This window comes from Pinus tabuliformis, chromosome J (assembly GCF_031772625.1).
Source record: "Pinus tabuliformis cultivar Carrire ecotype Pingquan chromosome J, CPIR1, whole genome shotgun sequence".
In the NCBI taxonomy this organism is placed as follows: domain Eukaryota; kingdom Viridiplantae; phylum Streptophyta; class Pinopsida; order Pinales; family Pinaceae; genus Pinus; species Pinus tabuliformis.
Window position 1 is genome coordinate 735,836,029 of NC_142295.1, and position 72,089 is coordinate 735,908,117.

At 37.8% G+C, this 72,089-nt stretch overlaps 1 protein-coding gene and 1 pseudogene across 1 annotated transcript; both read right to left on the bottom strand.

The window, feature by feature from the left end:
- Positions 1-9,471: 9,471 nt before the first annotated feature.
- LOC149228824 (putative anthocyanidin reductase) lies at positions 9,472-39,564 on the bottom strand (annotated as a pseudogene).
- LOC149228825 (putative anthocyanidin reductase) lies at positions 39,540-43,649 on the bottom strand. The gene is made up of 5 exons (XM_089378383.1): positions 43,104-43,649; positions 42,836-43,027; positions 40,392-40,551; positions 40,057-40,270; positions 39,540-39,930 (listed from the first exon to the last, which is right to left on the bottom strand). The coding sequence occupies exons 1-5, from the start codon at positions 43,380-43,382 to the stop codon at positions 39,786-39,788; spliced, it is 990 nt and encodes a 329-aa protein (XP_089234509.1). The 5' UTR covers positions 43,383-43,649; the 3' UTR covers positions 39,540-39,785.
- Between the last annotated feature and the right edge of the window lie 28,440 nt (positions 43,650-72,089).

Consider the following 72,089-nt stretch of genomic DNA (forward strand, 5'->3'; position numbering starts at 1 on the left):
TAAAATTCTCTTTCTTTCAGGGGCCTGCCCCCTAAAGAAACTATATATCAATATATATTTACAATCTGTACATCGTATACATCATCATCAGTACGTATACATCATCATCAGTACAAATATGCCGCTATAACAGCTCTGCAAGATTCGAAACAGGTAGGGGGTGTGCAAACCATCCGCCCCGACTGTCACATCGTGCACATTTACTTTTGAAAGGTGTGAAGGTTGGATATTGGGAGAAAATGCGCCGAAATCAGATCACGATTAATTCATCCGATGGTATGAAGTTGTTTCGATGATCTTCTGATATAATTCATGTTAGACATTCTACAGTTTTAACAATGATTCTGCATGCGGAATAAACTGAAAGAATCATTAAACCTTATTGCCCAGGGATACGAGTTACCTCCAGCCATTGGTGATGTATTGATGCAGGCCACAGTCCACAAGCTTCTCCTTCAGCACTCCAGCTTCTGTCCAAGCAAAAGAACACAAAATTCTGAAGGCACTTCCGAGCTCTGCTATCTCAGCTAGATGGTGTAGAACTGAAGGGGATTGAGATAGGAGCTTGGGGACCAAACAGATGAACATATAGCTAAGCTTCCATCAATCTTCTAAATGCTATGTGTTAGAAAAACCACAAATCAAGGTAGAGATGAGATCAAAGTAATGGACCACCTTAGTAGCTCCAAATTATTAATTTAGTAATTGCAGTTGATTTTCTTAACTTAAGGAAACTACTGCAGTTGGTTTCCATAAGTTAAGAAAAGCTGCAACTCCATAAATCAAGTTAGCTTTTGTGTTAAATTAATGGAGCTTAACATTCTCCCACTTGGTCCATACTTCCAAACTTAATGTCTCAACTTAAAAACCATTGATAATCTGTATTAAGTAATAGATACATGAATCATGGCGATAAGTCCTCTAATGACGAGTATTACCTTCCATGTATTACTATGCATTTATTCTTATTATAATTTATGTGGCAACAATTTCTTAATGAATAAACCCTATGTTTATTCTTGGTCCTTCTTAAATGAATTTTCTCAAATCAACTTAAGGTGCACATAATATGAGAAAAAACATCACAATAATTAAGAATTTCATTAACATTGTCCATACAATGAAAAAACTGCATAATGGAACCAAGTCCCATATTCAATACATGATCCTTGAAATTAACTGTGGCATGCCCTTAATCAAAGGATCATTGATCATTAACTCAGTGCTGACGTGCTCAATGACCACTTTATTTTCTTTAACACGTTCCCTTATAGCTAAAAACTTAATGTCGATGTGTTTATTTCGACTCCCACTTTTTTAGCCATAAAACCAGCAGCTGAATTATCACAATATATTCTCAATGGCTTAGATATAGAATCCATAATTCTAAGCCCAGAAATGAAATTCTTAAGCCATACACCATGTAAAGAAGCCTCAAACAGGATATACATAAGCATGTAGTCTTTGGTCCCTTGAAGGTACCTCATTACTTTCTTTGCAGCTCTCCGGTGGTCTAAACCTGGATCATTCTGACATCGTCCCAACATTCCCAATGGGAGCTACACTTGGTGAACAATCCTTCATCCTGAATCTCTCTAAAATTTTATTAATATAGGTTCCCTGTGACAGACCCAAGTTGCCTCGAAATCTGTCTCTATGGATCTTAATGGCAATGACATAAGATGCCTCACCCATATCATTCATATCAAAACTTTTAGAGAGGAATTGTCTCACCTCATGTAGCAAACCCTTATCATTGGTTGCTAGCAAAAGGTCATCCACATATAAAACAAGAAAACAAATTTTACTCCCACTAACCTTCAGGTATATACATTGATCCATAATGTTTTCTACAAAACCAAAAGAAGAAATTACACTATGGAATTTCAAATACCATTGGCGGGATGCTTGTTTTAAACCATACAATGACTTCTTGAGCTTGCAAACCAATTGCTCACCATGACTAGAGGGGAATCAATGAAGATGTGTTATTCATGAAGAAGTGTTATCAATCATTAATGAAGAAGTGTTATTAATCATCATCCTTTAGTACCAGTGTGAACATGCATTGAATCATATGTGACATTGTTTTGTAAATTAATGCAGTAAAGACCATTAGATAAAATACCATTCCCAACATAATCAGATTTATAGAATAGACTGAAAGATTCTTTTATGAAAAGTTTAAGAAATATCCTAAAGGTACAAGCCTTGAAACTGAGATCAAGTTTCTAGAAAAACTTGGAACATAAAAAGTCTTTTCTAACTCCAAAACAAAACCACTACTTAAAGCTAAATAACATGTTCCTATAGCTTCCACATGCGAGCCCATCTTGTTTCCTGATAAGATGCTTTGTTCACTTCCCACTGGCTTCCTTAGGTTCTGCAAACCCTTTGTCTGCAAGCCATTTCTGATATTTGGCGCATTCCTTCTTTATGTGTCCCTTCTTCTTACAAAAAAAACACTTGGAAACCTTCTTGATATCAGCTTGGGGAGGTGCTTTACCTTTCCCTTTCCGATTGGCTTGAGATTTTCCCTTTCCACGCGTTGCCAGCATTGCACTCTCTCCCAGTTCCATCACCAGTCTCTCTTCCTCTTGAACACACATGGTCATGAGTTCATTAATTGACCATTTATCCTTATGTGTGTTGTATGAGATTTTGAAAGGTCCATATTGGTGCGGAAGGGTGTTCAGGATGTAGTGCACTAGGAAGGACTCTGATATTTCAACCTCGAGTTTCTTCAATTGAGCCACAGTGTCCCTTATCTGCATGATGTGCTCGCGCACACCTTTCACACTGGTGAGCCTTAGGGATGAGAATTTCATGATTAGGGTGCTTGCCAGTGCCTTGTCTGAAGAGACGAATTGTTCATCAATGGCCTTCAACAAGTCTCGGACCTTATCATGCTGATCAATGGAACCTCGAATACCAGCTGAAATTTTGGTCTTAATGAACATCATGCTTAGACGATTGGATCGCTCCCATCGTTCATAAAGCGCGACGTCTGCTGCAGTACTGGTATTAGTGAGTGCCGATGGTTCATCCTTCCTGATAGCATAATCTATGTTCATCCACCCTAAATGAAGGAGAATCCTCTCCTTCCAAATCTTGTAGTTATCTCCCTTAAGTTCAGGAATGTCACAACGAATTTCAGAGAAATTTGCAGGTTGTACTGCTGCATGAAAAGGATCACATGCTTATGTTAAATTGAGGCTTAATAACTTTCATGTTTTACCAATGTAAATCATGCAAAAAAGAATTGAATCAAATGACATGAAAATTGCCCGTGGGCTAAATTTTCAATTCAAACAGACTCAATAAAACTTTTATGAACTTTTATGTTTTACCAATGTAAAACATGCTAAAAAAAGAATTGAATCAAATGACATGAAAATTGTCTGTGGGCTAAATTTTCAATTCAAACAGACTCAATAAAACTTTTATGAACTTTTATGTTTTACCAATGTAAAACATGCTAAAAAAGAATTGAATCAAATGACATGAAAATTGCCTGTGGGCTAAATTTTCAATTCAAACAGACTCAATAAAACTTTTATGAACTTTTATGTTTTATCAATGTAAAACATGCTAAAAAAGAATTGAATCAAATGACATGAAAATTGCCTGTGGGCTAAATTTTCAATTCAAATAGATTCAATACAACTTTATGATAAAACTTATTAATTCATAACTCCTGTGGGTAGGTTATGAAATTTTATCCTAATTAATCACATAAATATAATAAAAATTCCTGTGGGATAAAATTTATTATATTCGGTGTAATTAATTACAATTTAATGTCTAAATAATCTTTATGTGATCTTGCCAATCAATATATTATTTTATTTAATTAAAGATGTTGTGGCTACTCTCTAATTAATTAAAATTACATGGATCACTAGACATTAATTTTGTTGCATAAACAAAACTTAACCAGAGAGAAAATTAATGTTTACTGAAAGGAGTAAGTCAAAATGACATCCATATAACTGTAATAATTCTCCAGCAAATTCAAAAGCAGGTTAAAGCAGTCAGTATGATTACAAATTGATTGTTCAATTTATAAACTTAACCCGGAGATTGACTCACAAAATTAATTTTCAACAACGCTAAATCTGAACTTCATGCGAAATAAACATAGAATCAAAACTGAATTCCCAAATGAGAAATAAACCATTTCTTATTTCTCTTTAATTACAAATGTTCATAAATGTAAGTTCAATGTAAATTTTTACAATAAATATGTAATCAATTATAAAATTTACAGAGTGCCATTATTCGATAATGATGGGATCAGGAGACGCAGCTAACGAATTCTAGAACCATCATATAAACATATATTGAATAGCATGGCACATGCTAACACACAAATTGTGCAAGTCTTTAAGGCTGCTAACTGCAGGAAGCCTTGCTACATAAAGACATGCCTTTTACTAATGAATAAGAAGTGTTCACGTTATGCTACACAAAAATTCCCAAGGTAGCATTCTGAATTATATATCATAAAATACATGAAGAATATATGATCATTATATATAATAACGATTTTCATGTATTTAATGATCATAAATACATGGTACATAATATATAATAACGATTTTACATGTATTTTATGATCATTATATATATAATATATAATAAAAATGATCATTAAAATCATAAAATAAAAATTTAATGACAACTCCAAAAATATCATAAAGAGAAAGCTCGGGGATCAAACATAATTGTCAGCTTGTTAAGTACTCAATTGTCTTTAAGTGCCCCTTACCAACCAACAGAAGAAACACCATATCTAAGAGCCAAAGAAATGAAAAAATCTTGCGAAAATTTGAATAAGCCGTATTTTGAGCAGAAGCTCGACTCATGTTACTGTAAGAAATACAGTTATCCATTTGCAAAACATATTACCAGAAATACAACGAAAAAATTAAGCTACAGATCGCACTCGAAACTCTAATAAGCATTTATTAGTATGGATGCTTTCGCAGAGAGACATTTTGTTATTGATTTTCTGGTTTATCAGTGCGTTAATTGTTTTGTCTCCGAAAAGTTTCGGCTTAACTCTGCCCTCATGCTCAGGGCAATATGAAAAGTAGCAGCTACCTCAGCAAGGAACACCCAAAAAGGTCCAGACTTTGCAGAATGTCACTAGTGAGAGAAGCATTGCAATTATGGGAAACAACATATTTAGATCTACTGCATTTTGCAACCATAAACCCGAGAGAAGAAGAAAAAAGATTGAAAGGACAAATATACTAAAACCCCCTTTTGTTTTGTGATAGCTGCAAACTAAAACCAGCATTGCCGATGTACCAAAAATCAAAGAATGCTTAATTCCAAATCTGAGAGGAATTCATGCAATTCGCTGTGACGAAAAACTGACTACTGTCGGCATTAAACAATATCAAAATACGTTTGTATCTCGGTGAGATATTGATTATAATAATGAAGCCTTCACGTACCAAGAAACGACAACATGCGAAACAGCCATGAAAATGAGAATTCTGTGCAAGAAAAATCGATGGGGTCTCGCCACCATGGGACTTCTAACCGTAATGGTAGATTTATTGCTCAGAACTATACTGACCACCGGGTTTCTCTCGATTGAAATCTTTTTAATGGAATGGATGCAATATATTTGCCATACCACAACTAGAGATGTGGTTTAGAGATTCAATAAAGTCCCAAATAAAAACATCAGGGAAGCAAAGGAAGCATTCTGAAGATTATAATATTCGACATAATGGAGACTCTCCATTGTAAACCATTTAATGTAAATTTAAGAAGACGGATCCATTAAAAATACTGACTGCTACGCAACTTCAAGCTTAGACGTCACGCAAACTATCTTCCCACGGACCCGCAATAACCTATACCCTATGAAATTCGACCTCAAAAGAACCGGAATTCAAGACCGCCGCACATAAACTTTCAGGAAAGCGAGAAACTTTCAGAATTTAGGGAGAGCAGGACATAAACTTCTCAGGAAATACAAAAATTCTAAGAAAATAAGCAAAAAACGCCATGCTTCACGAGCGACGTTTCAAAACTCTTAGAATACATGGCAAAAGGTAATATTTATCAAAAGAAACTACAAACACGATTTGCATGCGGACCCAGAAAACCAAAGTTGACAAATGCCCTCCACAATTCGAACGCGGATTCATATCAAGAAACCTCGCAAAAATCAGAACTAATTTCTAATGCTATTCGAATCGCACACCAAGGCAGAGGCAAAAATAGGCTCTGATACCAAATGTTAGACATTCTACAGTTTTAACAATGATTCTGCATGCGGAATAAACTCAAAGAATCATTAAACCTTATTGCCCAGGGATACGAGTTACCTCCAGCCATTGGTGATGTATTGATGCAGGCCACAGTCCACAAGCTTCTCCTTCAGCACTCCAGCTTCTGTCCAAGCAAAAGAACACAAAATTCTGAAGGCACTTACGAGCTCTGCTATCTCAGCTAGATGGTGTAGAACTGAAGGGGATTGAGATAGGAGCTTGGGGACCAAACAGATGAACATATAGCTAAGCTTCCATCAAGCTTCTAAATGCTATGTGTTAGGAAAACCACAAATCAAGGTAGAGATGAGATCAAAGTAATGGACCACTTTAGTAGCTCCCAATTATTAATTTAGTAATTGTAGTTGATTTTCTTAACTTAAGGAAACTACTGCAGTTGGTTTCCATAAGTTAAGAAAAGCTGCAACTCCATAAATCAAGGTAGCTTTTGTGTTAAATTAATGGAGCTTAACAATTCATATTCTGATGCTCAGATTCATCTCGTGCCTACCACAATTTCCGTACCAAACATTCCATGATAGTACGTGGTCACCTATTTTTTCCACGATAGTATGGTGTTGCATGGGTTGTTGAAATTATTACAATACACGAAGACGATAATGTGAGACGAGGCTTAAAGTCTAATTGATATATGTGGAAATTTCTTGCCAATAGTTCTTCATGGAAATGCGAACAAAAGAGATGAACAAGTGATGATGTAGGTCGTTCTCTCCTATTTTTTTAATGCAGAGCACGCTATTTATTTATTTATGCTTTTTTTCCTTAAAATTTATATAAAAATGATTTTGGGTGTTTTATTATTTTAAATTAAAAAAAATTAATAATGCAATATTTGATGAGATTGTAATTTTTGAATGTAAAAATAAATTTAGTGTCTATTTTAATATTGGAAAGTATATGGCTCCATCATATAAATTTAAAGAATTTGATTTTTTTTTTAATTGATAAAAAAATATACCAAAATTTATATATATATATATATATATATATATATATATATATATATATATATATATATATATATATATATATATATAATTTATTATTATTATTATTATACAAATATATATAGATTGAAATGTTTTTGATGGAAACAAAAATTTATCCACAACCTATTATCAATAACCATTATAATTATACCATCTTTCAATAACATAATTAATATAATTTTTGTTAGTAATTTTGAAATTCATTTTTAATTTTTTAAATTATGTATTAAATATTTTTTGGTTGGCTTGATATATAATAATTTGTATTGTGAACCTTATGGTTTACATAATATGTTATAACACAACAATAACTAATTAATCGACTTATAAATTTTATATTAAATAATTTTAAAATTGAATAAATTAAATTTAGATTAATTTTTACTATAAATTTATTAATAAATATAAATTTTAAATTTGATGATGATGATGATGGTTAATGTCCATTGAGACCAAATTTTGGTCTATTGAACCTAAGAAACGAATTATTTAGTTTGATTTAAGATTTTATCCCTATACTCAAAAAGCTTGGAGAGAAGTCTCCCGAACTCACTATAATTTTGACATCGTAAGAGGCTAGGAAGGTCAGTGTTGTAACAAATATTATGAAACTGAGATCTAATGTGGTTGTATGCGGGGCACTCTAAGAGGAAGTGTTTTTCATCCTCGATGTTCATATTCTCACAAAGATGGTAGATCCTTTCCATCCATGGTGTTTTAAGAACAACCCAATGACCCGTTTCACTATGGAGCTCATGAGAGTTCATTCTAATCTTGGCTATATTAATTTTCTTCTTTGAACTAGCTAAAACAAAGAGATACTTTTGATTTTCTAGGGTGGGGTTCATCACCTCCTTATAATATCTTAATTTTCTTTTAGCTACTAAATCTTTCTCGCACCACATTTATTCTTTGGACTTAGAAGTAACCATATTTTTAACGTTATTAATGTTTTGCAATGCAACATTTTCATCAATCTCCCAATGGTTTAACCAGGCCCTCGTGTCTTTATACCAACCTCGTTTGAGCCTTAGGTCGTTTTCGCTGGAATTTAAAGCTAGCTTAGGAAGTCTATGGTCTCCTATGTTATTGAGTTTGTGCTTGTACAACAGAAGCCTAGTCATAGCTAGGATTTCGATAGGGGAAAGACCCACTTCTAAAATGAGAATAGGATAGGGTGTATTGCTTTTAATTTTGAGGTTATACATTATAAAACGCTTTTGGATTTTCTCAATCTTTCTCCAGGATTCTCTAGAGATGTTGCAACCCCAAACCTCACATCCATATAAGATAACAAGAGTGACTAAAGTTTCAAAGATATATTCAAATTGTTTTTATTTTTCAAATACACAAAATTGAATTATAAAATTTAACTAAATTCTATAGCCATTATATTCCATAAAAAAATATAATAAGTAGAGTGAGAATAATGGCACTAAGGGAAAATAAAAGTATATAAGATTTGTAAAAAGTAGGCATCACATGCTTTTAAAAAGAAAAAGTAGATAATATTTTCAAAATGGAGGCGTGTGCCTTTTGTAATTGTAATAGCGCAAGTAATTGTGCGCACCACTTTGCATATTAAAATGTTTTTCATTTAAATAAAGTTTAGATGTTAGAGTTTTTTTTTTTTAATGTTGGATAAAGATTAAAATATTAAAGATATAAATTGATTAAATGTTAAAAACATAAATTTATTATAATAAAAAAATAAGGTAACCAAAACTTTGTTCCTAGTAAGAGAATGGGGAAACTCAAATAAATATAATCGAAAGAAACTTTAATATTAAACAACCAACAATCTCATTTTCAACAATCAAGCAAAAATCTCATATTCAAAAATCTCATATTGCAAGGATTGGAGAAACACATTGAAATATATATTAACACCAAACAAAGTTAAATATTTTGTTCATAGTTTCCAATCCAACCAAAAGCACCAAAAACACATTATACACATATAGTGTAGAGATCGTATTAGACCATTCTCACGGTGGTAATATATGGAAGAAATAACATCTCAGATTCTCGATCTATGTGATTTGTAGTGCTCCACACCACACTATTCACAACATTCAAGTAGCACTACTCATAAAACTATAAGACATATTCAATGAGGATAATGATTTGTTAAAACTTAATATCACAATGAAAGTAAATCTAGGTCGTCAGTTGAGTATGGCTAGTTTTTGAACATATTTGATGCTCTCATCAATAATCCCTTCTAGACTATATTTATATTTGAATCCCAAATCTAATAATTTCTTGGATGAAATGCTACCACCACCACTAGCAGACCATGATTCATCCAACTTGCATCAATCCATCAATCAGTGTAATAACAAATTACAGAAAATTGGAGGATGTCATACACCTATTATCACATCAAAAAAAAAAATATACGTAAAAGAAATAAAATAATTAGTACCACCATCCGGGACGTGGTCTTTCCTCCTCCCTACTCCCTTTTCATGGGAGCCCTTCTCCAGTTAGGCGAGGTAGTTAGGGCTTATTTTCTAGCAACTTCCTTTTTCCAACTTCTTCTAAAGAAGTTACAACATCTATTAATATCCAGTCGTTTCTTATTTACAAAAAAATAACAATATTATTCGTTAAAACAAGTAACAGAAATAGTAACTAGTTTGTTCTTACTGTAGTAAAATAAAAATATTTACAACGTTCCGGGAGCATTACATCTCCCCCCCTGAAATCAAACATCATCTCGATGTTTTCGACCACAAATAGCTTCTGATAAGCTTCTTTAATGAGTTGTTCATCCTCCCAGGTGGCCTCCTCTGGTTAAAAGTGCTGCCATTGCACTTTAACTTGGGAAATGGATCGTTTTCGCAGCATTACTTCTCTCCGATCGAGTATAGTCAATGGCTCGACTAGGAACTCTCCTTCTAGTTCGACGTGAAACACACAATATTTAAATTGGTTTTACCTTTAACATCAAATTATCTGGCCTACCTAAGGTTACCTTCCTAGTTGAATGTCTTGTCAACTTACTATGTGCTTAGGACCATAAACATATCTTTTCAAAACCAACACATGGAATACATTGTGGACCCGAATATGGCTTGGTAGGGCTAGCTAGTATGCCACTAGCCCAACCCTTGCTAAAATGTGAAATGGTCCACAGAACTGTGGTGTGAGCTTGGGACACCCACTCCATTATAGCACACTCCTCTTCTCTCGAATCCTTACATACACATGATCACCTACTTGATATTCTTTAAAATTTCTTTTCCAATCAGCGAAACTCTTTTGTCTATCTTGGGCTGCTTTTAAGTTGGCTCGTACTTTCTTGACCATTCCTTGCATCTCTTTTAACATTTCGGGTCCCAACATTAGCTTGTCTTCTGGTCCTCCCCAACTGGAGGGTGTGTGGCATTTCCATCCGTACAGTACTTCAAACGAGCTCATCTGCAAAGAGGTATGATAACCGTTATTGTATGCAAATTCGACCAAATGCACATAGTCTTCCCATTTTTTTCGCTACTGCATTACATAAGATCTTAGCATATCTTCCACAACCTGATTCACTCATTCTATTTGTCCATCTGTTTGAGGGTGATAGGCAGTACTGAAGTTTAATTGAGTTCCTAACCCCTCAAACAAGGTTCTCCAGAAAGCTGATATGAACTTTACATCCCAGTCAGAGATTATAGTTTTAGGTAACCCATGCAGCCTGAAGATATTTTGCATAAAAATATTGGCAATCTGAACTGCTTTAAAAGTGGACCGAACTGGTATAAAATGAGCTGATTTACTTAATTTTTCTACCACCACCATGATGGAATTGTTGTTTCTTTTGGTTTTGGGTAAACCTATTATAAAGTCCATAGAAATAATTTCCCACTTCCACTTCGGAATTGGTAGTGGATGTAATAACCCAATAGGGTGTTGATGCTCTGTTTTGATTTGTTTGCACTCTAAACAACGTGTTAAGTATTCTGTTACATCTCTTTTCATGTCAGGCCAGTAATACTCCTTCTGGACTGCAGTAATCAGTTTTTGGTACCCTGGGTGTCCTACATAGGGAATTTTGTGGAATTCATCCAAAATAAAACTTTTAATGTTACCTTGGTTGGGTACATATAATCTCTTTTTATAATTCAGCATACCGGTAGCATCCATCGCATATCCTTGTCGGTATTCGTGGTTGGTTGGATTTTGAGTTTGTTGTCCCATTTGTTGATAATTCAGATCCTGTTTTGGTGCTTTTTTAATCATCTCGGTGAAAGTGGACCGCCCTTCACTGCAAGAAATTTCGTAGAGGCAATGTACCTTCAGAATTAAAGTTTCCGCTACCCGATTCTCTTTCCTTTTCAGGTGCTTAATTTCAAAGTCAAAACCACTTAAGAAGTCTACCCATCAAGTATGCCTATCATTTAAGGTGGGCTGGTTGAAATAATTAGTCAAGTTGTGATGGTCCATCATCAATCGAAACTTTTTACCCATGAGATAGTGACCCCACATTTATAAAGCGTGAATAAAAGTTGTCAACTCCAAATCGTAAGTGGAATATTTCTGCTCATAATCCTTTACTTTCCTAGATTCATTGGTGATTACCTTACCTTCCCGCATTAATACTCCACTTACCCCTTCCTTACTTGTGTCTATTCACACCACAAAGTCCTTACTTGGATCTGCTATGCTTAATATTGGCGTCGTGGTGAGCAAATATTTAAGCTGCTCAAATTTTTTTTGGCATTTGGCTATCCATTTAAAAATTTTCCCCTTCTTCTGCAGGGAGGTGATTAGATAGGCCACTCTCGAGAATCCTTCCACTAACCATCTATAGTAACCTAATAATCTCATGAAGGATCTTATATCTGCTACGTCCTTCGGTACTGGTCATTCCAATATGGTCTCTATCTTCTCGAGATCCACCGCAATTCCATATTTAGTAATAATATGTCCTAAGTACTGAATTTGTTCCTTAAATAAATCGCACTTGCTATATTTGGCATACAACTAATGTTCTCGAAGAGTTTTCAAAACCAATGTAAGGTGTTCCTTATGTTCCTCCATATTCCGAGAATATACCAATATATCATCAATAAAAATTAACACAAATTTGTCTAAGTACTGATGGAATATGCTATTCATTAAACACATGAAAGTCGTGGGGGTGTTGGTTAACCCAAAGGGTAATACCACTAACTCGTAATGTCCATAACGAGTTCTAAAGTAAATTTTGACTATATCTTCTTCCTTGATCCTGATCTTGTGATATCCGGATCATAAATCAATCTTTGAAAATATGGTTTCCCCTTTTACTTGGTCAAAATTTTTGTCAATACGGGGTTTTAGGGTAGTTATTTTTTATTGTCAACTTATTCAGCTGACAATATTTCATACACATATGAAGGGTTCCATACTTCGTCTTGACGGACAGCATGAGAGCTCCCCAGGGTGACACACTGGGTCGAATGTAATTTTTATCCAACAACTCCTGCAATTGCATTTTGAATTCAGTCATTTTTGGTATTTTGATATGGTAGGGAGTGTGGGACACTGGGGTTGCCACCAGTACCAACTCAATTGTGAATTCTATGTCCCTCTTGGGTGGCAGTCTTGGAATCTCCTCACGGAACACATCAGCAAAGTCTTGGACCACTGGAATACTGTCCAAAGTGGTAATCTTATCTTTGGAGTTGGTATAACCAACCTGTATAGCATAGACCTCACACCTTTTCCTAATGCACTTTTCTAGTTGGGAGGCGGTTATCGGTCGAATTTGTACTGACCTCAAGATACCTTGCATTTCCTGCTTTTCCCCTAGTTCATTCTTGTAGCTCATAGTTTTTGTTTTACATTTTATAATGGACCAGTGTTTTTCCATCCAGTCCATGCCTATCAATACATCGTACGATCCAAGGGGAAGCACGTTTAGATCTGCCATCAAAGGTTGACCAACTATTTTCAAAGAATAGTTGTTGTCCTTGGCCAACACATGTCTCCTTGCCCAGTTTCCAGCTGTACCAGCCGTGGTTTTTTAAACTTGACAGTCTGTAGTTTACATTGTTCCACAACTTTAGGAGTAATGTAGCTTAATGTAGCTCCAGGATCAATTAATACAGACACAGTATGATGAAGAATCTTACCTCCAAACTCCACCATAGTCGGCTAATATTCTGCCTGGTGGTCTTCGAGAGCGGCATTAATTTTTAGTATACTTCGGGCCACGTCGCCTATTGTAGATGCTTCGTGGATTTGCGAAACCTGTTCGGTGCCTTTTCAATGTGGACTGTTTTTAACATAGTGCGGGCCTCCACATTCCTAGCATTGCATTGGAGGCCTCACTGTCCCCTCGTTATCTATTTTACCAGATTGCTCACTGAATCTAGGTTCAGAAGGTGGCTTAAATCTGGGCTAGTTCTTATGTTGATTTCTGCTATTTTGTCCCTTGGAAAATCCTTTGCTCACGCCACCATGATTCCCTTTATTACCCACAGATATCTTACTACTTTTGTTGTCAACCCATCTTTTTCCCAGAATTTCTCCCTTTTTCTTACTTTGCTGATAGCAGATCCTGACCTTTCATATAACCTCATCCATCATTTTTGCGTTGTCAAACTCAATTCTTTCTCTCATTTCCAAGGGTACACTGTTGACGAACCGCTGAACCTTGGCCTTTCCTCTCGTATGTAAGGTACATAACGGAGTAAAGAGGTGAATCAGGTGATAAACTCATCCATTGTTTGCTGCCCAAGTCACAGGTCGTGAAATTATTTTTCTTTTTCGTCGTAGAATTGTTCAGTCAAATATCTTTCCTTAATTTTTTTTTGGAACTTTTCCCATGTTATGTTCTGTTCATTTCCTCCTCGAACAATCTTGACCTCTTCCCACCATAAGGTGGTCTTCCCTTGTAATTGGAAGATAGCCAACCGAGCTTTTAGATTGTGATCATTATTCATATAGTAGGAAGTAATTATTCATGTTAATAAGCAAGGCTTCCATGACCTCCTCCCATTCTCCATCAAAGAGTGGCGGCTTAATCTTCCGAAACTCACCCCACAATTCCACTCGTTGCCTTTTTGATGTGGGATGTTCAGAAGCATTATCTGACTTCTCCTCCTGATTCTCCTCCCCTCCTACTGTTCGTTCATGTTCCGTGTGGTAACCTTGTTCTTTTGACATCCATTCTTGCTCAGGGCTAGGGATCAGCTGGCACTGGTTCTGCTTGTCGTACAGACTTTTCATAATTTTTCTTGTTCTATGGTTAATATTCAATTTTCCTCCCGTAGGCGGGAAATCCCATTCTTCAGTTCCTGAATCGTTTCCAATATTGTAAGATTAGTGTTGTGAGCTTCCTCTCCTAACTGCACCCAAATTTCACGGTTATTTTTAGGCAACATTGCTGGTCATGAGCCAACCACATTCCTATGTGGAATACGATCTGTCCTCCTCATAGTCTGTTGTTGTGTTGATTCCCTAGTCTCATCAAATTAGTGGTTACCACAGTTCAGAAACAAAACAAGAAATAACATGTTATTTTCGCTTAAAGTATTTTCCAGAGGTCTCAATTTTGATAACTTTAGCTCTGATACCACATGTCATACACCTATTATCACATAAAAAAAATAATATACGTAAATGAAATAAAATAATTAATACCACCATCAGGGATGTGGTCTTTCACCTTAAGTCTCATTACATTAAACGATACAAGGCTACATAAAATAAGAAATTGGTGATTGCCGGTAAAGTTTTCTGATAACAATGACGTGATTGACTCCACTACAGATGTTGTCAACTACATTTAAGTTCACAGTACCACCATTACAGTCGCATTTAACTTCTCACTAGCTGTAGAGTTCACTCGATCTTCACACCTGGCATAACATTTACTCCTGCTCTGTCATGGTGGCGTGGCACGGGCAGGCTGTCCATCTGCTACTGTGCACCTCGGGTTCCTCCACCCATCGACAATAGAGGCTTTGGTTTTTTGATCCGAGGGCTAAGCTTTACCCAGAGAGTTTCACATTTGTGTACACTGGAGGTAGGGTTCATTCTGCCCCTTTGTTCCTTGGCGTCTGCTCCTGCACTGCTTCTCCTTTCGTAGGTCGAATCTGTCTGCAATGTTGGGTCTTCGATTTGGGGGTTCAACCATAGGAGTTGGGCTATCAAAAAACCCTCCGCTGTTAATTCATGTAAGCATTTTACCTGAAATTATTTTCCTCAATGTGTAATTTTTTTATTTTCATTTTCAGCATAATCCTTACAGTAACAACTTTATTGCATTCTTAATGTAGGGGAAATAGTTGCGGGGCCAAGGGATGCCAGCATGCAGCGAGGGAAAGGCAAAGTTCTTCAAGCTGCCTCCCTCCAGTGAAGGCCTCCAGGTAAGCTCTAGTGGCTCTGCTAAAAGTTTCAATGTCATGGGTCAATTTGTCAGTTGGAGTTCTCAGGGTAACGGAGTTGCTAGGACTCTGTTCCATTCTACAACAAAAGGGTTTTTATAGTCTTGTTTCTTATTATTTGTCAGTCATGGCACTCATCCTTAACTGTTCCGGAACAAAGCGCCTTGTTGTTTTCTTGATTTATGTTGGCTCCTTAGAGTCGTGGGCTTCTCATGGCCTGTGACCTAACCGCATTGGCGTAAACTCATGTTCTATTTCTCTTTTAGTTAGTTCTCTAGAGTTATAGTAGCATAATGCACTGGGTCTGATGTTGTAGTACTGTTTAAAGTTATCTTGGGTCGAGACCCTGTAAATCTCTCCAGCTAAGCTGTTAAATTTTCATTATGCTCAAGTTTGGACGGAGACCTTGATTCTGGTCTGAATGTGCTATATTGTTTTTATTTAACTTGAATTTAAGCCAAGTCCATAAGGACTTCTGAGCATGTATAAGAACTGTCTATCTGGGGTTTTTTTTCAGAATCTCCCCTAATACTTTGGAATATGGTTTAATTTATTTGCATTCCAAACTCTGAAATATTTGCACTCATTTTCTATCGACCGTTATGTGTTTTGGATTTATTCTTATATTCAGAAGAATAGACAATGCTTTAGCTTTTCTTGCATAATTCTATGGATATATCTTAAAACTATTAGTTCTGTGTAGTTATGTGCCGATGAATTCTGTTGTGCATGTCAATTAGTCCATATATTTATCTGGTCATTGTCTTTCTGCAATGTGTTTCCACATTTGGTATACATTGGATTTACTATAGCGAGTTTTCTTTTCCACTTATCGGTATAATGTTTGCCCATTACCATTCGTTATGACCCTCTAAGGGTTCCTTCTCGCCTTAGGGTCATGGAAGGAACTCTACAGAGACTTGGGTCTTATCTATCAGTGCACATCTTTACCTGTACAGGTCCATTCGTCCTATTGGGTGTTACGTGGTTTATGCTATTACCTTAATACAACAGTTTTGTTTTGGCTTAGACATGTATTTGTTAATTTTATTTCTGTTATGATAATTCCACGTATCTCCAAGCTCGACTTTGCATTTTCTTTCTAATTCTGCTACAGTAATGTATTAGTTTTCTCTCCAACTTAGTAATGAATTTCTAAAGAAACTAAATCCGCCATCTTGCACCTAATTTGTGTAAAATTATAATACCTGACTTCATTCAGTTATTTCTTCGTTAATGAGCAATTCGTTCCAAATATTTAATTTGTTACATTATAGAAGTCAACTTTCATTCTATTACTATTTCAATAGCAATTAAATCTTTTCGATCATAAGTATTTAACCAATACAAAACATACTTCAACTTACTATTTCTGAGTACGGAATCAAGACCAGTTTTAAACAGAATAACCCTATGTTATTTTTTTCTTGGAATAAAAATCTAATTCTTAACCAAGTAATTTCTGCTATCTTCTGATGTAAGCATTTCGACTCTACCTTTCACAAATATTAAACACATAAAAGATTGTTCAACAGATTCCTCCAGGTGGGTTTTTTTTTTTTTCTCAGTAAAGACTAGTTCTATATTAAAAAAGTGAAAAATATGTACATAGAGGTCAGACCTTTAGAGGAGGCCGAAGCCAGTCCTCAAACAAAAAAACCTGGACAATACTGTTGAACCGGTCTAGCGGTTTTACAAAACAAACCTCAGATTTTTGATTTGCCCTGATATTCTGACTAACTGGACTCGGACTACATTTATCATAAACAACAGTAATCTTAACTAGACAGAAGCATTTAGCATAGCTGACTCTAGGACAGAGTATGATAACTGTATTGACTGAACTAACAACCAGGAGCATTAGACTGAAACAAACAGGAGTAAATTGCTGCAAAATCCACGACACAAGATCAAAAAAGCGTGACATGTGCACCCGATGGAGTTTAGACTGCATGGCCGGGCGACGCGTGCTTATCTTCTTTCTCCGGACTTGGAGAGGCAAGCCAGGTAACATACCCATCATCATCCAGAATCGGCTCTCCACGAGAGTCAGTGACCAAGTGAAGACAGCCAAATCCATGCTGAGAAGGTTCGCTGATCTTGTCCTCTTCCCTGGCTGGGTTGGACGGCGGAGGCTCTTCCTGGACCGGGGCTTCCTCATACAAACAGTCAGCCCGATACACCAAACCATTCATGTCCCCCAGAAGAATGCTGCTTTCCTGAGCGCTTGTGGAAGCAGGGGAAGTCGAGCTGGGAGTGTGGCGCTCCTCCTCTGAGATGTACACAGTGAAATTTACAGTCACCACTGGTCTAATAAGCCGGCTTTGGAAAATAAGGCGGAAGGACTGGTATGAGCCGTTCGGGACAAATCTCTCCTGGTCCGATAGCGGGGATGAGGGAGGAACAGAGGCAATTGGGACCGCCTGCTGCAGGTCCGAATGAGAAAGGTCAGCTCTGATGCCAGACCGACCCCCTCGTCGCGGAACGCCCCTGCTGCGAGGCATAGCATCAAGAGCAAGAGACCTGAGAAGCCGCTCGAGCCAGAGTAAACTGAAGGCTTGAGGATTCCTGTGCAGAACACGAGCTTCGACAGGAGAGTTCTGGCCAAGAAATTGAACTGGCTGCGCATTATAAAGAACTAAAACATTCATTGCCGCGGGAGAATTACGCAAATCCATAATCCTGGTTCGCATCAAGGACAGAGTTGCCATGCTCGCCTTGAATGCGGATTTACCTCGGGCCTGAACGGATGTGAAGTCACCTGCAATGAGCCTTAACTGATAACCACCGACGCAAACCCCGGAGGACGCCTGCCTGCCATCCGTCAGGCTTGATGGTAGCGCGGCATGCTCCATCATTAATTGCTGGAGTGAACACCCGCATCCGGGTGCATATTCTCTATCGGAGACTTGTCCTGAGAGACAATTTCCAGGAGTTTGGCAATTTGGTCCCTGGAAGCTAAGCTGTCTATTGTGCCTTCAAAGTGGCTTTCTTTAGCCTCCACTCCGAGGTTGGCAAGAAGATCAGCGAGCTTGTTTCCTTCCCTTCTGGTATGTTTGAAAGTGATTGCTTGGTGCTGAGAAAGCCAGTGATTTATTAGTTCAAGCCTCTGGGCCATTCTCCAGCTGTTGCTTACCTTATGAATTGGAGAGCCGTGTTGAAGCTTTGTGGTCATTCTGATTATGATCTGCGAGTCTCCTTCTATGATGAGGGGAAAGAAATTCTTTTCATGTGCTAGTTTAAGACCTCGCCATAGACCTTCCAATTCTGCTGAGTTGTTGGTATCCCAGCCTATCGAGCCCATGTAGATGCATAGAGGGTTGCCTTTATGGTCTCTGACAACTCCTCCATAACCTGCTTTCCCTGGATTTCCTTTAGATGCCCCATCAAAGTTGAGCTGGAGCATGTCTACAGGCGGCGGATTCCAAGTGCTTGCTTCCTGACTTTGTTTGTTGGGGTTCTTGCTATTGGTTGATTTTTGATTTATCTGAAGCTTCCAATTGTCCCATACTGTTTTTTCCTGAGGAAGTGTGGGAAGGTCTTCTAAATACCATTCTTTGATTGAGAGAGTCTCCATAATGTTTTGATGGAATTTGTTCCAAATTTTTTCTAGAGGCATCGTTTGATCTTTGAATATTCTTCTGTTACGCTCTTTCCATATATTCCACATCAATAAGCCTCGAATGAGATGCCACAATGTGTTGAGGAGATTGCTTTGAAATGGCTTTTGACTCCCATTAGATATGGTGCCTTTGAGGTCTCCTTGCACTCTTCCCTCTTTTTGACAACGGAAAGCAATCTTCTCCCATAATTTCCTTCCAATTTGGCAATTTTGCATAAGATGAAGGGCTGTTTCTTCCTCTTGTCTGCACATATGACATATGGATGGTCCAGAGAAGCTCCTTTTTCTGAGATTGTCCCACGTAAGGATTCTGTTATGACAGAGAAGCCACAGGAATGTGGAGACTTTCGGCCAGTTAGACTTGTGCCAAACTTTTTCCCATAAGTTGTCTTTGTTTATCTGCTCTTGTATGATTAAATTGTATGCTTCCTTGGTAGTGAAAGTTCCTTTCTCTTCGTAACCCCATCTTAAAATATCCGTTTCTTCTGAGACTATGATTTGCCTCTTTTGTAATTCTGTATTGAGTAGATGTTGAGTCTGAGCCGAACTATTCGGGAGAAGTTGATTTGCACTTTTCCATTGCCGATGTTCTTGAGCTGTAGCTGTAATCCAAAAATGATTAACTTTGGCAAGTTGATTTATCTCCCGCTCATCAGCTGGAAGGTCTTGGAGAATGTCTTTGATTTTTGGCAATTGCTGCCATGAGTCCTCCCAGAAACGAGCAGTGTTCCCATTTTTGATCTCCCAGAAACTATGATCTTGTATGAGATGTCTGTGTTGTATGGCTGAATTCCAGATTGCGGATCCCGAACTTGTCTCTGTCATACGAAGTCTTTCTTCCATGGGACAGTTACTTGCATATTTAGCTGTCCAAAGGGAAGCCCATGGAGTATTAGGATGGGCAAGCCACCTCCACCAGATTTTAGCTCCCATGGCTTTGTTGCTATGCTCAGGGTCTCTCAGGCCGATACCTCCTGCTTTCTTGGGAAGACAAACTTTATCCCATTTAATTAAAGCCCATTTACGATTTTGTCCAGAGCCCCCCCACAGAAAGTTACGCTGGAGATTCTTGATTTCTTTGAGGACCCACTTGGGGGCAGCTAGAATGGAGAAAAGATAAAGGGGCATGGAGTGAAGAACTGCTTTGATGAGAACTATTCTGCTTGCCATATTCAGAGCTCGATTAGTCCATAGGAATAGACGAGCCTCCAATTTTTCTAACAACTGCTTCCAGGAGGAATGTTTAAGAGCTGAGGCCATAAGAGGGGCACCGAGATACTTGGATGGGAGAGAGGCACAGGTGAACCCCAGAATACGCCCTATGGCTCTCTGGGTAGAGACAGGAGTATTAAAGAAAAAAATTTGGGATTTGACTCGATTGATAAGGGCACCAGAAGCATCAGAGAAAGTGGATAGAATGGATTTGAGAAGGCGAGCTTCCTGTACCGACGGATGGCCAAAAAGCATATTATCATCTACAAATTGCTGGTGGGAGTAGGCAGGGGAATTATTAAAAGAGAGCCCTTTTAGTTGCCTATCATGCCTAGCAGCCGTAATGCTTCTACCCAAACCCTCAGCCATTATTACAAATAGAAAGGGAGACAAGGGATCGCCCTGCCTGATTCCTCTGGAAGGACGGTAAGTGGCCGATGGAATACCATTGATTAACACAGAGAAGAAAGCTGAGGAAATTAGATTGTAAATCCATCTTACCCATGAGTGAGCAAAGCCAAAAGCGGTTAGAATTTTTTGTATGTAGACCCAACTGAGACTATCAAAAGCTTTAGATAGATCTAGTTTAAGCAACATACCTGGCTTCTTGGTTAGCTTTAGGGAATGGATTATCTCATGCGTGAGAATGATTCCATCCGTTATTTGACGCCCTTCTACATAGCCCGACTGCTCAGGCGAGATGATGAGAGGGAGGAGCGGCTTAAGTCTTGTTGCTATGACTTTTGAGGTAATTTTGTATATCATATTACACAGAGCTATAGGTCTGTATTTGTCAGGGGTGTTGGAATCTTCTCCCTTTGGTACTAAGGCTATGAATGTAGCGTTTAAACCAGGATACATCCATCTGAGAGCCCTGGATTCCTCCACGACCTGCCAGACTTCATTTTTTATCAAATCCCAGAATTTGTGAAAAAAATTTGATGTAAAGCCATCCGGACCTGGCGCTTTCCCCTCCTTCATTTGTTGAACGACCTCTTCAACTTCCTGCATACTGATAGGCTTGATGAGCAGACTGTTATGCTCCTCTGTTATGACTCTGGGTATGTTCTGTAGAAGTTTGTTGATAGCCGGCATTCGATTGATATTGGGCTCCTGGTGGGCTTTCTTGAAGTAATTAATAAATTCCCCTTCAATGCCATCATGGGTTTCAATCTTCTCCCCCTGCTCATTTTTAATATGAGTGATGTGGTTTATCATTCTGCGCTGCACAGTGGTTTTATGAAAAAAATTTGTATTTTTTTCTCCACTTTTTAGCCATCGGATTCTTGATTTCTGCCTCCATAATGTTTCTTCCTGCTTGTCTCTTTCTAAAATTTTGGATTCTATGGCTTGTTCCTGTTTGGTAAGTTCCTCCGTTCGCCCACCATTGATAATGGTTTGCTGGATTTTCTTCATTTCTGCGTTGAGCATGGCCTGGGCGGCAAAGATGTTGCCAAACGTTTTGTGGTTCCATTGTTTGATGGCCCTTTTTAGATGCTTGAGTTTTTGCTGGAACCTGGACATTCTTGTACCTTCAGCCGGATTGAAGTTGAGCCAGGTTGATCTGACTAGCTCTTCAAATTCTGGATGAGAGAACCAAAATTCTTCAAAACGAAAAGGGCGTTTGAGATTGTTACCTGGCCTGTTCCATTGAAGCTCAATAGGCCAATGATCCGATCCAGAGATAGGGAGAATGGAAGCTGTGAATTCCCCCCCTAAGTGTGTTGCATTATCTGAGATAATGTTATGAAACCAGCTCAAGAAAAGATAGAAAAGATAAATCCACGCCTTAGAATTCAGCCTCTTCGAGGGGGCAACCTCCTTTACATTACATAAATGAACAATTCTTGGATGATACAAATGACAAAACCTCCTTTCTATATATAGGAGTCTAAGGAGTCACAATATAATCCAGCCGACCTAACAATAATAATATAAAGCCACAAAAATAACAATAGAGGGATTCTATGGGGCACAGAAATAACAATATGGGGGTAATAGGGGCACAACAATATAAATAAGGGGTATAACTACAATAGTAATGGGGTAATCACTAGTATTATAGGGACCCAACATGCCCCTCTCCTTCAAAAAAGTGTTGTCCTCAACGCTTGAGTAGTTCTGGATACTTCTGCATAAAATTCTCATCCTCCCATGTGGAATCTTCAGCGGATAAGTTCTTCCACTTGATAAGATACTCTGAAATTGATCGATTTCGTAGCTGTCGAGTTCTTGTTTCTGTGACTGCTTCCGGTTCCAATATAATTTTTCCTTCCTCGTCAAGTTCTGGCAATATTGTTTGAATTGGGAGCTTGTCACCTATAACCTTCTTTAAACATGAAACATGGAAAACTGGGTGCAATCGAGAAGCTGCAGGAAGCTCCAATTTGTATGCCATAGTACCAATCTTTTCCAACACCTTGTACGGACCATAATACTTTGGTGATAATTTATTATCCTTCTTAGCTTGCTTTAGGGACATTTGCTTATATGGTTGTAGCCGTAGGAATACCCAATCACCTACATCAAAACTTCTTTCACTGCGATGTTGATCTGCCTGTTGTTTCATTCTATTTTGTGCCAACACGAGGTTATCCTTTAAGAGTTGGAGGACTTGTTGTTGATGTTCGATGTGATGTTCCACTGCCTGAACCTTAGAATTTTCTCTTAAATATGATGTGATGGATGGTGGTTGATACCCATAAAGTGCCATAAATGGGGTCATTTTTGTTGCTGTATGGAAGGAAGTGTTATACCACCATTCAGCCAGAGGCAACCATTTGACCCATTGTGTCTGTTTATCAGATACAAAGCAACGAAGATATCCTTCCAAACATTTGTTTACTATCTCAGTTTGCCCATCAGATTGAGGATGATAAGATGAGCTATGAGCTAACTGAGTACCAAGACAAGAAAATAATTTTGTCCAAAAATTTCCAGTGAAAATGGGATCTCTGTCACTTACAATAATCTTTGGGTTTCCATGTAGCTTTTGAACTGTTTCCATAAATGCAGTAGAAACTGTACTGGCTTTAAATGGATGTGATAATGCACAAAAGTGTGCATACTTGGTAAGTCTGTCAACTACCACCATGATGACACTCTTTCCCTCAGACTTGGGTAAACCTGTGATAAAATCCATTGAAACCTCCTCCCAACGTTGGCTTGGAATGGATAAAGGTTGTAATAGACCCGGTGTCTTAATTGTTTCAACTTTATTTTGTTGGCAAACCAAACATTCCGCCACAAACTTTTGAATATCTGATTTAAGGCCATCCCAAAAAAATTCCTTCTTAACCCTGTGGTAAGTTTTTAAAAATCCTGAGTGCCCTCCTAAGGGAGAAGTGTGCAATTCCATAAGAATCTTTTGTTTTAGCTGGGAATTCTTACAGAGGTATAAGCGATCTTTGTACCATAACGAATCATTTTGCCAGCTAAATGTATCAGAAGTACTGGAATCTTGTTGTAGCTTTCGAATAAGTGCCCACACTTCTTCGTCATTCTTCCATTCCTCCCTTGCTTCGTTTATCCAATCTGGTTGGATAATAGAAATGGCACACAACAATGCTTCCACATCCTCATCCTTTCTTGAGAGTGCATCTGCCACCACATTTTGCTTCCCTTTTTTGTAGATGATTTCAAAGTCATAACCCAACATCTTTGTGACCCACTTTTGTTGCTCTTCAGAGGATAATCTTTGTTCTAAAAAGTATTTAAGGCTATCATGATCCGTTTTTACCTTGAAGTGTCTTCCCATTAGGTAGGGTCGCCATTTCTTAAGTGCATGGAGTATTGCCAACATTTCCTTCTCATAAATAGCTTTGCTTAAAAACTTTCCCTTGATTGGACGACTTTCAAAAGCAATGGGTCTTTCATCTTGCATTAGAACAGCACCAATTCCATTTCCTGAAGCATCACATTCCACAATAAAGGTTTTTGTGAAGTCCGGTGTAGCTAAGACCGGTGCTTGGCACATTGCCTCTTTAAGATGTTCAAAGGCCTTTGTTGCTTCCGGAGTCCATGAAAATGAATCTTTCTTCAATAATGTTGTTAGAGGTGCTGCTATTCTCCCATAATTCTTAACAAACTTGCGATAATACCCTGTCAACCCAAGAAATCCTCGCAGATGCTTTATGGATGTGGGGATTTTCCATTCCTTAATGGCTTTAATTTTGCTAGGGTCTACCTTAACTCCTTCATGAGATACAATATGACCCAAATATTCCACCTCCTGGACTCCAAAGAAACATTTGGATCTTTTTGCATATAATTGTTTCTCCTCCAATAGTTGTAGCACCCTGTCAACATGTTCAACATGATCCTTCCAAGACTTGCTGTAGATTAGTATATCATCAAAAAATACTAACACAAATTTTCTAAGGAATGGTTTGAAAATTGAATTCATCAAACCTTGAAATGTTGAAGGTGCATTGGTAAGGCCAAAAGGCATGACCAAAAATTCATAATGACCCTCATGAGTTCTAAATGCTGTTTTCGGAATGTCTTCAATCTTCATTCTGATTTGATGATATCCCGAACGAAGATCCAACTTGGTGAAGTAAATTGATCCATGCAATTCATCCAGTAATTCATCAATGACAGGAATGGGGAACTTATCTTTAATAGTGAGCTTGTTGAGCTCCCTATAATCTGGACACATGCGCCATGATCCATCCTTCTTGTGCACCAATACTACTGGAGCTGAGAAAGAACTTTGACTCGGTTGAATTATACCAGCCTCTAGCATTTCTGCAACCATACGTTCAATTTCACTTTTTTGGACATAGGGATATCTGTACGGCCTGATGTTTGGAGGAACACTTCCTGGAATCAGATGAATAGCATGATCATGATCACGCATAGGTGGGAGACCTTTGGGAGTCTCAAATACCTTGGAATGATTGTCCAGGACTTTTTGGAGATCTGGAGAAATAGATGATTCCAATGTGGAAACATCTAGCGAACATAATTGTGCAATTACACCTCTTTGCTCCTTTTTTAGAAGCTTTGTCATGCCATTAGAGCTGATTATCTTTCCTGGTTTCCCTGCAATACCCCTTAATTCAACTTCCTTTCCTTCCACAGAAAATTTCATGAAAAGTTCTTGAAAATTAAAAGCTATTGTACCCAAGGATTGTAGCCATTGGACTCCTAGTACAACATCAGCACCTCCCATTGGAATGGAAAGCATTGGGCTAGTCAATACATATTCTCCCATGGATAGCTTGATATTATGGCACTTTCCAGAACAATTTATTGTTCCTCCATTTGCAATCATCACTTGACACTCTGGTGCTGGATATAGGAAGCAATTCAATTCTTTTGCTACCCTACAATGAATAAAATTGTGGGTGCTTCCTGAATCAATCAACACTATTACCTTTTTCTTCTTGATTTGTCCTTCTATCTTGATGGTTTGAGGAGTGGTAATTCCCGCCAATGCATTACAAGATATGGTCGGATTTATTTGTTCTTCATCTAGGCTTTGTTCCTGGAATATATCCTCTTCTTTTGACCTTTCTTGCTCCTTTTCTTCTTCCTCTTCACAATCTATGTAGAATAATTTCTTCTCAGCACACTTATGACCTTTTGTGTATTTGCTATCACAATTGTAACAAAGCCCTTTTGCTCTTTTTTCTTCCAATTGTTGTGGTGTCAACCTTGTAGGTTGTGGAAGACTATGGGCAACAACACTTCCGTCTTTATAGTTGTGAACGGTATGCTTCCTAGTTGCCATAATTTTGCTTTCCATTTTTCTTGCTAACCTGAATGCCTTCTCTAATGAATCAGGTTCCCAAAGGCGCACATCATGTTGGATATTATCCTTTAAAGACCCTATGAACACATCAATCCTATGCTCCTCTGGAATATCTTTTACCCTTATGTTCAATTTTTGGAACTCCTCAATGTGCTCCATTATTGAACCCTTTTGTTTGAGACTTATCAATTGGCTAAAAAAAGTGTTGCTTTTTGTATCCTCATAATGTGCTATCAATTCTTCCGTAAAAATTGCCCAAGTGATAAATTGTTTACGAGAACAAAGCCATTGATACCATACAAACTGATTTGGTTCCAAATATAAAGTTGCCATACGTACCTTTTGTGTGTTTTGCACATTATTGAGATCGAAGAATTGCTCCATCTGTAATATCCATGTGGCGGGATCCTTGCCATCAAACTTCCTCATATCGATTTTTGGAACATGGTGAGTCTTCGATCCAACATTAGAGTCTATGGAATCATGATTAACATTTCTTTTGTTCTCATCATGAGTTTCCTTTACTACCTTTTCACCATTAGTGACCCTTTCTTGTAGCAACTTCTTCAATTCATCCATCTTATCATCCATGCCATCAATTTTAGCGTCCATGCCATTCACCTTAGCTTCCATGCCATCCATCTTAGCTTCCATGCCCTTTATCTTAGATTCCACGCCATTTACCTTAGATTCCACGCCATTTATCTTAGATTCCACGCCACTTATCTTAGCTTCTGTTAGCTTTTGTGAGCGTGACATTTGTTGCACTTGTTCTTGTAATTTTGATATATCATGTAGCATTTCTTCCTCTTCTTCATGAGTCATGCTAGAGCTTTCAGGTTCCTTACTAGGTGTTTGCATTTTCTTTCCTCGGGGCATCAGTTACCGATAATAATGCTTTACTATGCCCTTTGAATTCCGTTAAACCAAGCTTACACAAAAATTAAAAAAAAAACTACACACCTTTTTTCACTTTATAGAAGCCTGATATTGAATCTGATGTATCTCTGTAATTTCGGATCATCCAATTCTGAAATTGCTACCTGTAGTAGCCTTCTACGTCCTCTTTCCAATGCCACAAGTCTGAGCCAAATTGGATTCTCCAAGGAAGAGTTATGTGAAATCTCCCACAGTGACTTGCTTTTAGACTGGTTCAGTAGAGCGAACTTGTACGACGTGCCACAAGTCACTGTTTCAACCTTTGAATCTGAAACACACATAAAAGAAACTAAAGTCCGTCCTCTTTCTGTACCTTTTTACGAAATTTCAATCCGATCCTCAGAGAGAGAGTTATGACGATTTTCCCCAGGTCACCTGTTTTGAATGTAATTCAGGAGTCTGCAAAAAGCCAACTTCCTCAGATCATATCTCCAAAAATATTACGCGAAAAGCTCTGAAATTCGGACCCAAGGTTCAACGCCAATTCTTCTCAAATGGGTTTTTTTTGCGACTTCTGAAACGTCACAGAAAAAAAGTTATAGCGAAAATTCCACGATGACCTGTTTGGAGCAGCGAAACCCTAGAATCCAAAGCTCTGATACCAAATGTTATGAAACCAGCTCAAGAAAAGATAGAAAAGATAAATCCACGCCTTAGAATTCAGCCTCTTCGAGGGGGCAACCTCCTTTACATTACATAAATGAACAATTCTTGGATGATACAAATGACAAAACCTCCTTTCTATATATAGGAGTCTAAGGAGTCACAATATAATCCAGCCGACCTAACAATAATAATATAAAGCCACAAAAATAACAATAGAGGGATTCTATGGGGCACAGAAATAACAATATGGGGGTAATAGGGGCACAACAATATAAATAGGGGGTATAACTACAATAGTAATGGGGTAATCACTAGTATTATAGGGACCCAACAGATAAGGAATCTGTCAAGACGCGATGCAATTTGCTGCGACCCTTCTCTCTTATTTGTCCAAGTGAAGATACCATTGTTTGTAGGAATATCTATCAACCAGTTGTTGTTAATGAAGTTCTTTAGAAGGTTGCCATCACTGTTTGTATTACTTCTGCCTCCTTGTTTTTCTTCCATGCTGGCGATCATGTTGTAATCGCCTCCAGATATCCACAGAGGGAACGGTCTGTCTTTGTTGAGATCGGACAGTGTATTCAGGATGTGGTTTTTTTGAGCAGTTTCCTGAGGGAAATAAACATTGGTTATCAGTCCATGGGTGTTCGTACCTGAAAGATGGAATGTGGCCTGGATGAAACTTTTGTTAGCTTGTATATTGTTGAGATGGATGATCCGGGCATCCCAAAGGATTGCTAGACCTCCCGAAGCTCCCTGAGCATCAACAGCTGTAACTAGCCCTCCTGGCCAAGCTTTCGCTGCTATTCTTTCCAAAATTGTTGAGCTGCACTTCGTCTCCTGCAAAAAGAGAATACTTGGTTTTTCTTGCATCAGCATATTTTTTAATATTCTGCCTTTCCTCGGGCTGTTGAGCCCTCTGATATTCCATGATATTAACTTCATTGAGAAGGGTGGGGGTTTGCATTGAAGTACTTGGTCAGTTTGGCATACCTCCCTGACTCCACCAGTATCTCTCCTATCTTGATGGTTCTTTCCAGAGTTGTTTTCCTGCCTCTCTTCTTATTGTCCTTGGTGATAAATTTTCCATCCCATGGACTACCTATTTGGACTCCTAGAGAGTATTTCTTCTGTGCCCTGTTTAGAACTTCTACTAGGTTGTCCACTTGCGTTTCTGGAATTTTTTCAAAGTTCCTTGTCCTGCAAGCATGTTCCAAGCCTAGTATGTCCAGCTCCCCTATGTCTAAGGGTTCCAGATCTTCTTCCATGACTTGGGGCGATTGAAAAATATCCTCGGGCTCATTTGAGACTTTTTCATTTGGCTGCGAGTATTCAACATCCATTCCTTGAGTTTGCCCTGGCAAGGTTTTGGCTTGAGAGATCAGGTTTGCTTGACTTGGGGTTTTCTGTCCTCCTTGCCCTGATGTCTCGCCTGGTTGCTTTTGATGGACCGCTTTGTCCTTCACCTTTTCCTTTTCCGGATCTTGCTCATCGTTCTTGTTCAGAGCTTCAAATCTGTTGCTTGTTGTGGGCATTGCCTTATTGGCAGGATTTACCTTGGGATTGCCTGTAGCTTTCTTGTTTCCTCTCCTTCTGTTAACTACCTTGGTGAATCCATCTGGGGTTTGATTGTCAGGATTATCTTGATAAGAGGGTATCTTATTTTGAGGACAATCTCTATAGAGATGCCCTATATCATGGCATTTCCTGCATCTAAATGGCACATGTTCATAGTCTATAACTTGAACCCACTCAGAGTCTTCATGAAAGAAACTTACCGTGTCTGGCAACGGTTGCTTGAGATCCATGTAGACACAGATCCGAGCATATGATGTATATCTGCATAGTTTTGTTTCCTCTGCTACCTTTACAAATTCACCAATAGCATTCCCGATTTCTTGTAGCGACTTTTCCTCCCAATATTCCCACGGCAGTGAATAAAGCCTTATCCACACTGGCGCACAGCTCAGATCTTCCTTGTCTGGGTTGAATCTTTCGACCCAGCCTTTGAGATATAGACCTGCGGAGTTGAAAAAATACGGACCTCCCTCCAATATCCTGTTGCGGTCTTCCAGGCAGTTAAACACTGCGGTGAAGAAGCCCTTGGCTCCTAAGTGCAGAGAGATATCCCCCTTTGGATGCCATTTGGTACTGATCCAACTTCTCAGTGCCCTTTCTGTCGGCCAAATCCCTATGAACTTGCCGATCAGCGCATGATCTCTCATGTACTGTATCCTGGCATTGATGCGTTCACTTGGGAAGTCCACCCGTGGTCTATGGGCTGCTACAGGTTTGCAAGTTGAGGAACTTGCTTTATTTCTTTCCTCTGCGTCGATATCCTTTCCTTTCTGTTGTCTATTATCCATAGTGCTGCCGCTGGTCCCATTTTCATTCTCCCTGTCGGCCGTATGCCGTGATCGATTGTCCGGAGACGGGGGAGGCCCCTGGCCCTCCCCCTGAGGGGGAATCATTTGTCCTGTTCCTTATGGACGCGCCTTCCTGTTCTCTGCTTCACCAGACTCTGCCGCAAGTACCAGGTTCGACAGTCCTGCCGCTTGCAGGTTTTCGCAGAAACCCTAGGGTTAGATGCAGCGACCTGGTTCATCCTCCCTGAGTAGCCTACCTCTCTTCGACATTCCTATATTCCTTTCCCTCCAGGTGGGTTTTTACTTACCTAGTCTTTCCAAGATTGTAAAGGACTCCACTAGAAAACTCACCTTCGTTCTCTATTGACTTTCATCCACCCGACCATGAGATTCGTCATGCAGGGCCAAATCTCCCCCCAAACTTGCTTGCAAGACCTCTGTCTTATGGCATTTTTCTCCCTTTTTTCGTCTAACCTATTAGCATGGTTTTTCCTCCCCCCTACTCCCTTTTCTTGGGAGCCCTTCTCCAGTTAGGGGAGGTAGTTAGGGTTTATTTTCTGGCAACTGCCCTTTTCTAACTTCTTCCAAAGAAGTTACAACATCTATTAATATCCAGTCATTTCTTATTTACAAAAAAAATAACAATATTATTCATTCAAACAAGTAAAAACAATAGTAACCAGTTTGTTCTTACTGTAGTAAAATAAAAGTATTTACAACTTTCCGGGAGCATTACAGAGGGACTCAGTAAACAATATGTAGGTGACAATTCAAACCAAATATATGTGGAAACATAATGGTGTAAGGGATAACTGACTTTGCAGTTATTTTGTACTATGGATAGTGTCCATAAATGAAATTTTCAAAGTCTGGCATGGTAATTGTATGGCCACAACAAAGAGAGCGTCCCTTTGCAGATCGGTGCTCCATCAGAAATATATGAGCATTGCAGATATCTTGAGCATGGATGAGCGAGACTATATTTGGTAGGAAGTGAATGGACTGTAGCAATCCATACGATAAGGGATCGCCTATGGATTACGCCACATTTGATAGCCATAAAAATTAGAAATATCAGAAAGCCCATAGGGAGAAAAAAAACAAAGGAATGTTAAGAAATAAAAATTGATCGATGATAAGCAACCAGTTGTACCTGTGATCAATGGCAATGTCACATGGACGGTAGTGGGTATTTTGGTGGTAATGAATGGGCTTGTAATTATGGGTGGGATAATACTGATCCCATTGATAGTCTCCTTTCTAAATTCCAATGCAGCTTTCTCCGCAAGTGTTTTTGATTCTGCATAAAATTGCAAAGAAAGAATGCATATTATACCGTTCACATGTTGTAAAATGTGCATATATCAGAGAAATTTAAAATAATTGCACATTAAAATGTAGATTGATCATTAATTAAAATTATATTGTACATGAAAAAATTATAAATTTTAAACACTTGCATTTTCATTTAAATATGTAAAGAAGAAAAAGAGTTTCCGAATAAATGCATATGAAGAATGGGAGATCACAAAATTCAACTTAATCTTTATTTAAACTTTAAAATAAATGGAAAAATTAGAAAAAATAATGGAAATATGATATATCATTAATTTCAACTCAATCCTTCATTCTAAATATTTGATTTAAACCTAACAAAAAAATGACATAGGGTATCATCAATTTCAACTCAATCTCTTTCTACAAATATTTGATTTAAAAAATGATACTATGATTTTTTTTTCCTTGTAAAATAATGTGTTAGGCGAGTGGTGATGAATATATCTATATTATATAAATTTATGTAAAAAAGTTGTAAGAAAATTTATTTAACCATGTACATTTTTTCACAAATTTAAATTTATTTCAATTTTCTATATAAATTTATGTAAAAAAGCTGTAAGAAAATTTATTTAACCATGTACATGTTTTCACAAATTTAATTTTTTTTCAATTTTCTTTACTTGCTATGTGATAGATTAAAAATCAAAACAAAATTAAAATAGCTTCCTTGATGTATTAGTTTAAATTTAAATTAGAATATATTTTAATTTAATATATGGAGATATGTTTTCTTATTCATAATTTTTTTAATTTAAGTTTTTGTCTTATAATTATAAATAGAAAATATTGACATATTTTTAATATTTATCTATAAATTTTTAATTATAAAATATTTAAGAATTGAATAATTTGATGGTTACATGTTATAAAGATAAGACACTCACAATGTTTGTAAAACAAAAACAGAAAAACTGGGAACATAAATGCCTTCGAGTAATAGGAATGGAGAGAAGACACATAAAGGTAAGAATATGTGCAAACAAAGAATATGTATGAACAATACACATAATTTTGAAACAAAAATTGTAAGATACAACAACAGAAAAGATAGAAAGTACTCTCTCTTTTTTAAATGAAAAGAAAGCATTTTTTCCATTGAAAAAATAAAAAAAATGCTTACCCAACTTTCACGTTTGTTTTCTCTGATGGAGTCCACTAAACTCCACAAGGATTCGTCGACATGGGCAGTTTCATTGACCGTGGATGTTGTGGTCAGAGGCGAAGTGCAGACAACACACCTCACGCTTTAAACTCACTTGCACAATCTCAGAACATTCAGTGTTCCTCAGATTGCAGCCTCTATGATCTCATAGTCTATGTATATTGAAATATGCTTATTAAGTGTTCGTGCTTATTAAGTGTATCTTGGGAACTGAAATCTGTGGCAATGGCAACATGAAAGATGTTGTAGATGGCAGAACTGAAGCTCCCTTCTTGGCGCTGATCTGCATTGAAGAGACGAAGCCTCTCTTGTGTTAAGTGTGAAGCCAAATTCATGCAGGATTCTAGATCCTTCTACACTGCCAATAGTTTCTAGAATCACATGTAGGATTCTAGATTCTTCTACACCACCAATAGTTTCTAGATATTTCTACACCGCCATTAGTTTCTAGATCATTCTAGATCTCCATCTGAATCACATACATGATTCTAGATCCTTCTTCTGCCTCTATAAAATTGTAATTGCTCTGGCCAAGGAAAGCAAGCCAAGGCCCAAGCTTGTTATGTAATGCAAAGTGATTTCTGTTCTCCAGTGATTGTTTTATCTATTTTGTTGTTTCTAATTTTGTAATCTTGTTGTTTCTCCATTTTTCTGTCTCTGTGAATTATTCTCTGCTTTTGCTATCTAAGTCTCTGAGTATAAATACGTTGTGTGTTATGTATGCTCTACTCTAACAACTGGTATCAGAGTTAGGGTCGAATATCCACTGTGCAAGCTGCTTAGTGCATTCTCCTTACTCTAGCAGCATTCATTAAAACATTGGCTATTACCTCTAGAGCTATTGAAGGATCTGTCCAGGAAATAGTTGAGGAACGATGGAACTAAAAGACAGTTGTTGTAAGAAAAACAAGGTCGTGGAACTATGTTGAAACGTGTTGTTGGAGTTTTGAAACGTGGAGATTGGAGTTGAAACGTGGTGTTCATAGGTTTTTTTTACATCAAGCTTGCACGTATATGTTAAGTTCTTTCTCAAACCAACATATATATGTATGAAATGTGAAAAGGTTAAAACATTATATATGTTTTTTGTATTTATTATGAAACTTGTATAATTATATGTTGGAATTTTGAAAAGTATATTTTGAAAGGAGCAGGAATTTTGAAAAGGGTATTTTAAAACGAGGAAGGTCATTATTACTAAGTTTTAAAGAGTAATAATTAAGGTTTTATTTTTAAGTGGAGTTTTTGTGTTTTGGGGCGTGAATTTGATTGAAAATGGAGACAACAGTTACAGATATGGAGAAGTTGAGCGGGGCTAATTTTTCCCTATGGAAATCACAGATGGAGGATATATTGATTTTAAAGGATCAGTATTTGCCGATTGAAGTCACAACAAAGAAACCCTCATCGATGACAAATGAAGAGTGGAATAAGCTATATAGAAAGGTGATTTCAACAATCCACCAATATTTAGAAAAGAATGTTTATTTCAATGTGTCCATAGAAAAGACAGCAGAAGGATTATGGAAGAAGCTCTGTGATCTATATGAAAAGAACACGACATCAAACAAAGTGTTCTTGATGAAGAAGATTTATAATATCAAAATGAAGGAGGGTGCTTCAGTTACTGAGCACTTGAATGCATTTAATACTATTACTAATCAACTTGCCTATGTTAAAATCATTTTAGATGATGAAATTAGAGCCATTTTGCTAATGTGTTCTATGCTAGACAGTTGGGAAAATTTAATTGTAGCTATGATCACTTCAACAACTACAGGGACCCTGAAGTTTGATGATTTCAGTAGCAGTTGAATGAATGAGGAGCTACACTGCAACAATTGTGGAAAACCAGGGAGGAGAGGCTCTAGCTCTAGCTAATCGTGGTAGAATGGATCGAGACTGGCAAGGGCGATTAAGATCAAGAGGCTGATCAAAATCAAGGAGAGGAAGGATCATCTGCTTTCATTGTGGCAAACCTGGGCACATGAAGAAAGAATGTCGATTTTGGAAGAAAGGACAAAAGGATCAGAGACCATCTAATACAAATCATAAGTCATCCAACACAAATGAAGGTGAGACTACTGCTGTAGCAACAGATGGTGATGTTCCGTTTACTATTTTACGAGAGGATGCATATGTATATACATCTAGCAGTATTTTTTATTGGATCCTTGACTCTGGGGCATCTCACCATGTAATCCCATGCAAAGATAGTTTTGTTTCATATAATCCTAGTGATTGTGCTAGAGTGCATTTGGGGAATAATCATTTTTGCAGTATTGTTGGAGTGGGAGATGTCCAGATCAAGATGAAAGATGGAAAAGATATATTGTTGAAACAGGTTAGGCATGTACCAGAAATGCGTATGAGTTTAATCTTTATGGGACTACTGGATGATGAAGGCTATTCCACAAGCTTTGGAAAAGGAGGCTGGAAAATTAACAAAGGATCATTGGTCATGGCCAAAGGACCCAAGGCAAGAACATTATACACATTGAAGAAATTGATAGAAAAATTAGATTTGGTTGTTGTCACAAAAGAAGGAAGTTCAGCAAATCTGTGGCATAAACATTTGGGTCACATGAGCGAGAAGGGATTAAAAATCCTTATTGGTAAAAATTTATTACCACGTTTGAAATCCTACAATCTTGATCTTTGTGAGCATTGTATATATGGTAGACAAAGAAGGGTTTCATTTCTTAGAGGTGGCCATGAAAGAAAGAAAAACGTGTTAGAATTGGTACACTCAGATGTGCTTGGGCCTGTTAACATCAAATCATTAGGAGGAGCATCATATTTTCTAACATTTATAGATGATGCATCGAGGAAGGTTTGGGCATTTCCTATGAAATGTAAAAGTGAAGTGTTTGGAATATTTCAAAAATTCCATGTTGCTACTGAAAGAGAGACTAACAAGTTGCTGAAGTGTTTAAGAATAGATAATGGTGGAGAATATTGCTCAAATGCATTTAAGGAATACTGTAACAAGTTTGGCATAAAACATGAGAAGACCGTGCCTGGTACTCAATAGAATGGTGTCGCAGAAAGGATGAATCGCACCATAATGGAAAAGGTGCGAATTATGTTGTCCAATTCTAGTTTGGAGAAGAATTTTTGCACTGACGCAGTTAGGACCGCTTGCTACCTCATAAATAGATCTCCAACTACAACCTTGGATGGCGGTATCCCTGAAGTAGTTTGGAATAATAAGAATTTGAATTATTATCACTTGAAAATCTTTGGATGTGAAGAATTTGTACATATTCCCAAAGAAAATAGAACTAAGGTAGATGATAAATCTATGAAATTCATTTTTTTGGGATATGCGGATGAAGGTTTTGGTTATCGTCTATGGGGTCCACTCAAACATAAAATTATTAGAAGCAAGGATGTTATATTTAATGGGTCAGAAATGCTCAAGAGGACTGTAGGTGAGTTGGAGGTCAAGAAGGTTATTGATAGGTTTGAAGAGCATTAGGAAAACATACCACCAATACAAGAAAATGAACAGCAAATTCAGCAGCATGAAGAATAACAACTAGAAAATGATGAACAACAAGAAGAAGGAATCTTACAGGAACCTTTACAGGAGATTCAACCTGATAATGCACAACCACAGTTGGTTCATAGATCTTCTAGGCCTCATAAGCCTTCACAAAGGTATCCTCCTTCAAACTATATTTTGTTGACTGATGAAGGTGAACCCAATTGTTTTCAAGAAGCTTGTAAAGTTGAGCACAGTGACGAATGGAAGAAGAAATGAACTCTTTGCTGGAAAATAAAACATGGGAGTTGGTAAACCTTCCAAAAGGTAGAAGGGCTCTACAAAACAAATGGGTTTATAGGATTAAGCATTAAGGTGACTAAAAGAAGGAGAGGTATAAAGCAAGGCTAGTGGTGAAAGGTTTTGCCCGAAAAGAAGGTATTGACTTCAATGAAATTTTTTCACCTATTGTTAAAATGTCATCCATTAGAGTCATTCTTGGTCTAGTCGCTGGTTTAGACCTAGAATATGAAAAGTTAGATGTAAAACTGTATTCCTTCATGGTGAATTGGAGGAAGAAATTTATATGGAGCAATCATAAGATTTCATAGAAAAATGCAAAGAAGGCTTTGTTTGTAGGTTGAAGAAGAGTTTCTATGGGTTGAAACAGGCACCTCGATAATGGTACAAGAAATTTGATTCATTCATGTAGGAACATGGTTTTCAGAGGTTGGAAGCTTACCATTGCGTCTATATCAAGAGGTATGATCAAGGAAAGTATATCATATTATTGTTATATGTGGATGACATGTGGATTTTTGGGCATGATAAGAATAATATCAATAGATTGAAGAAAGATTTAGGTAGCAAATTTGCAATGAAGGATTTGGGACTAGCACAATAGATATTGGGCATGCAGATTATGCGTGATAGGAAAAACAAAAGGTTGTGGCTGTCACAAGAAAAAAATATGAAGAAGGTGCTTGACAGGTTTAATATGAAGGATGCCAAGCTAGTCGGTACACCCCTTGAAGCCCACTTCAAGCTGAGTACTGAATTATTTCCTAGTGATGAAAAGGAGAAACAAGGGATGAGCAAGATTCCTTATGCTTCAGCAGTTGGCAGTTTGATGTATGCCATGGTATGCACACGACCACACATTGCATATTCAGTGGGAGGAGTGAGTAGGTTCCTTGCCAATCCAGACAAACAACATTGGCAAGCAATAAAATGGATTTTGAGGTATCTCAAGGGTACTAGTCATCATTCTTTATGTTTTGGTCATGATGAGACTCTGCTCGAAGGATTTACAGATGTGGATATGGTTAGAGATATGGATACCAGAAAATCCACTACAGGTTATTTGTATACATTTGCAGGTGCAACAATATCTTGAGTGTCAAGGCTACAAAGAATAGTAGCCCTCTCTACAACAGAAGCAGAGTACAAAGCTACAATAGAAGCTTGTAAAGAGATGTTGTGGACGCAGCGATTCCTAGGAGAGATAGGAATAAAGTAGGACAAGTATGTGTTATATTGTGATAGTCAGAGTGCCATTCACTTGGCGAAAAACCTAGCATGTCATTCAAAAACCAAGCACATTGAATTAAGGTACCATTGGATCCGGTATGTGTTGGAGAAAGAACAGTTATCCTTGGAAAAGGTCCATACAGATACGAACCCTGCTGCCACGAAAGAAACATGAGTTATGTAGAGGCATGGTAGGACTCGGTGTGACTTGATTCATATTTGGCTTCAAGTGGGAGAATGTTAAGTGTGAAGCCAAATTCATGTAGGATTCTAGATCCTTGTACACCACCAATAGTTTCTAGAATCCCATGCAAGATTCTGGATTCTTCTACACCGCCAATAGTTTCTAGATCTTTCTACGCCGCCATTAGTTTCTACATCATTCCAGAACTCCATCTGAATCACATACAGGAATCTAGATCCTTCTTGTGCCTCTATAAAATAGTAATTGCTTTGGCCAAGGAAAGCAAGCCAAGGTCCAAGCCTATTATGTAACGAAAAGTGATTTCTGTTCTCCAATGATTGTTTTATCTAATCTGTTGTTTCTGACTGAATAATCTTGTTTTTTCTCCATTTGTTTGTCTTTGTGAATTATTCTTTGCTTTTCCCTCTGATTATAAATCCGTTGTGTGTTATGTATGCTATGGTCTAACATCTTGGGCCCCTGGGAGTGAGAGAAGACATGAATTCTTTGAGACTTGTGAACATTGAGAGTTCCTCTCACAACAGTCTCAATGATTTCTTTCTGTACAAAACAATTCCATTAATACCATATTGTTGTCCCAAAAACATCAGTAACTTTATGTTTTATTGTTTCTCTTACCTTCGGATCCTAGGAACGAAAATCCATGGGAGTTGCAACATGGGGAAGATGCCCTGGCCTTGGACGGCAGAATCAAAGCTTCCTTCCTCACAGAGATCTGCTCTGAAAAGACGAAGCATCTCTTGGGCCGCTGGGAGTGAGAGAAGACATGAATTCTTTGATGGGCTCTCTGGATCTCTGAGACTGGCATGCACTGTGTGGCCGTTCTCTAGTAGATTCTTTACGAGCCATGATCCAATGCATCCCTGTGCTCCTGTCACGCACACGGGGAGGCCCATCCCTTCAGGGGCAGCAACAATGATGTTTATTTTTGTGACTCTTTTTTTCTCGATTTTTTATGGAATTGTAATAAAATTGCATAACGATCAAAACAAAATAATTATAATATTTTATAAAATAATAATCCCACTTCACATTTAGGTAATAATTAGACAAAAAAATTTATACTCTATTACACATCCACAAATAAGTAATAATAATTTCACTACACACTAGATCAAAAACTCTGGTGTAATAATTAAATAGAAAATTATGCTCTCCATAAGTAACTTTAACATAAAAGTAAAAAACAATAAAATTAATCGTAATATTTAATTTTTCAAAATAAAAGTTGATTCATCAATATTAATCTTACTGCACCCTTAACGAATAAAAATATCGCAATATATACATAAGAAATTTAATTTTCTACCCCTAATCATCGAAGCAATATATAGCGAAGAAATTTAATCTTCTCCCCCTTACAATGTAGTGCAAGGAAAATCGTTTTTTGGTGTGAAACATAGTTACCAAGTTAGGCAGTATTCGGTCAAAAATTTCGAAAATTCCCGGTACGATTCCATTAGTGTAACAACCTCATTTTCAGCAATCAAGCAGCAAACTCATATTGCAAGAAATCTCTTATTGCAAGGATTGGAGAAACACATTGAAATATATATTAACAGTAAATAAATTTAAACATTTTTTTCATAGTTTCCAATCCAAACAAAAGCACCAAAAACACATTATACCCAGATAGTGCAAAGATAGTATCACGCCATTCTCGCTGTGGTAATGTATGGAAGAAATAACATCTCAGATCTATGTGATTTGTAGTGCTCCAAACCTCAGTGTTCACAACATTCAAGTAGCACTACTCATAAAACTGTAAGACATATTCAATCAGGCTAATGATTTGTTAAAACTTAATATCACAATGAAAGCAAATTTAGGTTAATGATTTGTTAAAACTTAATATCACAATGAAAGTAAATCTAGGTCGTCACTTGAGTGTGGCTAGTTTCTGAACATATTGGATGCTGTCATCAATAATCTCCTCTAGACTATACTTATATTTGAATCCCAAATCTAATAATTTCTTGGATGAAATGCTACCACCACCGCTAGCAGACTGCGATTCATCCAACCTGCATCAATCAATCAATCAACGTAATAACAAATTATAGAAAATTGAAGGAACCCAGTAAACAATATGCAGGTGACAATTCAAACCAAATATATGTGGAAACGTAATGGTGTAAGGGATAACTGACTTTGCAGTTATTTTGTACTGTGGATAGCGTCCAGAAATGAAATGTGCAAAGTCTGGCATGGTAATGGTATGGCCAGAGCAAAGATAGCGTCCCTCCGCAGATGGGTGCTCCATCAGAAATAGATGAGCATTGCAGATATCTTGAACATGGATGAGCGAGACTGTATTTGGTAGGAAGTGAATGGATTGTAGCAATCCATATGATAAGGGATCACCTATGGATTACGCCATATTTGACAGCCATAAAAAATCAGAAACATCAGAAACCCCATAGGAAAGAAAAACGAAGGAATGTTACAAAATACAAATGGATCGATGATAAGAAACAAATTGTACCTGTGATCAAGGATAATGTCGCATGGACGCTAGAGGGTATTTTGGCGGTCATGAAAGGGCCTGCAATTATGGGCGGGATAATACTGATCACATTTATACCCTCCTCCTTTCCAAATTCTAGTGCAGCTTTCTCTGCAAGTGTTTTTGATTCTGCGTAAAACTACAAAGAAAGAATGCATATTATACAATTCACGTGTTGTAAAATTTGCATATATAAGAAAAAATTAAAATAATTGCACATTAAAATGTAGATTGATCATTAATTAAAAGTATATTGTACATGAAAAAGATTATAAATGTTAATCAAACTTTCATTTTCATTTAAATATGTAAAGAAGAAAAAAAGTTTCCAGGTAAATGCATATGACGAATGGGAGATCACAAAATTCAACTTAATCTTTATTTAAACCTTAAAATAAAGAAAAAAAATTAGGAAAAATAACATCAAAGAAATATGATATATCATTAATTTCAACGCAATCCTTTGATTTAAACCTAACAAAAAATGAGTAAGGATATCATCAATTTCAACTCAATCTCTCCCTCTAACTAAAAGATATAAAATTTAATGAAAAAAAGGGGAAAATTAAATGAGAAAAATTAGGAATAGTAACAACCAAGAAAATTTGGTAGGTGATGGATTTCAACTCAATCTCTTTGTCTAAATATTTGATTTAAAAAATGATATTATGATTTTTCTTTCTCGAGAAATAATGTGCTAGGGGAGTGGTGAGGATTATATGTATAATATGAAAATTTATTTTAAAAGGGTGTAAGAAAAATTATTTAACAGTGTACATGTTTTTGAACTTAGACTTATTTGATATTTGATAGATTAAAAATCAAAACAAAATTAAAATAGCTTTCTTAGGTGTATTAGTTTAAAGTTAAATTAGAATATATTCTAATTTAATATATGGATATATGTTTTTTTAATTGAATATTCATAATTTGTTTAATTCAAATCTTTGTCTTAAAATTATAAATAGCAAATATTAACCTATTTTCAATATTTATCTACAAATTTTTAATTATAAAATATTTTATATTTTCAAAATTATTTTATTTTTCACAGATAAATATAAAATCATTATATAAATTATTATGTGAAAAACAACGAACAGTAACAAAATCATTAATTTTAAAAAGTTAAAAGAAATAATTAAATATATAAACCAAATGTGATTGTATAAAGTAACTATTTTCACGAATATATATTCATTATCTAAATGAATTAGAATTTCAATTGTTGTTACCCTTAAACTTTAATAAATTCAAAAGTAACTATTTTCACGAATATATATTCATTATTTAAATGAATTAGAATTTCAATTGTTTTCCTTAATCTTTAATAAATTCAAAATTAAAAAAAAAATCGATTTGTAGGATGGATCTGTATAGGTTCAAATTAGAGTTTATCTGATCAAAGATCTTACCCAATCCTAACTCTTGTTCTCTCATGGAGTCCAATCAAGTCCAGCATGGTGTATTAAGAATTAGCTTAAATTGATTTTATTCTAGATTTATATATTTTATTTTTATATCTATAAGTTTTAATTGATCGCATCTTTTGAAGAAAGTTTCACTTCTATATTTTACAGAATATTTATTTCTTACTTACAAGATTCTTAAATTTAAACTATATAATTCATAATATATAACATGTAAGTGTATATGATTCTTAAATTTAAACTATATAATTCATAACATATAACATGCAAGTTTATATTAAAAGTAAAGCGAAAAAGTATTTTACAAATTATTGTACTTGTTTTCACAAATACAAATTCATTTCAATTTCACTGATCTGAATTCATTTCAATTTTATTAAATGGTTTTGTTCGATGGACTCGTCTGAATTAATGCTTTTCTATGATGGATCTGACTCTCAGTTAAAATTAGAATGTATGTGATAAAAACGCTTACCCAACCTGTCTGAAATCAGGTTGTTGGTCTTCTCCCCGAGAAAGGAATTGCCTCGGAGACAGGTAAGTATTATTTTGCAGCTTACCCAACCTGTCTGAAATCAGGTTGTTGATCTTCTCTCCAAGAGAGGAATTGACTTGGAGACAGGTAAGTATTATTTTGCAGCTTATGTACAGGGTTGGATACATCAACTTTATTTAGGGATTGAATAATTTGATGGTTACATGCTGTAATATAAGATATTTATAATGTTTGAAAAACAAGAACAGAAATCCTTTTTTAACAAAAATGGATAAGGAAGACGCTTACGAAAAGATAGGAATATATACAAACAGAGAATATGTATAGATTAAGGATGATACACATCATTTTGAAACAGAAATTGTAAGATACAGCAACCATGAAGAGATAGAAAGTAGAATGTTTGAAATCAACCCTGAATGTACTCTCTTTTTTAAATGAAAAAAAAAAAGAAGAAAAAGCATTTTCTTCGATTGAAAAAATAAAAAGGCGCTTACCCAACTTTCACGTTTGTTTTCTCTGATGGAGTCCACTGAACTCCACAACGATTCGTCGACATGGGCACTTTCGTCGGCCGTGGATGCTGCGGTGAGAGATGAAGTGCAGACGACACGCCTCACGCTTTGAACTCGCTTGCACGATCTCAGAACATTCAGTGTTCCTCGGATTGCAGCCTCTATGATCTCATTCTACGCACAACCAATATTTGGTTCAGTTTTGTAGTCCCTGTATATTGAAATATGCTTATTAAGTGTTCGTGCTTACCTCCGGATCCTGGGAACCGAAATCTGTGGGAGTGGCAACATGAAAGACGCCGCGGCAGCCATGGATGGCAGAATCGAAGCTCCCTTCCTCGCAGAGATCTGCTCTGAAAAGACGAAGCCTCTCTTGGGCCCCTGGGAGTGAGAGAAGACATGAATTCTTTGATGGGTTGTCTGGATCTCTGAGAGTGGCATGCACTGTGTGGCCATTCTCCAGCAGAGTCTTTACGAGCCATGATCCGATGTATCCCCCTGCACCTGTTACACAAACTGGAAGGCCCATTCCTTCAGAAGGAGCAACAATGGCGCTTATTTTTGTCTCTCTTCGCTTTCGAGAGGTGTCAATGTGGATAATCTTGAAAGACGAGCCCCTTATCCCCTCGTAGTGCTAAGCTCGCGGCATAATGACATATAATTCTATATCTGTTTGTATACGATATTCTTCGAACATGTTGCGGAAGTTAGTGAAACACTGGACAACTCATCAACTACTACCCTTCTACCCATACAGCCCAGCTAGCCCATCCATCAGACTCAGACTCTTGACCCTTATACCGCTTAGACTCACTCTATATACTTATAGCTATAGACCCTTCCTACATCTGCCTATCTGCCTAACCCAACTAACCTATCTAATTCATTCGCTGACCCTCGGATTCGTGTGTGGGCACTGCCGTGCCGATCACAATCTCCATACCAAACACGCAACCATTCACGTGGTTGCGTTTGCCACGATAGTACGTTGTGGTTTGTTGAAATGTTTACATTAGATGAACAAGAATGTGCGGGATGGGGTGTAAAGTCTAAATTCATAGATGTGGAAATTTCACTGCCGATGCAAAGAGTTTTAAACAATTTAAACTACAACTCTCTGGGCCAGGGGATGTGGGTGTGGTCTAAGTCATAGTTACTAAATTTGAATTTAAAGATGGAATGATGTGTTGTTCAAATTTGTTTTTAAAGGGAATGTAATTTTTAAATATATAAAGAAATTTTTTGTTAAATTTTTTTATTTGAATTATATAATGTAAATAGATTTAATATGTAAATTTCATGAATTTTTAAATTTAAGATTAAATTGATTCGGAAAAAAAAACATTAAATTTACATATAAAATGATAAATTAATTATTAATATAAAATATTATCTATAAAATTATTATTACTATTTTCTAGATTTTGGTAGCTATTACCATACCGCTTTAGTCTAGGATAGTCTTCCTTTCCACAAAGAAGATTACTTTGAGAAAATTTGATCTACACCATACTTTATATATATATATATATATATATAAGTTTAACTTTATATATATATATATATATATATATAAGTTTAAACAAGAATATGTAATGTTTTAAATAAATTTAAATTTCAAATAATTTATTCTAAACCCTATTATATATATATATATATATATATATATATATATATAAAAGTTTAAACATATTAAGGAATATGTAATTTTTAAAATAAGTTTAAATCTCAAATAATTTATTCTAAACCCTATTTAAATTGGCTTTTATGTTACTCTTAAAATAAAACATGGTAAAATGTTACTTTTGGAAAATGGTAAAATTGTAATCTATCTATAACATATCACCAACATGATTTGACCCTTTTTTAAACATGAAATTTAAAATAAATTTGATTAACCATTTTATTTATATTTCTAGCTTTTTGAAATTATATTAAATAATTTAATAATAACTTTTAAATTTATTTTTAAATAATTTTTAATAAAAATTTTATTAATAAATTTTAATTTTAATTTAAAAAAAATAATATAAATATTTTACAAATTGTTTGTATTTTAAAAATGGAAAAAAATAAATTAGAGAATTTGGCTAGATCTCAAAGGTTTAGATGTGAGTTCTATCCACATAAAATATAGTGAGTATAATTAGTGGGCAGAGTGAATAATTGCATTAATTAAGTGAAAAGATAAAGAGAAATAATAATTGCATTAATTAAGTGGAAAGAGAGGCACTTGTGTTTTTTGTAATTGTAATATGTAACTGAATAACAATCAGTTGGCCACACTTCCTTAGATATTGTAACATTTTGCATTGAAATAAATTATAATTATATATATATATATATATAAAAGGAAATGGCTATGCTTTGCGTTAAAAAAGTTTGGTTTGTAGGTCAGAAATAAAAAAGTGTTCTTCTAATGTCTAAAATCTCCAAAAAGAGTTGACATAATTTACTCGTGAGCCACAGATAACAATTCTAAACTGATTTTCTCTATACATTCTCTAGAAGACACCTACAAATACTTTATATTTGCAAAGCATAACAAAACATTAACTAGGTAAATCACTACATATCCTCCATAATGGAACCGACGTGGGATTCATTTTCTTTAGGCTCGACCTAACATAAAATGACATCCTCATTGTCTGCAGAGTCAAGACTTCTCTCCTTTCGACACACATAAGTCTGATGCTGCTCCATGATATCCTCAAGTGCTCCACTACAAACCTCATCGTCGTTGGTGTTCTCTACCCATTCCATATTTCCCACATGGAAGCTCAACATTTCATTTTCTAATTGTAGAAAATCCATCTTAACCTCCAATATTCCCATTCTCTAGTCTAAGAGCTTGCACATGGCTCGTGATTCATTCAGGATCATCTCTACATGCCTTGACATCATTGCAATGAGAAATTCCAGAGCACCCGCTATTTTAACAAGTGAGATGTCGAGCTCTTCCTTTGTATTTTTAGAATTATGCTCCAAAACCTTAAACCGATGCCAAGCCTATTCATAAACTTGGCAGGTCATTACTCTAATCCTCGACTCTGGGATTTCATATTTTTTCTGATGTTCTTTATATAGGATTGAGCTAACTCCCCTTGATTCAAAGCCTCTACATTTGACATTAATGTCGCCTCAAGCCATAGGTACCAACTGATCATGAGAATTAGAGGCCATAATGGAAAGGTTGTTGTCTGAAACAAATTCCAATAAGGGCATAGATATCACACATGAAAACTACATCTCGAATGCAAGAACGAAGGCCTCCTACATTGAAAGTTTTTATTAACTGTAACTTTGCTTCTCCATCCATCCTTTATCCAGCATAGTGTGATGATCACTATCCAGATGGACACACGAGCATGTTCTTCCACCACAGACAAAGTCCACCACAGTGCTGAGGGAGTTAATGTGATTTTGAAATAATGCATGATCATATTAGATAATGAGACCCGACACCTTATTCTCAATTTAATTCTTGGGAATTTTGAAGGAAAAAAATATCCACTATTTTTCTCATGGGATTTCTTTTATATTCAACTCCCCTTCATCTATCTTTAACACACCTTGTTCTAAAAGTGTTTCTTGATTAGCCAATTAATCTGCCTCCGTGTTAAGGTTTCCCTTAACATGGAAGAATTCATCAGATCAAATTTATCAAGTAATAGTTTAATTTGATGAAAAATAGGAGTTGAAGTTTGTGCATCATTTTCTTTAACTTTATTCACTTGCTAGATCACAATCATTGAGTTGCTAAAACCATCAATTGGAAAAATCCCTTAGAGAAGGCCAGTTCCAAGCCTGACCACACAACTAAATATTTAGTCTGATTATTTGTTGAAATTCCTAATCCCTATGAAAATTGAATCTCCCTTTCTTCATCGAAGAGAAAGATAACCCTTCCCACTCTTGCTTCCCCAAGGTTTCCTTTCAATGCTCCATCAAAATATAATACATAATGTCTCAAATTCTTCTTCCATGTGGAGATTCCATACGGATCTGATTTGATTGTAGCTAATTTTTTATCTAATCATTTAAAAATGGAGCTACCATCATGATGGAAAGGATCTAATTTTAGCCAATCATTTTTGGATGAAAAGTGGTCATCAATATCGTTTGAGTAATAGCCTCTGGTGGAAATCATCCCAAAGAGCATTCATAATGCTTAAGAGGTAGGGGAGATTGCATTTGGACTTACTTCCTTAAATATTACATGATTCTAAGCTTTTTATATTCCCTAAAAAAGATAATTTTGAGGGGAAATCCAAAATCTCTTAACCACTGAGTTCATATTTCTTTTCCATGGTATTTTGCGCTCCACGTATCAAACATTTCTTCCCAATTCTTAGGGATGCTAGGAAGCTCTAAGACCTACACAAAATCTAGTTTCCATACCTCCAAAGAGAAATGACACTGATGGAAGAGGTGGTGGATATTCTCTTCTACATTTTGTCATAGCACGCAACAAGATGGACCATGGATATTTCTTTTCTTTAAAATTTTGGCAGCTAATACTTTCTCATGCACCAATTCCGAACAGGAGAGATTATTTTTGGCATCTCATATGTATTCCATATTCTTCCCCATTTAGTATCAATAGTGGAATGAGGTATCTTTTGAGTAAAAAGGTTTTGTCCTCCTTTGACTAAATAATTGCTAGTTTTGTTGCTCTTCTAGATATGTCGATCCAACCTTGATGTCATTACTGGAACATACCCTTTAAATGCTTTAATCAATAGGTCCCATGATTGATTAAGGTTGGGAGGAATGTTTTCATAGTGCCATCTAATCCACTATTCATGTTATCTCATTGGGAAATGTCAGCAAGCTTCCTAGGTCCCTCATATTCCACCCATTTTTCCAAGTCCTTTATCTCTTCATATCACTTACTAATTCTGCAGCTAGAGTGTGATCCTTCCATAGGTGGATCCATACTCCAATTCATGTTTTCCATCCTATATTATCAATGACAATAGTAGCGACTACTTTTCACAACTCCCATATCTTTGACCCCTTCTCTTGGCAAGCCTCCTGCTCTCTCTTAAGTAGCCTATTTGTTATAGACATTTTTGTGCCTTACAGCATAGAGCAAGAAATGTCAATAATCTAAGGGATCCAAAGTCCCTAAACATGTTGTTCCTACCCCTAGAGGAACAAGGTCAGCAAACCACAACACTTCAGATCAGTTCTCCACTGAAAAACACTCAAAAACAGGTCAATTTTGGATCAAAGCAACTGCTCCACTGAGCATCTGCGCTGAATGTCAACTGCTCCATGGTGTACCTGCGCTGAATGTCAACTTCATCAAAGGCTACCTGCGCTGAGCGAGTTTGGACATGTGGAGGAATCTTTCCTCAATGTGTCAGTGCCTAGGAAGCTTCCAAAATGACACTTGGATCAAAATATTCGCCTAAGTGAAGAGTAAGAGGTTCTAAAACTCCGAGTGGAAGGTAGAATCTCCAAGTGGACTCAAGAACTGAAGAACAACTGGGGTTGAAGAGGACAACAGTCACACATCAAGCTGACTTATCTTCACTCCAAAACTCTATATAAGGATCTCATCCCATGGGATCTAGAGGCCGGAATTTTGTGCAAAGAATTGCTGTTGGTTTACAGTTGAGAGTATTGGGTGATTGCTTGAGGGAGGTGAAGAGGAGATTTCTTTCCGTCGGGAAGGTGATGCTGGATTGGGCCTCTTATGGTTGTATCACTGCCTGAACCTTACTTTCTTCCATTAATAAAGCATTTGAGGTTCTTCTATTCGCATGTGTTTCAATGATGTATTGTCTTAATTGCGTATTTGATTTATGCTAATCCTTGAATCAATTATGAATGCATGCTTCTTGTAGTTTCCTTTTCTCGTCTTGTTTGCAGGATCTTGCGTAGCTGGGCCCGTGAGAAGACAAGGAGCTGGGAGCAAGCAGCAAAGAGAGAAGATTGGATCGACCATTTGCGCAAGACATCGGTAAGTGGATCTCTTCCTTTCCTCTTTTGCATGTCATAAAGAAGTAACCTTAGATAGCTTTGCTTTGACTGTTGCTAAGGAACTATCACCCTTAGAGTGGGATAGGGTCATTCCGTGTTGGATACTTTTCCCCACAACAGACTGGCGACTCTGCTGGGGATCGTGTCTTGTTGGTAGCTTGTGTTTCTTGCTATTCATTTCCTAAACAAAGGGAGTACCGAATCGAACTGCATTCGAATCCTTCGAAGGCAAAGTAGAGGGCAGCTACTCTAGCTCAGTTCTGGGCGTGTTTATGATTTGAAGAGCTGATCCACAAGGACTCTTATTAGCTCTTTGTGATAGTGTTCATCTTCCTTTAATCATCCTCTAGTGTATACCTGGTTGATAGCCTCTGATTTGGCCTAAAACAGTCGATTTTTTAGCAATCTGTGACCCGGAACCAAAGAGAGACGAGAGTTTTCTCTTCAGTGCAGCTGCAGTGAAGGCTACCTGCGCTACAACGCAGGTCCCGAAGGGGCTACCTGCGCTGAATGTCAAACTGACAGTGTCTTACCTGTGCTGAACCATTTTTGCATTGTGCAACTAGGGTTCCCTGCCTTCTGTTGCCCAGTTTTCAGTATTGTTTTTGCAGCCTGTTGTCAACCTGTATACCCATCTGAAACTATCTTTCTTTGCCACCATTCCACCTCAGTTGTTGAAGAAACCGTGATTGTTCTTATTGTATTTCTTACTTTCATTCACAGTTTCCCGTAGCGAAAGTGAACTAGTCTTGCTGTGGCCTCTTGGATCTAGACCTGTGATAAAGTGTCGTTGTGATTCTAAGAGCTAGTTTATTGTTGTTCATAGCTGCTTGAGCATTTGCTTTCGTTATATGGTTCGGATTTCAGTATTTCTTGTGTTGAAACGAGTGAATCTTAAGGTGTTCTTTTGATTATTGGACAAAAGCTTGTTTTCTTTCGCTTGAAATTGAATTCGAAATCATACAACAACTTTCTTTTTGTAATACATCAACATTAAGGAAGAAGAAAAGAAATACTTGCATTGTGCATGTGCATTTTGACAGTTTGCATGTCGATTTAGGAAAGTGCATCAGTGTGTGCTCTATGATCTGTTTGAAAAGATGATGTCTTTCTTTTCCCTCAGTAGTTAAGATTTTCATAAGTTGAAAGAATTGAAAAAGCTTGCTTATCATTCTTAGACTGCATTTAGGAGTTGTATCATACATCACGTGGTGATCCATAAAGGCAAACTGCTAAGCAAGATCAACCTAAAACGAACCGAATTTACATAACAACGCTTTGGAACATAACGAAACACAGTAGAGGTCTAGGTAGAGACGTGTTCCGGCGTCGTTAAACATAGTGACTGTCGATCTCTACGAAGGTGGGTGATTCCTCCTGAGGGACGATAGCACTAATACGGACTTGTGCTCCCGCGTACCGTCGCGTATATTGGGAGACCCCTATAGGAACAAAGCCTTTATCCATAGGAAGCCGTGTCGGCCGCCCTACTGATCGCGATGCAGTGAACACAGCATTCACGAAGATCGACCACTCGTACCGTAAAACGTATTCTGTGGTTTCGCGAAAGGTTTGGCACACCCTCTGCCTAGAACTCCAGAGTAGTTTCTTTTGGCCTTTTTCAAACTCTATAACTGAAAAAGTCCATCCGAGCATTTGCCACTTCGGGCTCGTTAATACATCGAAGGAGACTAGAGTCATCTTTAGCTTTTTCTCGACTCTTAAAAAGTGAAAAAGCAAGTTGTGTCTAAAGCGTCGTCATATAAAATTCATTTTAAACGGAACATAATCACCCCTTATTCCTGCGTTGACCTTGAGGTTGAGAACATGGAACACACCAACCAAGGGATTCCACATGATGGGAACCCTAGCCCTTTCTCCTCTTGGGGAGAAGTTGGTGCGCCCTACATGGTCACATTGTCGCTTCCAGGGCTGACAATTAGCCTGCCAGTTTGGCTATTCTCAACCACTGTAGTTCAGAACACCACGGTTCCTGAACAGTCGAATCAACAGTTAGACCAGTCTAGGGCTGCCCTCCAACCTTCCACTTCTTTTAGGTCTTCCTTCGATCCTTCCCCTTCGAAAGGTAGAGCCGCCGAGAGCAGAGCTCCCGCGGAGAAGAAGGAGACCGATCTTCCCTCTTCGAAAGGTAGAGCTGCCAAAAGCAGAGCTCCCGCGGAGAAGAAGGAGACCGATCTTCCCTCTTCGAAAGGTAGAGCTGCCGAAAGCAGAGCTCCCGTGGAGAAGAAGAAGGAGAAGAAGAAGAAGGAAAAGAAGCAAAAGGAGCCAAAGGCGGCTGGGGGCAAGCAAAAGACATCTAACCAAAATCCACACACAGCACAGACCGGGCCTAAGTCGCCATGTGTCATATGTGAAGGAGACCACTTCCACCATGATTGTCCCAGTATTCCCCGAATACTAAGGGACTGGTCCCCTCGTTTGCACAGTTCGGAAGCATTAACCTCTGACAGCCAGGTTGAATGCTTACCATCGACCAGCGAAAGTGAAGGTTCTAGACAACGAAGGGGAATGAGATTCCCCTGCGAACTGTGTGAGGGCAATCACACCCTCCGCCGTTGTCCCTTTTTAGACGAAGCAAAGAGAGTTTTGGAAGATCAACCGGTTGCACCGTTGCTACTTCCTCCTGGATACCAAAAACTCGCGCCAAGTCCTTCGTTGGTTGAAAATACAGCTGCCCTGCTCGTGAGGCCAGCTGAAACGTCAGTCACTGAAAATGAACCTACTGAATCCGGACCGGACGAAAGTCCAAAGGTCGAAACGGCAGTTGAACCGGTTCTCCCTTCAGAAGTTTTGTCTTCAAATGACACCGTCACTGAAGATTCATCTTCGGCTGACACCCTCACCGAAGAGAGCAAGGATGACACCATCCAGATTATTTTCATCAACACCGATTCTGATGAACATTAGGGCAATGCGCCCACTCCTTTATCACAGGGAGGAGCATTGTCAGGATCATATCCGGCTGTATATTCGGTCCCACCACCAAGCAACCTGGTTGTGTCCTTTGATTGGAACCAACTAGGCAGACCCCGGTTACCAGCCAGTATACCATTCAGAATTATAGTCCAAATATACAAAATGGTGATGGCTGGAACTATCATTGATGAAGGGGCATCTGTGAGTATCCTATCCTCTACTGCTTGGAAAGCACTGGGTTGCCCGACGCTTTTGCCTGAGATAAGGAATCTCTCGGGTTTCGATAAGGGAACCAGTCGACCATTAGGGATTCTACCTAATGTGCCTATTACCTTGAAAGGGAAGGCTGTCAAGATGAACTTGATGGTCGTCCAAGGACCCTTGGATTATAACCTACTCCTTGGACGAGACTACATATATTGCATGGAAGCAATAGTCTCCTCACTCTTTCGAATAATGTGTTTTCCACACGAAGGAAGAATGGTCAAGCTCGTAGACCAACTTTCATTTCCGGGATCACGCATCGCAAATAGTCACATACCTATCCTGAATGGTCTATTCAATCAAGAAAGGTCTCCACCTCCGGTTCTTCTTCCTGATGAGCACGAGTGATTCGGGAAAGTAAGGCTGGAACCCAGGGGGCATGCATCCTGGTCTGCTTCGGGCAGAGAAAACCTTGGGAATAAAGTAGAATTTCCGCGGGAGAATATGACTAGTCCGTACCCCGTCCCCTCCTTCATCTTTGTGAATCTTCCTCTGATCCTTCCTCTTCGAAAGGTAGAAGCCGCTAAAAGCAGAGCTCCCGTGAAGAAAAAGAAGAAAGAAAGAGCCGGCAAGAAAGTCCGGCTCTCATGAAGAAGTAAGGGGCAGTTAGGAAGTGGGGCTGTTCTGGAAAAAGATTCTTTTGTTAAAGTTAAGTGTTTGGCGGAGCGTCGTCATTCACCGTTGTCTAGGTCGATAGGCATCGCCGGAGAAAGATTTCTGTTTGGAAGGACTAACAGAAAAATCTTTGGGTAACCTGAAAGAGGTAGGCCTCACCCGTTAAAAACAGGGTGTTTGACGGATAAGTAGGGGCGGCCTTGAAATTAGACTTTATACCTGGGGGCATGCAAACCTCTTGGAATGCAAGCACGGGCGGCTTTTTAGTTTTTAGGTCCGTAGGTATAACCCCTCTAACTCGTAGGATTGGTCGATACCCAGCTTGCATAAAGGGAGGATATGGAGCAAAGCGTAGTGAGATGAAGCTCCTTAAAAAATAGCGAGCTCTAGGAGACCTTCCTACTTTATGACTGGAAAAAACGAGCAGTTTTGGCAAAGTTCATGCTCGTTAAAAAATAAACGCAAAACGAGCAGTTTTGGCAAAGTTCATGCTCGTTAAAAAATAAACGCAAAACCGAGCAGTTTTAGCAAGAGTTCATGCTCGTTAAAAAATAAATGCACAAGTGAGCAAGCTTCCCCCAGAGTTCAAGCTCATCAAGAAAAAATGAACCGGTAAATAACCATTTGAGACCATAGATTCATCAGCCATAAAAACCTTGGTCGTGTTTGCACCGTCACCTCCACTCGTCATTTGGCCGATCATTCACATCCACTTGATTGTTTACCTATTTTGAGGAACAGCTGCGAAGAGTGATTTCACCTAGCCATCCTTGTGACACTGCCGTGATTGGAAAATTCCAACCTGTACCTGGAATCTGCTGCTATCCCTGTTTATCACTCGTTCCTCAAAATACGACTCTTCTTTGAGCTCTTTTCACTGACTCGTAAAATATGAAAAGTTTGCCGAGTTTTGGCCTTCCAGCTCGTTAAAAGGACCGGAAGAGCTATCCCTCCTCTACATTTTAATCTTTTTGGACCTGAGGGATTATTGCACAAAAAGATCGAGCGCTTGTCTAGTTCAGCTCGATAAAGCTATCGAACATTCATCCCTTCTGTATTGTTTTATACTTTTTCGGACTTAAGGGATTAGATGACGAAAAAGGACCTTTGGAGTTAACTTTATGTACCCTTTTTTAGACTCTCTAAAAATGAAAAGGACCGAGTTGTCTTTGTTGCTAGGCTCGTTAAAAATACTGAATAGCGACAAACTTGTCTTTAGACGAGAACGAGTTTCCCTATCGCTAGGCTCGTTAAAATATAGCGATGGGCTTGCCCGAAGGGCAGGTTATAGAACAAGCATATGTTATCCTCCTCAAGCTTGACAAAAATAAAGAGGTACTGGTCAGAAATGACTGGGGAAAAATTGGGAGAACCTCAAAGCTTAATGGTAGCAAGTCGCTCTTGAACATGACACTTTTGCCTCCGTAAAAACATCTGGTTGGGTTGTTTTCATTCACCGGTCCCTTCACCATGGTCTCTCCATACCATCCACATTTGGGGTAATGCTACTGATCCATCACATTAGTGTCGTTATATGTTCAAGAGATGTCATTCAGAGAGTGTCAACCAGGTTCCATCCACTGCCATACATCATCTTTCATCCTTTCATGACCGCCACCCTGAATCATATTTCACAGATCGTTTTCACCATCATCACAATTACTAGCTCCGTTCCGTGTCACTGATGTGGGATTCATTAAGGCCCTCCTTTGACAGATCGCTTCTTGTCGACATCAGCTCATTATCCAAGAAGTTGATCTAGGGACACACCCTCAGTACTTTGAAGCTTGCATGCCTCAATGGCAAGTTTCTCACTTCCGGCGACAGGTATACATTAATGACCTTCGACCGGGAGACTTTGCATGGTGTTCGATGCCAAATCCTATATTCATACCACGTGAATTGTGCTGCAGTACCTTGAGGGTCATCATCATTATCGGTGATTCCTCTCGCGCTTGTTAACAATTTACATCATTGACTGGTAATCAAGCGATGTCTTTCCATGTTCGACTCCAAGAAATTCTCACATGGATCGACCTGTACTTAGAGTGAAGATCGGACGAGTTTGAAGACCCCAGATCTAGTTTCATCCATCCGGGCTGCGACATATATTCAGGAGATAAAGACATGGACATGTGCAACAGATGATCATCCTACTAAAAGGATGATAATTTACGCAGAGAATTATCAGTCTACTATCATACGATCGTCTGTTTATGTACAGAAAATGTATTTATAAAGCTGAGCATGGGAAATGCCCGCATCAGCTAGATCATGAAAGCAGTATGAAAAATAATGTATTGTATTGTATTTTGCTACAGGTCACCTCCCGACGATTGAATGAACTTCGGATCCTCCTAATAAAGCATTTCACCCGATAAACGACCTCATACTTTAGGGGGCAACTGTTATAGACATTTTTGTGCCTTACAGCATAGAGCATGAAATGTCAATAATCTGAGGGATCCAAAGTCCCTAAACATGTTGTTCCTACCCCTAGAGGAACAAGGTCAGCAAACCACAGCACTTCAGATCAGTTCTCCACTGAAAAACACTCAAAAACAGGTCAATTTTGGATCAAAGCAACTGCTCCACTGAGCATCTGCGCTGAATGTCAACTGCTCCATGGTGTACCTGCACTGAATGTCAACTTCATCAAAGGCTACCTACGCTGAGTGAGTTTGGACATGTGGAGGAATCTTTCCTCAATGTGTCAGTGCCCAGGAAGCTTCCAAAATGACACTTGGATCAAAAGATTCGCCTAAGTGAAGAGTAAGAGGTTCTAAAACTCCGAGTGGAAGGTAGAATCTCCAAGTGGACTCAAGAACTGAAGAACAACTGGGGTTGAAGAGGACAACAGTCACACATCAAGCTGACTTATCTTCACTCCAAAACTCTATATAAGGATCTCATCCCATGGGATCTAGAGGCCGGAATTTTGTGCAAAGAATTGCTGTTGGTTTACAGTTGAGAGTATTGGGTGATTGCTTGAGGGAGGTGAAGAGGAGATTTCTTTCCGTCGGGAAGGTGATGCTGGATTGGGCCTCTTATGGTTGTATCACCGCCTGAACCTTACTTTCTTCCATTAATAAAGCATTTGAGGTTCTTCTATTCGCATGTGTTTCAATGATGTATTGTCTTACTTGCGTATTTGATTTATGCTAATCCTTGAATCAATTATGAATGCATGCTTCTTGTAGTTTCCTTTTCTCGTCTTGTTTGCAGGATCTTGCGTAGCTGGGCCCGTGAGAAGACAAGGAGCTGGGAGCAAGCAGAAAAGAGAGAAGATTGGATTGACCATTTGCGCAAGACATCGGTAAGTGGATCTCTTCCTTTCCTCTTTTGCATGTCATAAAGAAGTAACCTTAGATAGCTTTGCTTTGACTGTTGCTAAGGAACTATCACCCTTAGAGTGGGATAGGGTCATTCCGTGTTGGATACTTTTCCCCACAACACTATTCTTGTGTAAATATTTGCAAATAAAGACCTGTTTCCACCATTCATTTATTTTTAGAGAAGTCACCACACTATTTTTTCTCCTAATATCAAATTCATTAGCTTGGGCTCCTTAATTGATAATCCTCCAAATGTGTTGGTTAATCACATAGTGTTCCAATTCACAAGATGAAATCGATTTTCATTATGTTTCGGTCAATGCCACAAAAGTTCCTCAAAAGCCCATTGATTTGATGAATGATACGTTTTGGAGTTAGAAAGCATGATCCCATATAAATTGGAAGGGAGGCCAATACTAAATTTATTGATACCACTTTCTCTGCTACCTTTAACCTTTGCACTCCCCAAGAATGGATTCTCTTTTTTAACTTTTACATTACTTCCTCCCATTCCTCTGCACTAGAGAGATGAGAATACCCAAATATTTGAGCCCCTATAATATGGAATTGTTGGGAATTCAAATATTCTCGAGAGCTCAAGAATGGTTGATTCTACACAGTTCTAATCATAGACTTGTAACTTCATTTTAATAACCAATCCATCGGAAAAGGAAAAATAAGAGTCTAATATTTTATTAGATCTTACTGTGACTATCTTTGAATCTCCCCCCAGCATAAGAGTATCATTTACATTTCACGCTATACTTAATCCCACTAACTTACCTTTCTGTCTAGATTGCTTCAAATTTTGACTTAAGCTCTTTTTCACGATGATATAGAGGAGAGGGGATAAAGGAAATCCTTACAACAACCCTCTAGAAGCTATGAAAAATGATGTTGGTTGGTCATCGACCATTGGGGCTATCCAAGGAGATCCAATACAAGATTTGATTCATCTACTACACTCTCTGCTAAATCCCATTTTGTCAAGTATTACATAAAGGAAAGAATGACTTACCTAGTCGAAGGCATTTTCCATATCTAATTTGACCATCATTCCTTGCTCACTTTCTTCCTTAATTGAATGTATCACCTCATAAACAAATATGATGTTATCAAAAAATTATCTATGTTGCATGAAACCCCCATTGGTTCTTAGAGATAAATTATGGAAGCAACTTATTTAATCTGTTTTTGATTTTTCTAAGGATTTAATATGTCGAGTTACAAAGGGATATAGGGTGAAATCTAGAAATAATCGTAGTGTTTGATTATTTGGGGATAAGAGCTAGAAAGGATGAATTGGTGGAACCTCCCAATATTTGTTTTATTCTCATTTATTCAACACCCTTAATATATCCTTTTTTATCAAGATCCAAAACACCCTAAAGGAATTGATAGAGAAACCATCTGGTCATGGGGTCTTGTGAGGATCCAAACTCCAAATTACCTCGATAACCTTTGCTTCATATATATCTCTTACGAGGAACAAATTCATAGAAGTCATAACTACAATGGGAACACATTGGAAATTTTTTTGAGCCAAATCAAAATCAACCTCTCGATCTTCTTGATAGAGAACTTAAGAGTGTCAAAAAGCTTCCTATTTTATCTCCTCGGAGGAGGTGAATTTTGACCTTCCCTCAGGAACGGTCTTCTTCACCATATTCCTTAGCTCTTTTCTTTGCCCTACTTATGGAAGAAGAAGGTATTCTGATCACCAATGTGCATCCATAAACATCACGATTTTAGATGGAAAATCTCTTCCTCCTATCAACTCACTACAAAGATTTGTTTAGTTAATTCCCTCTCTTTGTTGATTTATGTAGTTTGGGAGGTACTCCAATCCTAGGGTTCATGGTTTGGAGGACAAACCACCACAAGGGCAACTTGCAAGCTTCAAACCCAAGATTGGGGTTTTGGCACCCATCGTGTTTTGGTGAAAAATCATGATGGATTCACAGAATGTGATGGATGAGGATGATAGTGCTCGAAAAGATGATTCCAATGCATTGAAAATCATCTAAATCCAAGTTGTCGTTAGAGAGATATTAATTTTTGAAGTTGGAAAATTAATTTGGTTCTCAAGTAGGCTGACTTAATGTGTCACCTCAAGTGAGACGTTGAGCCCTTGTATGTGTATAAATAAAAGGTGTATTGAAGTCATTTGACACATCCAATCTTATGCAACACATACCTTAGAAAGAGAACTTGTTGGATAGAAGAATTATGTGCCCTTACCACAACAAAGGAGGATATGAAACATCATGGGTTAAGGTATGTTCAGGGGTCCATTTTTTAGGACATAACTATTGGTGGGAGGGCCAAAGACGTATTCTTGTAGGCCATAGCTAAGGCAAGGACATCGAGTTTTGGAGAAATTTTGGTGGGTGGAAAGTCCTCATAAGAGGTAGCCACAAGTCTGTCTATACACCTGTACAATTCCACTATCTTTTAGTAGGATAAGTCTATGTTTAAGGGCTTGAATCTACCCTAAAATAATAGTGTGGAGGGGCATCCTACCATTTAAGGACAACCACACTTCTAAGGGAAACTCTTGGATAGATTTGAGGATGGTTAAGGACTATGTTGTGTGCCCTAACCAGTCCCAGAAATTGCAGTAGTGCAAGAGTCACAAACAATAGTGTTTTGGTATGTGTTGGGTGAAAGGAGTTGACCAGTTTTGGATCCGTTTATCTAGTAGCCTATCGGAACCAAGAGATATTCAGTGATGATTCAACGATGTAGTTGATTCATGTTCTCTTCAAATTTGAGATTTTTCCAGCATCCTACTTTGGCAGTTTTTCAGGCAAATGATTTTTGAGGATAGACTTGAGAACTTGAAAGATGGTTCCTTGTTAATTTTGGATTTATCATTGGGGGGGGAATGTTAGAATCACTATCTTAAAAAAAATTATAAATCCAAATAAAATAATTAATTAAATTAAATCATGAGAATTCCTCAAACCAAGGATTCTAGTTTGGATGAGAGATTCTCTCCAACCAGCTCTCCTAAATTACTGTGTAAGTTGAGAAAATGTCTCAACCAAGTGCGTCTAAGATAGACGCACTATCTTAAGACCACTTGCTCATGTATTGAAATGTATTATTAAATTATTTGAATAAGAGAGAGATACATAAGCATGAGAGACCACATGTTGGCTCTCCGCCTCTTCCGCCAGTTTGTCTTTTGTGTGTTGCTAGCTTATTGTTTGTGAGTTAATTTGTTGTGCATATGATTTTATGGTTGTATGATTCTCCTTCAAGAGGACGGATGGTATGTGGACACGTGTGTGACGAAGCATATGACAGGGTCACATGATATTTTTGAGACTCTAGCTAGATGGGGACTCAAAGTTGCACATGGTGTTGGGCGACAAGATTCAATTGGAGATTTGAGGATCGAGCGTTGTGCCATTCATAATGGAGATAGGATGTATAATGCATATCCAGGTTGTATTATTTTTACCAAGACTTAGATATAATGTGCTCTCCATCTCGATGATGGAGAAGAAGGGGTTTGAGGTCTTGTTCCATGATGGAAAGGCAATACTCAAGCTCAAAGGCTTTAATTGAGATGTGATTGTATTCAGAGTTAGATAACATGGTATCTATGGGTTGAATGCCAAGTTTGAGCATCATGGAAAGAAGAAGGGACAAGTGCATGTTCCAGAGAAGCAGGAGCAAGTGCAGGTGCAGGTGTAGGCTTTGAAGGAGAAGGTACAAGTTCCCAAGAAGAAAGTACGCTTTACCGAGAAGGTTCAGGTTCTCGAGAAGAAGGTACACTTTCCCAATAAGGTCTAGATTCCAGAGACTCAGAGAGAGTCTTGTTTGAGAGGGAGCATGATGATTGAGAGGGAGACTACAACTCAAGAAGACCGTGTGGTCAGTGGTGAGAAATGGTGCTCCTACAACTTCCAGGAAGGAATCATGGAAAGAGTGGAAGATGTTACAGGATAAGAAGAAGAAGCAGGTTTCTTCCATCAGTGACAATGCCACTTCCAAGAAGGGTGTAGTTCACCGTAGTGAGATTGCTGCGATTGTGAGCACCAAGGGTTGGATAAGTGTTACGAGAAGTTATTATGATGAAGATATACTTCCTAGCCTTGGAAGTACCTCCCTCTATAAGAGGCAGTGTTGATTTATGTAGCTTGGGAGGTACTCCAAGCCCTAGGGTTCAGGGTTTGGAGGACAAAGTGCCACAAGGGAAATTTGTGGGCTTGGAACCTAATAATGGGGTTTTTTAACCCATTGCATTTTGGCAAAAAACCATGATGGAGTCACAGAATGTGATGGATAAGGATGATAATGCTCAAAAAGATGATTCCAACGCATAAAAAAATGTCCGAACTTGAGTTGTCATTAGAGAGATATTAGTTTTTGAAGCTGAAAAATTAATTTGGTTGTCAACTAGGCCGACTTAATATGTGTCACTTCAAGTGAGACGTTGATCCCCTGTATGTGTATAAATACAAGGCATATTGAAGTCATTTTGGGCATCCAATTTGTGCAACACATACCTTATAAAGATAACTTGTTGGAGAGAACAATTTTGTACCCTAGTCGCAGCAAAAGAGAATCTAAAACAACGGGGGTTAAGGTCTATTCAAATGTCTCGTTTTGAGGACAAAACTACTAGTGAGAGGTTCAAAACCCTGTTCTTGTAGGCCGCAATAGAGGCAGGGACAATGGTTTACTTTTGAGGTTGTTTGGTGGGTGGAATATCCTCATTAGAGGCTTCCACAGCTTTTTCTATACACTTGTAGGATGTCGTTGTCTTTTAGGAGAATAATTTTGTGTTTATGGGCTTGAATATGCCCTAAAAGAGCAGTGTGGAGGGGAAGCATTCCATTGAAGGACAACCACATTTCATAAGGGAAATTTTGGGCCATATTTGAGGATGGTTAAGGATTGTGTTGTGTGCCCTAACTAGTCCCAAAAATTGCAGCAGTGCAGGAGTCACAAACAACATCCTTTTGGTATGTCTTCGGTCAAAGGAGTTGACCAGTTTTGGATAAGTTTATCTAGAAGCCTGTTGGATCCAATTGGAAGACATTCCAAGGATGGAAGCTCTCTTCCTAGAAGCAAATTCAATAGTGAAGTATTGGGTGTCATAGAGCTGGTTGGAGGGCAATGCACTCATAGCCCAAAGTAGTGTTAGATGAGCTATATTGAAGGATGAAGAGTAGTTGAAGGTTTGGTGAAGATCGGTGTTGAAGTGCAACACTTTAATGGACAAAAGTTTTTTCTAGCATGGAATTTTGGACCTCTGGATTAGGCCTACCCAGAGAGTAGACTGGATCAGCCTGTGTACATGCTACATAAATGACTTGCAACCGTGTTAGGGGGCATCCCTCTTAGAGTCTCGATGTGTAGATGCCTTGATGGACCAAGGTACTACTAGTGAGCAGGAAGAAAGTGAAGGACTGATAGGATGAGATATGACATAGAAGTTGCAAAGAATATTGTCATTATATATTGTAAAACATAGAATGTTGTATTACTCAACTTGTTTAATATAACGAAGATTGGGATTGTACATATTGGACAATTTTGTTTAAAACTGTGTATATTGTGCATATGTGATTTACTAATTTATATTTCCCCTGTCCAAAGTAGTTTATGGTTGAGATTCTTGGTTTGGTAGCGTCAATGATTTTAAGACTCTAACCTAGATCCAAGGTCATGGAAATTCAACACTCTTATCAAGGTGACATTATTCTACTCAACATTCTTCAATCAAACTTTGGTGTTGTTCAAGCTACTCGATCGATTCCTTTCATTTATGTCTCATAGGCACATACTCATATTTAAGCCAATTCCTCAAAGATTTCTTAACAAATTTGAGTTTGGACTCCCATATCTAGGTTGGCGATTGAGTCATCATGGTTAGCCAAGCTCGCTCGATCATATCTTCTACCCTTTTTACATTTAGCCATACACGATTGTATCTAAAGGGAATCAGAGCCAAATTTTCCATTTAAACAAGAGATAATGATATTAGATGATGATATGAATCCCCTTGATCAAGGATTAAAGAGGAACATTCTAATCCTTTCAACAACCAATTGATATGAATGAGGAACCTATCTAGGTGGTGCAGTATGATTATGATCCCCATTTCTTTCATTTGATCATGTAAATTTCTTGAGTTTAGGGGCGATGTCCACTAGGTCCCAATCACTGATGAGATATTACATCCTTTCATGAAAAGGATCTCCGTCATGAGATACTCCTCACTTCTCCTTAACTCTAAGAATTGTATTAATGTCACCCTCCATAATGCAATTGGAGTACCTATCATCGACTTTAATAGAGTTTAAAGAGTCCCAAAATTTAGGTTTTTCTCCATACAACATAGGCCCATATATGTTTATTACAGGTATGCATTATTTTGTATCCTTCCTTTTAAGAATGATTGTTATCCAAAATTGTGATTTATTACTATCAATTAATTAAAAGTACATATCAAATCAATACATACCAAGTCTTCCTAATTCTTCTCTCGAGCCTTGAGTTATTCCAAAGCTACCTTTCCAAAACAGCTATGCTACCCTATGCACATCTTTTTCTTCAACCTTTGTCTCCTGTAGTAGAAGTACCCAAGGTTTTTCTTGTTTCAATAGATCTCGGATTGCCTAGGTTTTAATTGGGAGACCCAGACCCCTTATATTCAAAGGTATAATTATCATTTATTAGGAGGGTTTTGAGAGGAACCTCCTACTTTTTTTGGATTTTCCGATCCTTTAGGGCCTTTCAATTTTAAAATGTCTGAGACGACTAGTTGATTTCCCATTTTCTTATTTTGATTTGCTTCACTCTCCCATATCACCTTTTTTTTAGGTCATCCTTGCTTCGTTTTTTTGCTCTCTGTCTCATGGCTACTACTATCCTTTGCCCAAATTAGGTTTGTGACATATTTCTAATGATTACTCATGAACGGTGATGACCTCTTTCTACATTCTCAGATTTAGGGGAAGGACTCTTGATTATTGGTGGAGTTAAATGGGGTGCCTCAAATGCCGGCTCTGATTGAGGAGGGTATGCATGATCTTCATTATTAGGCTTGTCCTCATCCTCATTTAATTACCCTTCCTTGTGCTCTTCTAGATTTTTCTCTATAATTTGTAAACTCTAGTTATGATTAGGGTTTCCTTGATCATTTTCTGGAATATTTTGCAAATTTTTGAACATATTTGATGATGTAGAGGCCTAATTTATATTCTGCATAGGTTGTTTCCTATTCCCATTAATCTGGCTTTATTTCCTCCCTTTTTTTGTACTTTCCATTACTCCCCTAGTTTCGTTGGTGGATCTTGCCCCTTTCTTGTAAGAGCCTTCTTGCAATCTCTTGCTAAGTGGTTGTATTCGTGACAGTAATGACACTTGAATGGCAATTTCTCATAAACTAAAGTTTGGCAATGAGTCCACCCTCTGAGGGTAAGATTGATTTCTTATGGTAACCCCTTTTCAAGATATAGTTCAACGCATATCTTAGCATGAGTAAACTGAAAGTCCTTTGGTTCCACTATATCCAAATGCCACCCTACCCCATTTCCTATAGCTCTTAAGCATTTATCATTGTAGCAGGAAAGAGGGAGTCATGGAAGTTTTACCCAAACATTGATCGTTGTTGGGATATCTTCATCTGAATTAAAATCCAGTGACCACTAACTCAAAGATATACCCTTAGATCTAAATAAATACAACCGATTTCCGAATATAATATCCCTATCTTCCTTTAGTTAAAAAATAAAAAGAAAAGAAATCGTTACCACATGCTTAAAATTGAATATTTCCATTCGTCTTCAATATCCAAGTTTACTCGATATAGGTTTCAATTGATTAGGGAGATGGCCACATCCTCGTAGATTTTCTAATGAGGGAACACTCTAAAAATGTTAACGTTGTATTGATCGCTCCTTTAGGGATGGAAATCGAGTGAATTGCATTAGACTTTTTAACAATTTTTTTGTTTGTGAATGCTTGCTTTTGGGACAATTTGATAAAATTTCCACCAACGCTTCAAAATTTGTGGTCGTGTTTGTAGGGGGAGGAGGGGCAGGGGCCCCCTCTGGAGTCGTCATCGTAGAATAGATCAGATTAGGACGATTGAGTTAGATTTTCTGCAAAGGGACATAGAACATGCACATAGAGATTTAAGACTTTTACTGTGTTAAATAAATATTAAAATATTGATTAAGTTTTTTCTTTTGTGTAAATTAAGACAATTATATTACTTCAACAAAAGAAGGTTATGTGGTTTACCATATATATATAACACTCAAAAATCTCCATATTGATTAAGTGTTAAAGAGATAAATAGATTGCAATGGGACCAGATTACCCAAAGCATTTGACACATGTAAGACTGTGTTGTACACCCTTAATTATTATTATATAAAAAAAAACTTGACAAAACTCAAATTTTACACGTTATGAAAACAAAATATCGTAAATAAAAGGCAAGGGAAACTCTCCCTATCATACAACCAACAATATTATGTTGAATAATCTTTAAAAAATGAAAGCAACTTAAATCTTCAACCCTGAATAGCAACCTAGATCCATTTTAAATTTAGATCTATCAAGCATAGAGAGTGATCGAATCTCTTTTCACTCTAAAAGAAGTTTGCACCTAAAGAGATTTGATCCCTCTCAATGCTTGTTAGATAAGATAGATCTAGGCTGATTTAATTATTAATTATAATTATGAATATAAATATAATTATCAAATATACAATCAATCTCTCTAGTCCTGATGATAAGTGTAGTGTGCAAGAAATGTTGAACAATTCTCTTTTAGAATTTCTTTAACAACATGAGTAATGAAAATACTTATAATTATTAATTTTATTTTATTTTTAAATAGCTTTATTGAATCAAAATAATTTATTAATAATTATATAAAGACTCTTCATGTCAAAATGAAAGAAATAATTGTAATGTCATATTATATTTGTTAAACATTTTAATTTAGTTAAAATATATAAAAATTAAAATATAATTATATTAATTAACTAATTGATTTTATTTTAATTTTTAAATAACTCAACCAAATTAAAATATTTAATGAGATTACAACTATGTTCCATTTTGAACTAGAGAGCCCCTTGCAGTCTAACTATTAGAATAATGTAGAAATGATATGTCAAGATAGAGTTGATGAGTTGTATTCTCGTAGTTAGTGTTGAGTCTATCTGTCATGAGTTGTGTCTTCATAGTCTGTGTAAGTGAGTTGTATCTGAGTCATAGACTCTACCTTCCATGTTGTTATGTTGATTGAGTCTAGTGATCCCATCATTATATAATGGGACACATTGTAATGTATGTGAATGAAGTCAGTGTGTAGGCTTAGGCCTGAATTAATAATATGTTCTATTGTGTTAACTCTGTGTTTTCTAATATGGTATCAGAGCTTATGGTGTGGAGTTGAGAACCAGAGAGGGAGATATAGTGAGGCCTCAAATCTGAGAGCAAGAAGGCCCAGATCTGTGAGGGCTGTGAGATCGAGGGTTGTGAGATCTTGTTGTCACATGGCTGCTCTCCAATTATTTTATCATTGGCTGAGATCGTAGTCAGATCTACAACTGATGTTGTGCTGATGTTGTCCATTGTTGTGGATATTTCTTGTGGTTGTGATTCAACCCAACCAATGTGTTTAATCGCTGATTGGGAGAGGTTTCCAGTCTGTTCGATAGTGGACCCTATGGAGGAGAGAACCACCTTAGAGATATTGCTTCATTGTTCAATTCAAGAGAGGGCAAATCAAAGTGTACTGACTGTTTCCTGGCATTGAAAGATGATCTGAATTTAAATAGGAATGCAACAAAATACAGAGATAACCATATACAAAAAGATGCAGTGGAAATAATACTTCATTTCATTAATGTAAAATACTGAAATATACTTACAAACATAAATGGAAATAAACCATCTAGGGCTATGGTAGCTTATCTCTGAGAAGAGATGTGGCAGCTACATGCCTCTAAACTATGTTACAATGAGGCTTGAAGGCCTATTTATTGTTGAGAAACAATGGAGAACCATAAACATCCGAAAACCTAACCCTAGAAGATGAAATGCCAAACTGTGGGCCCTGTTTGGGAAAATTGGTACATCAACTTCCTACGGTCGTAACTTTGGCATACAATCTCTGTTTGATGCACACAATATCTCGTTAGAAAGATCTATTTGAGAAATACAACCTTGAGAAGAGAAGCATCAATCTATAGACCCATGTTGCTCCCAATTTTCATAAAAAACGTCGTTTAGGGCCTCAAAACGGCTCCGGAAGTTTAGGAGCTGAAAAACTGCTAAAAATAGTAAATTGTGCTACAATTAAGGAAAGTGAAAAGCTGAAAGAAATAATGGTGGGAGTTCAAGTGGACTTGGTGTGTAGCCACCAATATCGACTTGGATCATTCCTGCCCCCTTAGGAAGCAATGGTCCCCATTACGTTGAGTTCCTCCATGAGATGAGGAAAGTTCTGCTAAACTTGGTCCCTGGAGAGCCACTTGCCCTGGTGAAGGAGTTGGCCTGCTTTGACAACTTGATATAGTTGGATATTCTGCTAGTGAGTGTGCTTGATCTGTGTGTCCATGATCTAATTAGTTTCAGCTTGTTACAAGCAATCTGGATTTAACTCTGTGGGTGTGAGCTGTTCTGCAATGTCGGATGTGTATAATAATGGTGCAAAGTATGGCTGAAGGTGGTCCACATTGAACTCTGGGTGCATACCAAGGAATGGGGGAATGCTGAGCTCAAATGCATTGTCTCCCACGGCGTTGATAATGGTGTAAGGACCATATCACAGTGGCCTAAGTTTCTGATGGGCTTCGGTAAGGCATTCCTTTTACAAATGATAGTAGACTTTATCGCCCACTTGAAACTTGTGTGGCACCCGATGTTGATCATGTCACTACTTTACTTGGATTTTGATTTCTCCAAAATGCCACGGACCTGTTGGAAAATATGTTGGATGTGCTCAATAAAGTTGTTTGCCTTATCTGTTTCGGACTAGGCATGAGCCAAATCTACGTGAGTAGCTAAAAATTGCATGCCCACATCAATGGGACATAGTGGCTGGAATCCCAAGCTCACCTAAAAAATGTTGTGGCCAGTCGAGCTGTGGAGAGCCTAGTTGTAGCTGTGCTGAACATAGGGGAGGCTCTTGTCCCATGTGCATGGATTCTTTGAGTTGTACATGCGTAGAATGTGTACGATCATCCTGTTGACAACCTCTGTCTCGCCATTAGTTTAAGGATGGAAGGTTGTGGACTCAGTGAGTTTGGTGTCCAACATTGACCAAAGACTAGACCAAAATGTACTGAGGAACCTATTGTCCTGATCTGAGATGATTGACTGTGGGATCCCAAAGTGCACCCACACTTGTTCAAAGAAGAGTTTAGCAGTTGCTTCTGCTGTGATATTCTTCTTAGAGGCCACCATAATGGCCATCTTCGAGAATGTGTTGATGACCACAAAAACACAGTCATTTCCATGCTTAGTGGAAGGAAGGTCTGACATGTAATCCATGGAGATGGATTCCCAATGTCGACTTGGGGTAGGCAGCAGGGTATATAGGCCTTGCTTCTTGATGGTGAGTTTGGCAATAACACAAGCAGTGCATGATCTAATGCACTTCCCGACATCCTATCGAAGATTTGTCCAATAGAAATAATTCTGCAGTACTGTCACCGTTTTCTTGACCCCGAAATGAATGAAAACCTAACTATAGTGTGCTTCCAAAATCATCTTGGCACGCTCACTTGAAGGAACACAAACGTGACCCAGGTGGCATAACAAGGCATCCTAGAGGTGAAAATCTAGAACATGTTCACCCTCCAAGAGTGTCTGGTATGTGTGGCCGAATTTTAGGTCGATTTTGTAGAGAAGTGGCCAATCAGAAGTCTCGCTCCCACAAGAGTTGAGCACGGTGGTTAATTCCATGATCGGTGGTCGACTAAGGCAATCTACAACACTATTGGTGTTTCCCTTCTTATACTTTATATTCAAATGGAACTGTTGCAGGTATATCGACCACTTCTAATGGCGATCATTTTGGAATTTCCCTTGGGTCTGTATGAACTACAGGGGTCGATGATCTGTGTGGATGACCATTTCCTTCCCCAAAATGTAATGCTTCCATTGTCGGCAGACCTGCACAGTGGAATACATCTCTTTGTCATAAGTGGGATACTGTCTCTGAAAGTGTCTCATTGCGATATGCCACTGGGTGCCTGTGTTGAGTACGGACTGCCCCAATAGCATAGTCAGAGGCATCTGTCTCGACCTTAAATGGTTTTTGCAAGTCTGGTAATGTGAGCATTGGTGCCAAGTAGAGGAAATCTTTCAACTGTATGAATGCCTTCTATTGAGATTCAGACGAAAATAATTTTTCTTCCACTCCTCCCTTGGTGACTTGACTCAAGGGCCAAGTGATATGAGAAAATCCCAACACGAACCTGCGGTAGAAGTTGGAAAGACCTAAAAAGTTGTAGATCTCAGTTAGAGGGGTTGGAGATGGCCAATCCTGAATGACTTGGATCTTGGCTGGATCCACATGCACCCCCTGTTCATCAATAATGTATCCCAAATACTGAACCTAGGTCATGCCAAAAGTGAATTTCTCCAAATTGGAAGATAATTTGTGTTGCCGCAGTGTTTGGAGAACCTGTCGAAGGTGGTGGCGGTTCTCTTCCAAACTTTGGCTGAAGATGAGAATGTCATCCAAGCATACCACTACAAATGAGTTGGTGAATGGCCACAAGATATCATCCATTAGGCTCATGAAGGTTGCAGGAGCATTCATCAATCCGAAAGTCATAACCAACCATTCGAAAAGGCCCTCCTTGGCTTTGAAGGTAGTCTTCCACACATTGGAGGGTTCGATCGGTACCTGGTGATATCCTAAATTCAAATTGATCTTGCTAAAATATTCCACCCCCTTCAGTTGGTCTAGGAGGTCATCAATCTATGGGATTGGGTAACTATTATGAACAGTGATCTTGTTCAGTGCCTGATAGTCAATATAGAGTCTCTAAGTTCCATCCTTCTTCTGTACCAACACGATCGAGCTCCCACAGGGCGATGAACTCAAATGGATGTGACCTTTCTGCAACAGCTCCTGAATCTGCCTCTTGATTTCATCATTCTCCAAAATAGAGCGTCAATAGATTGGCCTATTGGTTAGCAGCGCGCCTGGGATCAGTTCGATGGAGTGCTTGACCTAACAGTGCAAAGGAACCCCTGCGGGGGAGGTGAAGATGTCCTCATACTCTTTCACGACCTTGTCCATTTGTAGTTGTCATGCAGAGGTGCCCTGTCTAGAGGTTGTGGCCATAGTCTTCTTCTTTCCTTGAGGGCGTATCATCAGGAAAACAAATTTCCTATGTTAGAAAATTATATATTACAAATCAATGAAACACATAAAATATTGTAGAAATATAAACATAGAAAACGCATAAAACAAGAGAGACACAAATATACGTGGTTCACCTAGTTTGGGCTACGTCCATAGAGAAACAACCAGTCCTTCTTTTTATATTATCTAGCAAACTGAAGAGATACAACCTAAAGCAGATCCACTGTAACTCCCTCTTTTCTCTCATTCTCCTCTCTCTTTCTCACTCAGAATATCGATCTGCATAGACACAATACAATTCCCTCATATATAGAAAGCGGTTGCCTTCTAGGGAAAAAACACTAAATTAAACATAAAATCTACCGTTAGATCTCCACCTAATGAATGACCCAAATTGAATACGAAATTAAAACATTTTACAAGGAAATTTTACATCTATTCTTAGCTTCGGGGGCACTGTCCCCGATCCCCCCACCAGGGAGGGCTCCCAAAAGGTCACAACCGCCCCCTTGGACCCCCCCTGCAGTGAATATTTTATTGGTGGCATTGTCGCCCCATTTTGAACTGGGGTCCAATGCAGTGATACCTTTGAATACAGAAGAAAATCAGGCTCCACACCCAACAATCTCCCACTTAGAGACTGATTATGGACTGCTGCTTCATTTGTTGGACAATGACTCAACTTTGGACCTGGTTGTTTCTCATCTTCTTCATCATACTTGAAGACCAATTGAAACTGAGCAGATTCTCAGTTTCTCCCTGCTTACAACCTTTTTTAACATATTTGCAGGATTTTGGTTAGTGTGTCTCTTTTCCAGCTTCAACTGTCCATCTTCTAATGCTGGAAATGGTACTTGAGTTGTATATGCTTAGTCCTGGAATGAAATGCAGAGTTCTTTGCAAGATTTATGGCACTGTAGATATCATTGTGTAACCTACCCAACTCTTTCTTCTTACCCAATTCATCCAGAAACCTTTGTAACCAAATCATTTATTTACTAGCCTCTGTAGCAGCAACATACTCTGCTTCTGTTGTTGAAAGTGCAGCAACACTTTGTAGTTTTGAGACCCAACTGACAGTTGTTCCACCTACAATAAACACATACCCTGTTGTGCTCCTCATGTTATCTCTATCACCCACCATATCTGCATCAACATATCCCTATAGAGAAATGTTTGAACCACCAAAGAATAATGCTTGATTTGTGATACCTCTCAAATACTTGAGAATCCACTTCATCACCATCCAATGTTCTTTTCCTGGATTGTTCATGTACCTGCTACAACTCCCACTGCATGTGAAATATCAAGCCTTGTGCAGAACTTTGCATACATTAAGCTTCCAACTTCTGATGCATATGGAACTTTAGACATATGAACCATTTCTTCTTGAGTCTTGGGATCTTCTCCTTACTTAATTTGACATGGCTAGCCAAAGGTATACTAACTAGTTTTGCATTTTGCATATTAAACCTTTTCAACCCCTTTTCTATGTAATCACTTTGAGACAATGTTAATTTGTAATTCTTCCTGTCTCTAGTTATTCTCATACCAAGGATTTGTTTTGCAACATCCAAATCCTTCATTGGAAATGAGTTTGTCAATTTTCTTTTGAGCACATTTATTTCCTACATGTTAGAATCAGCAACAAGCATGTCATCTACATACAATAACAATATAATATAGCTGCCATCATTTTTCCTTTTGAGGTAAACACAATGATCAGAGTGACATCTAGTATAAACTTGTTTAGACGTAAACCTATCAAATTTTAGATACCACTGCCTTGGAGCCTGTTTTAAGCCATACAAGCTATTCTCCAACCTGCACACTAGTTTCTCCTTCCCTTTTACCTCATATCCTTGTGGTTGCTGCATATATATCTCTTCCTCCAAATCCCCATAGAGAAAGGCTGTCTTTACATCTAACTACTCAAGATGCAAACCTTCAACTGCTACTAGACTTAAAATAGTTCTAATTGAAGTCATTTTAACAACAGGAGAAAATATTTCATCAAAGTCTATACCCTTTTTCTGTGCAAACCCTTTCACCACAAGTCTAGCTTTATACCTTTTTCTACCTCCATCTTCTTCCTTCAACTTGTAAACCCATTTATTCTACAATGTTGTTTTACCTGCAGGCAACTTGACTAAGTCCCAAGTCTGGTTGTGTGCTAAGGAGTCCATCTCTTCTTTCATGGCTTGCTCCCACTTCTTCCTGGTTTCTACCTACACTGCTTCTTCATAACATTCTGGTTCACCAAAGTCAGTCAACAATACATAATATAATGCAGGAGAGTATCGTTCACGGGGTCTACTTATCATGGTAGATCTTCTAACACCACTTTCAGGTGTTTGAGGTGCTTGTTGCTATTGTGGTTGTTGTACTGGATATTGATCATTATAATTTTCGGGCACCATCACTTTTTCTGTGATCTTATCAAGCACTGTGTATTCTCTGTTTTATTATTCCTATTTCTTTTCCTACAGATGATCCTTATACAAAAACTTTCCATTGAATATGACATCTCTTCTCGTATTGATTTTGTGTTTTTCATAATCATAAAAGCGATAACCAAAATCATTAACACCATATCCAATAAAGGTACATTTCTTTGATTTTGCCTCAAGCTTTGTTCTATTTTCTTTATTAATGTGGACAAAGGCTTCACAACCAAAAGCATTTAAAAAAGAGTACTTTACCTTTTTATCTGTCCATGCCTCCTCTA

Excerpts from the sequence above, each read along its gene's own strand:
- LOC149228825 (XM_089378383.1), bottom strand. The coding sequence starts at position 43,382 with ATGGGCCTTCCAGTTTGTGTAACAGGTGCAGGGGGATACATCGGATCA. Across the intron at positions 43,028-43,103 it reads TCGGTTCCCAGGATCCGGAG|AATGAGATCATAGAGGCTGC; the intron begins GTAAGCACGAAC and ends GGTTGTGCGTAG. Across the intron at positions 40,271-40,391 it reads GACATTATCCTTGATCACAG|GTGATCCCTTATCATATGGA; the intron begins GTACAATTTGTT and ends CGTAATCCATAG.